The 72,016-nt window shown below is 41.5% G+C and overlaps 1 protein-coding gene across 1 annotated transcript; it reads left to right on the top strand.

The window, feature by feature from the left end:
• Positions 1-24,555: 24,555 nt before the first annotated feature.
• On the top strand, positions 24,556-68,405 carry LOC125384521 (zinc finger CCCH domain-containing protein 13-like). Its single transcript, XM_048404014.1, has 4 exons — positions 24,556-24,762; positions 25,483-25,633; positions 67,439-67,588; positions 68,083-68,405. The coding sequence occupies exons 1-4, from the start codon at positions 24,556-24,558 to the stop codon at positions 68,403-68,405; spliced, it is 831 nt and encodes a 276-aa protein (XP_048259971.1).
• The last annotated feature ends 3,611 nt before the right edge of the window (positions 68,406-72,016 follow it).

Here is a 72,016-nt window from a genome sequence, read left to right as displayed (position 1 = left end):
AACTCACTAACTGCATCCTCCCTATCCTCATCAGTACTTCCATGTGAACATCCGGGTTAAACTTTGTCTTCAGCAACCCATGCTTGTCGTGAGAGGTCACTAACGAGGTCGGGTGGTCAGGCTCGCAGACTTGGGTGATGCATGTCATCGTATCCCAAATGCGCAGATCGATGCTCATGTCAGTCACTGGATTGTCTGATCCAGATTCGATCATTTACAGACCGCCATCATATAGCTGAAATATTGGGATTGCGTAGTTGAACAACAAAAACATAACTTAACAATCCTCGATATTCTTTAATTGATAGCAACTTCTTTATTCTTTATCACGACGTTTCAGAGCTAGAAGAAAACGGGGGCGGTCGGGTAGCCTAGTGGGTAAGCGTTCGCTCGTCAGGCAGATGACCCGGGTTCGATTCCCGACATGGGTACAATGTGTGAAGCCCATTTCTGGTGTCTTTATCTCTTTGTACTTAACATATTGGACATTCAAGAAGAAAGGGGTAATTGCCTTTGATAATATTGAGATCGCACAGCTGACCGATTCTTTCTTCTCTTTGGATACCTGTATATCTACCCTATTCAATAAATAGATTATGCATCGAACATCGAAATCTTGATGATGCGATTCTTTCGCTTTTAAACACATCTAGATGAAACCTTGAGGTGTACGTTCATACATTCAATTTACATACGTTAATTTTTTTCTTGTAGACATGTGACCCATCTTCCTTGCATGATAAGATAAAAGACGAACTGGAGTTTTTGCTTTATTCATAAAAAAGACAACACGAAGTCTTGAAACAATATTATGTGACCCAAATAACGTTTATTCCCTAGTGAAGAACACAATGGGAGTTAAACACTGGGGCTAACTTGTTCAGATCGATGAGACTTTCAGTTGTGTTTTTGTAGATAGGTGTCAAATTGAACATAAAATATAAACTTTGACTTGACATAAATTGTCATTTATTGACATAATCCAAAAAAAAATAAATGAAGGCATACAGACTGTGTAAAGCTTTCAAACCATCTTGCTAGACAATATTACGTTTGTTACTGAATGAGAGTGAATAACCTCAGATTTGATTTTATCTACATGTGACAAACAGTCAGATCAAAGTAAATGTCAGACTTATTTAAGTCTAATTGAGACTTGTGACTCATTGTAATAATCTTTCCAAGACTAGCTAACCTATTGCCAATCAAACTACAGCACTGTCCCGACAGGTGCATCCACAACCCTTACTAAGAAAAGGGGGGCGGTCGGCTAGCCTAGTGGTTAAAGCGTTCGCTCGTCACGCCGATTACCCGGGTTCGATTACATTTTGCATGCTTGCCGTAAAAGGCGACTATGCCGGGTTGTCGTAAAAAGGGACTAACGGGATCAGTGGTCAGGCTCGCTGACTTGGTTGATGCATTTCATCGATCCCAACTACGTGGATCGATGTTCATGATGTCAATCACTGGATTGTCTGGTCCAGACTCGATTATTTACAGACCGCCGTCATATAGCTGGAATATTGCTGAGTGCGGCGTAAAACAACAAACCAACCAATCATTACATTTTGCTCGTGGCTGTTTTCCGACGCCCTCCACTGAGTGCCAACACTGACAATACTGTACAGTACTATCCCCAGTACTATCCTCAGTACTACCATCTGCATCTCCATCATCTTCCGAACTGTTCGATTGGTCAGTCCGCCCTTCATCCCCACAATCTAGGTTGTCATCCTCATTAAAGTAGTCCTCAAGAAAACAATATCGCATTTACTTCCAAGATTATCCCTGTAACTTTTCAGTTTGTCATCAAGGTTGGACGTACTCATAATTATCTACCGATCCGGGAAAATCAATGTTACCTTTTGTGAAAACAGTGACCTTTAATTGATACATATATTGATCAACGTCATCTGCCGTCGTTATGTTTCATTATTGTCTTCACTGGTCGGATGGGTACCTACTGTTCGACCAGATGTAGCGTCACCGTATATTTGAAGTACTCCATTGAAAATCCGAGTAGGAATTGGTCCTCAGCGAACGTAACACGTGAACGCCAGAGAAGACAAAATAGTTATGAATGGAACACTTAAAAAATAGTGATGACACCAAGTGTTCACGAAACCCCATGGTACAAATACGAGTGAGTGAGTGAGTTGGGCTCAACGCCGCTTTTAACAGTATTACAGTTATATCGCGGCGTGTCAGCTTAATGTGGGAGGAAAGCCAGAAGTGATGCAGGTCTCAGACGTTTACCACTTCGGTGAAACCCACGAGCACGGGTATGTGCTGACAAACCTAGAAACATAATCGGGGCGAACCGGTATTTGAACCAACAATCATAGGTTTCTGGCGTGCCCAAGGGACGCAACTCTGCACAACAAATCGCGGCGCCTTAGACGACTGGGCCGCCCGTGCCCCCTCATCTGGTAAAGGAAATACAAAGGATCATATGGAACTTGTGTTTCACAAGAATTGTGGCAATCTGGTAGAGTTCAGAACATGTAAACTTGCATCCTGACACATCAACATCTGCAAGAAGACACTTTCTGTCAATTTCACCGAGTACATCACACGTCATGAGTGTACATGAAGCATGACGTGTCTCCAGTTTAGGAAATACTGACAGCCATCGTAATTCATCTGACGTCACACCCGAGCACGTGTCCATCAACAAGTTGCAAATTGTGTAGGTTGAAGCAGAGACCATATACCGATACGGTTGAAGGGAGGTTAATTTGTTAATACCTCATCCATTAATGCCTAGCCACTGGCGATTTCTAGTTTTCGTGACGACATGCTTAAAACGGATTGTCAGGTTTCACCAGTCATGTATATCTTTGAGCACCTTGACCAAGCATTAACGTTCTAAATGCAACCGAGTGGCTCACAATTCGTTCAAGTGTTGCGTCCAGGTTCAGTTCACCAGATCAATTACAACATATCCACAGAATGTGATTTGTATTCACAAGAGAGTGCAATTTCTGGTTGAGATGAGAAACTGTGAGCAGTGATTAAATTTCAAAACATCCGAGTATTTGTATGAGTAAAAAAATAAAGAAACATTGCCGGGTTGGAACTTTGAACTAAAACTTTCAAAATGACACGAACACAGAAGTTAAATTTCAGCAGAGTTATTTCCCTTCGTGACATGCGATCCATTTAACTGAATTTAATATCATTGCAGCATAAAAGAAACATTGAAGCTATTTTATTCATATTTCCCATGGGCATGAAAAGATTATTTACACTTATCATCTTAGCATTGAATCACAAACATCACTTTACCACTCGCAGAATAACAGCGTAAAGTCGTTTAAGTGTGATGCTACATCTGGCTCTTTTTGATGTGTGTAGCATACCCTAAAACAGACTTGTGGGCCGTTTTCATGAAAATGTAGGTAGTCTTTATAACCGACATGTGAAACCTTTTTTCAAACATATATTTTGTAGATTTTGTCATTTCTTTTCATCAGTGCTAAACAGTTTCACCAAAAATTTAATATGTGTGTGTGCTTGTTGTTGTCAAAAACACTTAAAACTTATGTGAAAAAATATAACACAGTGATGATAAGAACGTACCACCATACTTGTACTGACCAAGAGACCCGTGAAGATCCGGGGTAGAATAGGTCTTCAGCAACCCATGTTTGTAAAAGGCGACTGTGCTTGTCGTGAAAGGCCACTAACGGGATCGGGTGGTCAGGCTCGCTGACTTGGTTGATGCATGTCATCGTATCCGAATTACGTGGATAGATGCTCATGATGTCAATCACTGGATTGTCTGGTCCAGACTCGATTATTTACAGACCACCGTCACGTAGATGGAATATTGCTGAGTGCCGCGTTAAACAACAAACAAACAAACAAACAAACAAACGTAATATATTGGTGGCTCTGGTATTAGGTAACAAAGAGTCTCTTGCACAGAGGTGACGGCTTCTAAGGACACAGCATCATATGATGAAGCGGTGACTGTCAATCTTGAAGACTCAATCTTGAAAGATAGAACTATCGTAGAGATGCACACCAGTTTGGTCAGGGCCGCAGTATTCCTAAATCTTTGTAGAACCTTCCAATAATGGTAAATCATATCAGTGCTCGTTCAGTCCAGGATCGGGTGGTCAGGCTCGCTGACTTGGTTGATGCATTTCATCGTATCCCAATTACGTGGATAGATGCTCATGATGTCAATCACTGGATTGTCTGGTCCAGACTCGATTATTTACAGACCGCCGTCATATAGCTGGAATAATGCTGAGTGCGGCGTTAAACAGAAAACAAACAAACAAACTGACCAAGACAACGTTGTATGTATTCATACACAACAACTAAACCCATAACAATGTGAATACTGTACGATAAAATGCAAATGCATATTCATATAAATGACAAACGGTTTTTTCCTTAAATCTAACATTTTCTTTACAAAGAAAACACCAGAGAGTTTCGTAATTTTAATATCCGACTTACGGACTCTTTCTTCCGGCGCATGCTTTCCCACATAGCATTGAAAAAGACTCTTTGTTTCATTCCTTAAGATCATGGCTAGGAATAGTGATGTCTGAAGGTCATTGTCTAAAGAGATCTACATTTCAAATTTAGAACTCGAAAAGTAAAGGACCAATTTCCTGAGTATCAGTATTACCGGCATGTGACCCATTTGCAGGGAACAGGTCACTTTTTGTCATACATGTATGGATCTAGTCTAAACCATAAGGTTCATCATGATCATGATTATCATCATCATACACAAAAAACACGTGCAGCTGGTGACGTTCTTCCTAAATGACTGCCCAAAACTTTCATATCGATTCGGTATTCAATAACCAGTCACAAAAAATAATTTCACAAGCTGTCATCCCCGTATTCCAATGACCATTAAAGATAACCAAATGGATTTATCCGAGATTTCTGTAGTCCCTTGTTAAAGAAATCAGAAGACTGGTATTTTTTCTCTTTTCTGGTCTCATAATCATTGAAAGCTCTCTGGCGCGTTGTGGGGCCAGTGTGACTCACTCGGGGAGTGAGGTTATCCTGCCATATTGACCTATTCCGCTTCGTTTCCGCTGCGATTATATAATTCCTCAGCCAGATTATTCAATATTGCTGAAATACGGCAACGTGCTATTGCCATGATCCCATGTGCATGATTAGTAAAGGCTTTGTGTGACGGGAAGTTGCGATGGGTTGCTTCGAAAAATGTCTAGATGAAGGCGATATTTTACTGATTTATGACCGACGGCATTGAGAAATATTCTAACTTTACCAGTTTTGTTTCATGCAACAAGTTAAAGAAATCCATTCAATTGATCAATTTAAAAAGTGTTTTCGATTTTACCGTTGTAGAACTCACGGACGTGCTTCCATGTTGTTCAGTCAAACATGTAAGACAAATTAAGCTTAAAAAACGACAAATATCGAATAGGCCTGGTTAGGTTAACATGATATTACGTTTTAACTGCACGTGTGGTTCCAGATGGGCGTTACAGTTAACGTGGCTATGTCTGATATACTTTGATACAGGCCAGGGGATACTCTTTCCTCGGGGGCGGTCGGGTAGCCTAGTGGTTAAAGCGTTCGGTCGTCACGCCGAAGACCCGGGTTCGATTCCCGACATGGGTAAAATGTGTGAAGCCCATTTCTGGTGTCCCCCGCCGTGATATTGCTGGAATATTGCTAAAAGCGGCGTAAAACCATATTCACTCCCTACTCTTTCCTCGGGATGATTGGCTGTTATATTCCCTTGTATGCTTCAAATCATGTCAAATGGGCAGGTTTAATGTATCTGCGCTATCATCAGATTATAAACTCCATTGATGAACCTCACTTACAAAAACAAAAATAAGTCTTGTTTCTTGGATTCACTACTATTTTGGGGCTGTTAGACTTAGTCTCAGATATATCTGATCTTTTACCTTCAAACGTTTAAATCTGAAGGAAATATATGACACAAATAAACACGCCACATTAGAGTAAATTTAAGATGAGGTGAAATGGGGTTTAACATCGCGTTCAAGATCATTGCACTTACGTAGCGACTAAAAATCAAGGATTGCAAGGATTTAAGACGCCATGTATATATCGGGGACCATGCTCTAGTGTTTCTGAGTTACCTGGCCCAAATACAACGGCTGTGTAGTTTACATCCGATGTAGATAGTACACAATCTGTAAAAAAAACTAAGAATCATTGCTTGTTTTCCTGTTTCACTGGGTAGACCAACCAGTGCTGATTCGACGTAAAACAATATTCACTAACTCAATTGTTTTCGTGAAGATTCCGCGTCATTTGTCTACGAACTGATAGGCAGATGAAGCAAGGGTCGCATGTGGCCAAGTGGTCTTAAGCACCCTGATTCATTACGCCCCTTAGCTATGCCAGGATCAGCTGGTCGTGGGTTCGAATCCCAGATTCTCTTTTATTCCATGGTTTATCAACACCACATCAATATTCTTCCTATGCGACAATGTGATTGAAAGACTGCGTCACTCTCTCTCTCTCTCTCTCTCTCTCCCCTCCTTATAGTGCTTGCCCACTGAGATACCATGGTGCAGTTTAATGTGAATACCCACTCAGACACAGTTTACTGACTTGACGCAACGCTCAGGCCTTTGTGTGTGCTGCCTGGGGATGAATATCACCAAGCGCAACAAATGAGTTCACTTGGCTGTCAAACAAGTGTGAAATTAACAGTATGGTTCATAGGCCATTGTTTGTTATTATACAAAATAAACAACGGTGAAACAAACAGCTTGTTTTTGTTATCTGGAAATAATTAAACGTTATTTAGACTACCCGTTTCTGTGTTGTTGGAAACAATATTACACTTCCATGTTATAAGGTGGCACGGGCGGCTCAGTCGTCTAAGGCGCCGCAATTCGCTGTGCCCTGATCATGGGTTCGAATCCCGGTTCGCCCCGATTATATTTCTAGGTCTGTCAGCACCGTACCCGTGCTCGTGGGTTTCACCGAAGTGCTAAACGTCTGAGACCTGCATCACTTCGGGCTTTCCTCCCACATTAAGCTGACACGCCGTGGTATAACTGGAATACTGTTAAAAGCGGCCTTAAACCCAACTCACTCACTCACTCACTCGCTCTTTTCTTTTATCCCCAATGTTTCAAATGAAGTTCAGTGCGCAAAGGAAAATACATTATAAATGTCAGAGTACCTTGATGAAATTTGTTATTTATTTCCTCCTTGTTTGCTTTTCAATTTCAGAGTGAAATACGGCGGGGTTTTAAACTCAAAGACGAGAGCCATACATCAACTTGCGCTCATTGGTGATATATTGATGTACATTGTAACAACGTTTTGATAACCCTATTTACAACTTGACAGCGCCTGAACTTAACAACTCATTACAATCTTTCTACTTAAACATATACAGGCTCGTTTATTAGGCTCCTCAATAACAAATTATCGATCGTTGACTGTGACTCATCGTTTTGGCCAGAGGATCTTGCCCATTTTCAAGAGACGTTTGTCAGCAGAAGTGGCCGGTAGATGGCGCTGCGATTTGTGCGTGCAAATTGCACGTGCCCTAAGGCCATTAAGCAATCGATGGACTCCGGGCTCGGAAAAAGCATGCAGTACATGATTCCTCGGATAATTACCCGCGTTTCTGTCTGTCTGGGAGTTGTGTATCGGAATGAAAAACACCAAGCGCATTTCTTGTCAAGGGGAGATAATAAAAAATCGAAGACCATTGAAAGGTCTTTCAGTGGAGCCGAAATTTTGCTAAGTTTCAGAACAAATTTGTTCAAAGGACTCTCGATCACAGCTGAAAGATGTAAGCCGTCATTTCATCTCTGAGACGGCCGGGATGGAAATGGAATCAACACTGAACGCTAAGATTGTTTTTTGCTCAATGCGAACAAGTGACATTTCTGGAGACAGCTGTTGATAGAGTGATGAAAGAAGCTTTTAAAATTTAAGTTTGGGATTCAGACCACGTGTCAACAATTTCTTGTCATTTGCAGACATTTCTGATAATTTATTCATTGCTGTTGCGTTAGTCCCTGACTTCAAATTGCATTCGGAGAAATTGATTTTCTTTGTTCATGAAATCACAGATGAAGATGAAATTAGAAATGAGATATGAAAATTGAAGTCATTCAGTATTAAATGTTATCAAGGTGATTTAACAGTTATAAGTTGGTATTTACCGGAAAAGTCTTACAATTAGTTTGCCCGACATGTCATTTCGGTTCTACAAAATATTGTTATATAAAGTTTCATCAATCCAAACGGCAAACGCCATTCATTGATGCGCTTGTTTGTTTGTTTGTTTGTTTGTTGTTTAACGCCGCACTCAATAATATCCAAGCTATATGACGGCGGTCTGTAAATAATCGAATCTGGACAACTTCAGCATCGATCTACGCAAATGGGATACGATGACATGCAGCGGGCCTGACCACCCGATCCCTTTAGTCGCCTCTTATGACAAGCATGGCTTGCTGAAGATCAATTCTAACCCGGATCTTATCCGGGCTCATAAGTAGGTATTTCGATTAGCATCACAAAAACCTTTGCATGTTTAATTCTAAATGTGTACGATTAGTTAAGGTATTCGTTAACACAAATGTGAGACATACAATCACTAGCATAGCCCTGAGAAACCAAAGATCGTAATCAGGCTTCGAACTCACAATTAGCGGATCCATAAAGCAAAGGGACACAACTCTGCACATCGACGTGCACCGCCTCAGATCACTGGACCGATTTGTGCTTATTATAAAATCCACATGGTTGTGTATAGACATTTGATGTAGTGTCGCGATTATCGGTTGAACATGGCGTGTGTAAACTGGTTTCATTGATGGTTCGCGCAGTAGGCTTAGCGCGTTCAGTTGTTATGATACACATTTGTAACGTAACCGCTGATGTAAAATTGTCACAAGCACATTTCGCTCATTCAATACAAAGGACCAATGAATGCGATGTTTGATGTAAACCAATCGCAGCCTACAAGAAATCGGCCGCCGCCAGTCACCAACACTCGGAACACGATCGGCCATTTCCGCTGAAAAGAGAACTCTGTGGTGACCCGTAGCCATTGTAAGCAGGGACTATATTTGACCCGTCGACCTCGTTAACACGTGATCGTCACGTAATGTTAACATCAAAACTTGCAGTTGACAGGAATGAACGCCTTTTCAGATGGAAAGCCGCAGAAAACTGTTTTTTTGTTGTTGCTTAACGCTGCACCCAGCAATATTCCAACTAGATAACGGCGGTCTATGAACAGACAATCGCAGACAAATGGTAACATATATATACTGGAATGAAATCTTGTGAACGGCGATAGATCACTACATTAAAAATCATGTCACTCTCCTACCCAGGGTTCCATGCGGCCAGCATAGTACCTCTGCCACAGGCCAGTAGACTAACATCTAGTCTCTGAAATGCACATATCGTACATAAAAAAACAGTTGTTCAGTTATCTTAATAAAAATATAATAAAAAGGAGCCCAGTGACTCTCTTCATTTTCAGCCTGATACTGCAGTGATCTAGACTTGCCAAACATTACAGACTTGCATGGGCTGTATTTGATATATATTTGTATCAGGGTCTGTAAGACAGACTAACAGGCCAGCGCCATATGACGATTCGTCCATTCAAGATATTGCATATGTGTTTCATCTGTCATCATTTTTTACAAGTCTACACATCTAGATAAACATATGTCATATGTCGTAGAATGGTTAACTTTCCATCTGCGTAGTTATCCTTTGTTTACATTGGTTGTACGGCTCCACGTGCTGTCATCGAAGCCCAACGTAGAGCTAGCGATACGGCCACTTTGATGTGTAAATATGTATTGTCATGGACCCCACTGTAGCAGTTGTAGTAGTATCTATATAATTGTGCAAAACAACATGTAAAGCGCACCGAAAGGCTTGCATTATTCCAATTTGTTCTGTTTTCAGAATAAGCGCGTTGGTTTACAAACAATTAAGAGAAAATCCGGTCACGTGATATGCAAATTAGCCTGTGGCATCACTGCGCTGGAGTGCGATCTCATGTGACAGAAGCGACCGTTTGCATTAGTTGTAGTTCATGTGCTAACCATGACTGCTATGGTGCAGGTACCTATATTGAACTATGGAACCTATGGAACTGTATTTTCAAACAGTTGTTGTATAAATGTACCTTTTGAATATATTTAGGATAAATACTTCTAAATAAGTAACTGCTTATATATAAGATTAACGAAAATTAAAAACAAATGAACAGTTAAAGCTAGAAGAAAATGTGCTTCCGCGAGCGTGTTTTGGTGGAGGCCTGTTTACCGTATGGGGACTCGTTGCCCTATTTCCTACATTCACAGCCGGGTCCCTTCAGTTACGGAAAGGAGCGAGGTTGTCCGAGTGCTGTCTGGGAAAACAGGAGCCCAGTCAAATAATGGGTCTTGGCATGGTTGATAAAACGTAATAATAATTATGGTGTTGATTAGCCACGCCAGCGCCTCGGACTGATCTTTCATATACCGAACTGATATCTCACTGGTGTTTCCTTGGATCAGGAATTCCCTTTGAACTACTTCGCCATTTTTGTCAATGGCTATTGGTATAACCTAGCTGAGATAGTTCAAAACAACCGGCTCTTCAAACTTGCATTCTAATTCAATAAAGTGAATCTTGTGGGTCTCAAACTGTTTTCATCAATCACACAACTCTTTGCAGCGTTATGGGACTTGAAAGAACCTCTGAAATAGAAATAAGCACTGTGGGGAGCTTTCGTCGTGTCAATTTACCCACACTTCATCGGCTTACTCCCAGTGACTATAATCCCCCATGCATCACATTCATCAGCACTCGTGTTTTTCCGTAAAATGCTCGGTGCACCCCTTCATCTCCGCTTCTTGCTGCAACAACAAAAAATGAGGATTTTAATATATTGAACACCATTTGGGTAATCAGAGACAGCCATTTGTTTTCTTCGAATGTGCACAATGCATAGCTCCATCGCAATTTTACTTTTTATCTATTACCAATTGTATTGATGAAAGGAAATCTGTCATTCATTGCTTAGTGCGAGGAACGAGAAATTTGTGCTGTAAAATGAGGATGTATATTTCTTCTGTGTTTAAGTGGTTTTATTTACTTAAACAGATAACGTTTTTCCATAAGTATCCTAGCTAGTGTCGTTATACCATGATCAGTGTTATATGAAGATCCGGGGTAGAATAGGTCTTCAGCAACCCATGCTTGCCGTAAAGGGCGACTATGCTTGTCGTGAAAGGCCACTAACGAGATCGGGTAGTCAGGCTCGCTGACTTGGATGATGCATGTCACCGTATTCCAATTGCGTGGATCGATGCTCATGATGTCAATCACTGGATTGTCTGGTCTAGACTCGATTATTTACAGACCACCGTCATGTAGATGGAATGTTGCTGAGTGCGGCGTTAAACAACAAACAAACAAACGTAATATATTGGTGGCTCTGGTATTAGGTAACAAAGAGTCTCTTGCACAGAGGTGACGGCTTCTAACGACACAGCATCATATGATGAAGCGGCGACTGTCTATCTTGAAGACTCAATCTTGAAGGATAGAACTATCGTAGAGATGCACACCAGTTTGGACAGGGCCGCAGTATTCCTAAATCTTTGTAAAACCTTCCAATAATGGTAAATCATATCAGTGCTTGTATATACGACATTTGTACAGTGTGTTAGCCATCTTCTCTTGAATTCAGTCCTTCATCAATATCAGTCATCAGTTTGTGTTTGCTACAGTAAACGAACTGATAATGCTTTTGTTTGTTGTTTTTATGAAAGGATGGAATTATGAGTTTTACTCATCGCATGCACTAATTTGAACGTGAGGGTGAGTGTTGTTTAACGCCGCATCGAAAAGTATTTAAGTATCACGGCGTGTCATCTTGATGTGATCTCTTCGTTATTCATAGCTTGGACGTTTACCAGGGCGATTCAAACCCACGACTACGGTTATGGCGCTGACAGATTCCAATGGCATTTTACCAATTGATTCTGGAAGGTCAAAATCTGTAAAATTGGATTAGAGTGTGTAGTCATCAGACCATTCCCGACATTTATGTCTGCAAAAAGGTACCAGGTGCTACAACTAAGATGACACTTATCAAAGGTTACCAATAATGATTCAAGCCACATCATGCATCAGTGTGGTACCGGAAAGGTTCATTTGCACCCAGAGCTTCCAGAATAACGCCTTATATTTGTCGTATTTGAAAAACAAACACCTTCAATAACAGCTAGTTTACTTTGGAAAGGTCACGGATACATTTCCACACCTGACAGGTATTTTTTTTTTAAAATGTGCTCCCGGTGCTTACCCTTTTCCCGAACACCCGGTGTGTTGGCTGAAACTCCGTGATTCATTCGTATAATTAACATTAGCACCATTGCGCCTTGTACGTCCTATGGGATCTGGTTCGGGAAATATTCGAGACATAAATGGAATACATTGGCACATACACGATATGTGAAGCACAAATAGGACCTTATTTGGCACTACATTTATTGCTGAAAGTGTTGGAATCATCAACACAGGAACGACCAATTGCTTATCCAAAACGTAGCAACACAGAGAAGTAGCACCGCGTGGAGAGCCCCGGGATCGATGCATATACACGTTCTGCACATGCAGCTTCGCGAATAGGCATATACAGCTACGTATATGTTTGTGTGGTAGGGTGGGTAGTGGTGCATTTAACCGAGGCACAACAGAACGTCGTCGGACGATTGGGAGCTTGAGAATCGCAGTCGGCTCAAGCCAGGGATATTCAATGTGACCCAGAATATTTTGCTCAACGATGAGTTAAGTTTTATGATGCATCCAACTGAAAAGAAAACCAGTGTGTACCGACGTTGCCATGAAAGTTTTGTCGCTAACTGCATACGGGTGGTCGACAGATCAATGATGTGACAGAGTAATGATGTGGGCGGTAATCCCCCACACTGTTAAAACCAACTCGTGACCCGATATGACACCTTTGGGAAGAATTGCATCGCCTCGTACAACAGCCTCATCCTGTATTACATACACTGCAACAGCTTAAAACTGAACTACAGGTCGATAAGGCTAACATTCCTCAGCGTGTGATCCGTATTTTCGTTTCGTCCATGGGCAAGGGGAGCCGGAGAGTACATGACACTAATATGTCATCGCGCATCAAGCGTTCAGATTTGCAGTAAATGTGTGCCATTTCCCACATAAACAAATGGTTACGTATTTGGTATTTTGCGGAGTACATGTATGTGTATATTGTTTTCTGTGTATAGTATGGCCGGGCATCCATTATTCAAGCTTTCAAGAATTCAGTTATGCGCTTTTCGAGATATTTTCGCAAGGACACAGTTGTGGAACCGAGCTACAGTGAGTGAGTAAGTTGGTTTAACGCCGCTTTTAACATTATTCAAGTTATATCGCGGCGTGTCAGCTTAATGTGTGAGGAAAGCCCGAAGTGATACAGGTCTCAGACGTTTACCACTTCGGTGAAACCCACGAGCACGGGTATGGTGCTGACAAACCTAGAAACATAATCGCCCCCCCCCCCCCCCCCCCCCCCCCACACACACACACCGCACACACACATCCAGAACTACAGAGCTTTACCAGGCATGACATGACATGACCAACACATTGAACCGAACTACCACTAACGTGGCCTTTTACAAGAAATTGCTTGCAGTTTCACCAATGTAAATTTTTATGTTTCTGTACAGGTATTTTGGTTACCGGAATAAGTTTCGGTCTTCAGCAACATATGCTTGTCGTGAGAGGCGACTTAATGTATCGCACTCAACAATACTCAGATGGAAATAATCAAGACTGGACCAGACAAACGAGTGATTGATATTATGAGCAGCGTCGGGTTACGTACGACATCAGTATCAACAAAGTCACCGAGCCTGACCACCCTACCAATCATAGGTTGCTGGGGCATATTATTACCTGAAATTCAAACTGGGGTTGAAGTATATATGTATATTATGTAAAATACATATCACCAATAATACTCAGTTTTCGTGTCGAACAAAGTATACTTCGCAGTCACATGCAATTTCCCGACTTCCATGTCGAATTAGAGTAACCCTATTAAATAAGGGTAAAATATAGCAGCTCAGTGGGACAGTGTTGACTGACAATACAAACTGCAGGTTCGATGCCAACAAGGGCCTTTGTGTGAGGCTGGTTTATTGAGTGAGTGAGTGAGTGAGTTGGGTTTAACGCCGCTTTTAACAATATTCCAGTTATATCGCGGCGTTTCAGCTTAATGTGGGAGGAAAGCCCAAAGTGATGCAGGTCTCCGACGTTTACCACTTCGGTGAAACCCACGAGCACGGGTATGGTGCTGACAAACCTAGAAACATAATCGAACCGGGATTCGAACCCACAATCATAGGTTTCTGGCGTGCCCAAGGGACGCAACTCTGCACAGCGAATCGCGGCGCCTTAGACGACTGGGCCACCCGTGCCCCCCTGGTTTATTGTATACGGTCGTAATTGAGTAACGTTGTGTACAATTATTAGAAACCTAATTATACTCTATTTTCTGCCTACATGTTTAAAATTAATCTGCCCTGCCTCCCGAATGTATCAATGTATTACGCGTTCCCTTTGAACTGAAAGACACTCCCCTGTGGTAATGCACGGCTGTCGGAGGTACCCTCGGGGGTATAATTCTTCATTGTAACCAACCATCAGTCACCCGGCTTCCAGCCAGTATGGTATAACCTGGTTCAAAATAACCAGCATTTCAAACTTGCTTTCTAATTCAATAAAGCCGACCTAGTGAGTTCCAAATTGTTTTCATCAATCACACTTTCAGCCCTACTCTTTGCAGTGTTGTGGAAGCACTGTGGGAAGCTTTCGTCGTGTCGATTTCACCAACTTTCATCGACCTCCTCCCCAAGAGCTATAATCCCCCATGCATCACAATCGTCCCCTGTGTGTCTTTCAGAGACATGCTCTAAATAGGGGAGTTGTGGTGGTCCTAGAATAACATCAGTCTCAGAAATGAACATTTCGTACAGAAAATAAGTTGTTCAATTATTTTAAAATATAATAAAAAGGAGGCCAGAGACTCTCTTCATATTCAGATACTGCAGTAATCTAGACTTGACAAACATTATAGCTTGCATGGCCTAGATAAATATAGATAAATATCAAGGTCTGTAAGACAGACTATGGTGGTCCCTTAGTTCATAACAATGAGTTTATCTAATACTTTTATTTGATAATATCAGTAAGTCATGGTGTATGTTTAAGAATATATACGAACACAGCTTGGTAAATAACTGAGGTCTGGACAAATGGGATCTAACATCGCGTTCAAAATTTTGTTACTCTCATAGCGATGCGCATGTACACGTGTATGTGGCTGCTTCTACTAGTCCATCTTCCCGTGGCAAGTAAGTTAACTGACTATAAAAGTCCAGTTTCCACCCTTGCCGAACTAGGCTGGTATTATGGAGTTACATTTTCGCTGGACTAACAAGTCTATGCATAGTCCAATCAAAATCGCGTAACAAAATCGAAATCCGGTTCGTCAGCTGCCGTGCAGATTTCGGTCGATTGGAGGATTTGCAAAACATGTGCACCGCCAACTCGTTGTCAACAGATATTTTCTAAATCTTTTCAATGTTTTTAATCAAGTTGCTCACGTGATTTGATGTGGTGATTTGATTGACTCGTTTTATCACAATATATCAGGGTATGAAACTCCCAAAAATTTCAGGCAGACCACAGGACTTGCTAACTGAAATACTTGCCAGCCCTGACCAAAACCTGCCTGCCCACTATAATCATATGTTTCACAGGATAATTTAATTAAAACTTTAAATCGAATTCATTGAACATGAAGTAATGCAAGACAAGAAATAGCAAACACTTTTTAGGTTAGATTTGTATTTAATATCCCAGGTTCATCATGTAAATAATGCTTATCATCGGGAAATATTTAGAATATTTTTACATATGAAATAAAACCCGACCGTCGGGCAGGGGGATTCGAAAATCTGGCAGCCCGAGTTGAAATCAACCCGTCTCGGACGGTCGGGCAGGCAGGTATTTCGAACACTGAATATATAGATCTTGATTATCGATTCAGATCGTCTTGACTGGGCGCCGCCGCTTTGTTTGAAGCAAATGCAAGTGATACGAGCGGTGGAATCTGATTGGTCCACAGGAGGGGCATAAAAGGGACATAACTCGCAATAGCCACTGGTGGCGCTACGATCAAGCCAAAGGAATTCCAGCCTAGTTCGGCAAGGGTGGAAACTGGTCTTTTAAAGGGGCACTGATCTAACGGACTGGTTGTTGCCTTTGTTATTGTTTTTCCCCCGTGAGTACCCGGATGATACGCAACGCAACTGAGCGTGACCAGAGACTGGGGTACCGTCTGCAAGGACAGCTAAATAAACTTGGAGGCTGGAGGCAATATTTGTTTTACGCATTTTTGAACACTGATTGGTTAACTGTGATCTATAAAGATTTCGACAAAGGGCGCATGTTAATTCATTTCTTCAGCCTAAACAAACAGACAAAAAGAACAAGGGAGCTCATCGGACGTCGTCATTTGGAAATACCCCAGATGGTTATAGTTTAATACTAAAAACAGTATCCATGCAGTGAAAGCATTTTCGGATTTCGGATTGCGTCGATAATACGATTACTACTCCCTTGTTGTCATCCACGTTTTCTCGTATAACCCTACACTTGTGTATTTGTCGTCATTCACTTGATGCTCAGTTAATGAATTTATTACAGGTACAATTAGTGGTAGCACCACTTATATTACCTGACAAAGGTTCCCATTTGGCATTTATTGTGTCTGGGGTAATTATTCAATCTAAATCCAGGTTTGAAGTGAGGTGAAATGTGTGTTATGTAATATGCACGTGGCAGCCCAGCAAGAGATGAATGATCACTTGATTTACTTTTTTTTGTAAATCAACGGATCGTTCCTAGTCATCAAAGGATTAACAGAAAATACGTTGATTGATTAATCACTGTTATCTTGCACAGTGGATATGTCAAGAGTGAGTGTTTACATGTCTAGGTTTACTAAAACAAAGGGAATACACTCATATCATGGCGCGAAGTGCCGATGTAAAAACAACATATTTTTTTCAAAAGGTTAACTGATAATACGTTGATTGATTGATCATTGTTATCTATCACTCAATGGAATTTTTAGGAACCGTGGACGCTATGAAAATAGTTGTCACGTGGGCTTTCTCAGCCGACCATTGAGACTTGACACCTATGTAAAACACCTGAAACAATCCAAGCGATCAGTTGAGAAACGAACACGGGTTATAATATCCCGAAACGATATATATCTTTTAAAATATTTGATTGTTACTGAGACACGTGACGAATAAGTTTCTTTGTACAGCTGCAGACGAGTGGGATATTGTTCCTTTGTGTGGATATTCACGGATACATTCCTCGAACAAGGAAGCTGCCTAAAACTTATACACAGAAATTTGGTAGGTTGTAATTATGATATCTGCATTTTGTTTTCCTTCATTTGAACCGATCCGTTCTTGTTTCTCTACGTCTTGGTTGGGAAATTCTTCAATGCGCGATAGACGTTGTTGTCACAGGTCTTTTCCTTTGTAAGCGTGTATATATTACCGTCAATTTGTAAAATGTGATTCTCTCAGGCAATTTATAAAATGTGTAAATATTTCAGTCATTTTGACTAAAAAATCTGTCCAGATTGATCAAGACGATCAAAAGGGCCTACAAACATCACAACAGATTATTATGTAGGATTAAAAGCCAAACAACTTAGAAATGTACTTTTCAACGTAACATTTTCAGTCTCTTGGTGATGACATTAAACATCAAAATGTTTGGAATTCGTTGTCATAATAATACAGATGGAAATTTTTTTCAGTCACTTTGTAAAATAACTGAATATTTAGACGTTTAATAAATTTGTTACACATTTGACAGTAAAAAAATATACACACTATAAAAAAGCATATACTCAGGTGAAATATATACTTTGTGTTGCAAGTCAAAATAGTGTAAACGAAAATCGCAAAATTACCAAGCAAGTGACTTATCAAAACTTCGTCACCATTACCGATGCTACTCACAAAGATACCTACATTTCCTTATTATCTCGAAAACTGTATTTCATTTTGTTGATCAATGTGACCATACGCCCTTATCACTACCCATAAAAGTGACTAATGCGCTTACGAATGGCGCAGCAGAGGTCGCGAACTAGTCTAGATTTCTGCTATACATCCGGGTATTCACTGGGAAAAAACAATAACAAAGGCAACAACCAGTCCCGGGGAATTGCGTTAGATCAGTGCCCCTTTAAAGTCAGTTAACTCTCTTGCCTCAGGAAGATGCTACTGGTCCGGACTTCGCCGGTTTCGTAATGTTAGCCCCCTGAGATACCATGACGCAGTTAAACATGTATACCGACCAGTCCTTGTTTTATCCAATTAACGCAGAGCGCCTGGTGGGGTATCAATAAATACAACTTTATACTCGAGTACCCGTGTCTCAAGACCGACGCGGGTTTGAGGAACGAAGATGTGAGTTATCTCCCCTGGTCGGGTACTCGTAATTAAATAAATGTATATCTCAATGTGACTTATGCCTTTATACATTCATTTCCCAACTTGTCCTTGATTTCAAAGTGAGGTCAGACTTCTTTAAAAATTTGGTTTACGAATCCGCCAAGTGATGTCTAAATTGAAATGAAATGTGAAAACAAAGGCATGAAAAGCAGACTGTATGATATTCCGACGATCAGAAACAAGTAAAATGTTAAAAAACGCATTATTTATTGTTGCTATCTAATATAAATAAATTATTTTTGATACTATAATTGTAAATTGTTTTAAATATATCACCCCTACATATCATTTTGAGGAAATTATATATTATTTATTATAATAATTGTTGTTAGCTGGAATTAAGCGCCATGTATATACTTATATGTGTCCGTGTGTGTGTGTGTGTGTGTGTGTGTGTGTGTGTGTGTGCGTGCGTGCGTGCGTGCGTGCGTGCGTGCGTGTGTTTTGAACAAGAATTGTATATATCATACCATTTTAGTCGGGTTAAATGACAATTCCCGATAGTCACTAGATCATGAAGACACGTTTGTCAAATACTGTACATGGCAGTACACGACAGTGCCAGTCATATGTCTCGCTATACTCAGCACCCTATACCAAAGTGTGTTTTCTTGTAGTTAAAGGCACTCTACCACCGGAATCCAGCTGTGGCAAGGGCAATTGTCAGTATGTCACACACAGGCGTGGCACGTACAACACGACACTGTTCGGCCAGGTATGTTACTGTTTGAAGATCAAAGGGGACGGATGAATAAGGAAACATGTCCCTGATCCTTGTCCATGACCAGGGCTCCCTATCAAAACGTAGAGACCAGGAACATGATTCAACAACGAACGTTTACTTCATTTATCCTACTGTGTGAAGCTGATGTCAAACCTACAATACTAAGTAAGCTACTGAGCTAATTTGTCAGATTAGTTGAACAGACTAGACTATGTCTGTCATCTTTAATGTTCATTTAAATGATTATGAATTACACATCAACTACTTAGGATACTGTATCTGCACATGTTGATGTGAGGAGGTTCTTCAAAGGTAAGGCCTATTCTACTTTCAATAATCATATACCAGGAAATGTGATATTTCTTTTCAAAATGACAAAGTTGCTACCGTATATTTCGAAGTGACAGGAAATTGCTTACGGCCTCAGCTTGAAACCATGAAATGTCATTCTATGGGTTTTTTCGCAACATATTTTCCCAGGACATCTATCATGTCCAGCGAGCACGTTCTTTGGTAAACTTGACGAGAAAAACTATTTTTTCCCATTTTTGTTCTGGAAAAAATACTTTTTTCAAAAGTGACAGAGTGTTTGTGAATTAGACATTTTTGTCACGAAACTTCCATAGTCTTCACATACATTTTTTTAAAACGCCACGTATATACTTCTTAATCGATATATACTTGTCATACACATTGTATCGTGGTCGACATGTAAAATCGACAATGCGACCTCGCGACATTTTTCAAGGTCAAAATATGTCGCGTTGTCGCCCCATAAAAAATGTGTAGAAAAAGGCGTTAAAATGTGCGACAACGCAACAATGCGACATTTTGATAATGTCGCATTGTCGCGTTGTCGTTTGATATTCTGAGGGATCGGGAGGTGGAAAAACAATCTGTTCCCGAAAATGTTGAAAACAGTAATGTATCCCGAGCCTGTAGGAAAATATAAAATATAAACCGCTGACTGGACGTGTTCGGTGTTTCTAAAAATTATGTGTTATGAATCTGAGATGACCACGTGATACCACCAGTAAGGCAAGACAACTATCGTGTGATTTTACAGTATTTATTGACGACCGAAAAGGCAGTGCATTAATAACAATTATTTACATGGGCTCAAAAGGCCAAGAACAAGACACACATATAAACTGAATCTTAAATTTCCTTCAGTATTCCTTTCTATAGTACCAGAACGACACGAAGAATTATTAACCAATAGTTTGTGTCAAAACTGTCAAATAATATCAGGGTCAAGAGTCTTTGTCTGATGTCTTGACATTCACGCGATATGAGGTTACCAGTAAATGTCATTTGGTTGTCAGCAAACTAAAATTTATTAAAATAAACTGAAGAGGAAAAGAAACTATACCTCTCATGTGATTTCATTACACTTTGGATTTTCAGTCGAAAATATCTTATGTTAGCGATATTATATCTAAAAAATGAACTGTACTGGTTGAATACTTCAACATTATTATATTTTTAAAAAATATCATTTTATTAAAAAGAATAATTTTCTTTCCGCATCATACACAACTGGCGAAGGGGGCTAGGGTGGCCCAGTCTTCCAAGGGGCCGCGATTCGCTGTGAAGAGTTGCGTCCCTTGGGCACGTCAGAAACCTATGATTGCGGGTTCAAATCCCGGTTCGCCCGATTATGATTATGTTTCTAGGTTTGTCAGCACCATAACCGTGCTCATGGGTTTCACCGAAGTGGTAAACGTCAGAGGCCTGCATCACTTTGGTCTTTCATTCCACGTGAGGCTGACACGCCGCGATATAACTGGAATACTGTTAAAAGCGGCGTTAAACCCAACTCACTCACTCACTCACAACTGATGATGGGTATCTTAGACATCTTATCTTTGACAAAATATATATTTGCTTTCTTCGGAACAAATTTACATTTTAAACGTGGATTGGGTGAAGTGGTTGCAAATTCATTCCTTTCCAAAGCCTGCTTTGAACAAATTTATTTTTACACTCAATTACCCAGCCACAGATTACTTTTTACAGACTGTTGCAGGAATGTGCGTTAAATAGGTAATACTATAATCAAATTTAACAATGGTTCTTTCAATTGTCAATTCCATTAAAAAAAACCTCTAAATACTTTCTCATGCCCCTCAGTGTACATCAACAAACGTCAACAAAATTCCAGCCAGTGTATAATCGAGTGGGGGTGTAAGCAATGGATAGCCACGATGGTTAACGTAGTAGTGAGTAGTGGAATAGGCAGTAGTGAGTACGGCTAGTAGAGCACTGAGTCCTTTATTATCCAGGTTCAAGACCACATTGAGTGAGTATGGTTTTACGCCGCTTTTTTTTAGCAATATTCCAGCAATATCGCGACGGGGGACACCAGAAATGGGCTTCACACATTGTGCCCATGTCGGGAATCGACCCCGGGTCTTCGGCGTGACGAGCGACTGCTTTAACCACTATACTACCCGACCACCCCGTTCAAGACCATAGGTTTGATGAGCAACATTATCTGTACCAAACTGTGACGTCATGGCGTGGTCAACAGTAGAGTATGTATCTGCGAGCTTGGGAACATACAGCAAATTAATGACATTCAAACCAGAGCTATACGATGCTCGGCCGCGTCATACAAAACGACGTTAAAATATGATACTTGTTGTTTCCCTGCCTGGCACTCGGCATTAAGGGGCTAAAACAAGGACTGGCCGGCTTGTAGTGAGTATACTGTGTCTGAGTGGGGTATTCATGTTAGCTTGCGGCATGGTATCTCAGTGGGATAGCACACACACACACACACACACACACACACACACACACACACAAACACACACACGCACGTCGCTATATAAGTGCACACACGCACGTCGCTGTGTAAGTGCAATAATCTTGAACGCGACGCTTAACCTCATTTCAGGGAGGGGAGAGGAGGTGTTTCAAGACTGTACATGAAACTCAACTGCCTAAGTGATAACAGCTTAGCGTACAGAGTATTTCAAAGTTCGAAACGCGACATTGGGCATTCAGATTTAGAGACAAATTACTCGCTCTCTTGATCTTGAATAAGTGTCTAACATTTCGAAAGGTAATTAAATTAAACAGACTGTATCTTCTGTCGGGAACGCAGATGATAAGCATTTTGTTGAATTTTGGAAGACAAGATATCGATTTATCGACCGGAGGGCGCAATAGGAAGTGGAGGAAACAAGCTGCGTGTGTACAACACATTGAAGAGAACATTGGGAACAGAATCATACATCAAGCGCGTGATCTATGTCCCGATGCGGAGTTGTCCCTATCTATGCTGAAACTGGTCGTTATTGTAACACCCCACAAGCAGAGAAAACCTGTTTTCACTGTCGAAATGCAGCAGCATATGAGTTGCACGTGTTGATACACAGTCCTTTACATGTCGACTTCAGGGAATATCTGTTGAAGAAAACTGTCGAATGTTGGGATGTTTTTTATGTACGCTACAGATGCAGCCTAAGCGTGTAATATTTTGTCATGCCCTACATTATATTAGTGCCCATACCTATAAAATGATATTGGACTTTAGGAACGATATTTTCTATCGCAGCTCAAGTCTTAAGGTATTTTATCTTGCCTGTCTTTTATATTATTGACTCCGTGTGGAGTGGCTCAGTTTTTTATCAAATCGTATTTTGTTATATTTGACAAGGTAAGACTGGAATAAATTCTCTGTCTGTCTGTCTGCCCGTCCGCCTGTCCGTCCGGGTATCTGGCACGCGGCATTAAGGGGTGAAACGAGCCCTGGACGGCTACTGAGTGGGATATCCACGTTAAACTGAGGCATGGTAGAACTCTCACACACAAGCACGCCCGCACGCACACGCACACGCACACGCACACAGAGATAAGGGTATGATATATATGGCGCCATCACAAAGAATTGGGGAGGTGAAACGTTTAGTGTTGCGCAGTTGAGATGTTCTCCGCACACCCCTATCAGATATGATAATTTTATTGGTACACATTTGATCACTGTGTAATCTTAATGCCAAGGAAGGTGACTGTCCCTTTCTCATGTTCCATCCATATTGTTAGGTAATATAAGATAGCTACGCGATAATCGCAAAGAACGATGAAAAACAAAGCTTGGTTTATTTATCATTGAACATTGTTCTATCCTGACGTCATTTCTGGGGATTTGAACATGCTTGATGACGTCGTAAATTGGACGACGTTATTTTTGAGGGGGAATTGTCTAGTGAGTAGTTCCCTATAGATGTAGCTGGGCAAAGTACATAAACGCAATGTACAAACGATACCCAAAATTGGAGAGGTATGACAATCGATATTGGGCGAAAAGGTACAGATAATCGACGTTAAAATATCCGCGAAATACCAAACTTAACCACCCCGTTAATAAAATGGACTTTGTTCGAGGTTATGTCGGATTATATTCAGAGAGTCCTCATTATTTATATACGGGTAAATATTAGAAGACTCAGGAACTCAATACAAATATCAAATAACCTAAGGAAGAATGAGGACATCTAGAGTGAACTTCCTTCATTCATGAATATTGACAATTTCCAGACACTCTTGTTGATGAACATATAAATAGTGCAACATTATTCCTTTAGGTATGTGTAGTTGGAAAAGGTCTCATGTGTGACTCAAAGACAGAGACAGCTATAGTTTGTAATCATGTGTCTACGCGACAAACAGGTAGGTTGTGTTCGCTATAATCCATCTCTGATTATGTTCTATCGATGAAGGTTCGTTTTTAACCATATCAATCCTAGAAACACTAGTAGAAGGCGATCCATAGGCATATAACTATATACGTTACAGTGCGTCCAAAACTTCTGCTTCTGATATGCGATGTTCTTTGGTTAAAATACGAGCTTCAGAACAGATTCTCTAACTGAAAATAATGAAAACATTAATTATGCAATGGTACATAATATTTATGAAATATATGTTCTTTTTCATTTGTTTGTGATCTTTTATTTCTTTCAATTCATTGTAATGGAACATGATATTTGATGTTGAATTTCGATTGCTTCCATTCGTTAGTAAACTGCATTATTTTTATATAGAAGACAGGTTCTCGCACAATTATTTACATTTTACGACTTTTTTCTGTTATGATAAGAAAGGATTTTTCGCAGATCTGGTTTCTTTCAGGCATTAGGTGCCTTTGGGAAGATCATGTGTTTTCTTTATAACCTATGTCTGATCACTGTGCTAAGTCACCTCGTCATGGGCACGACGGGGTCTGGATCTATTCTGGAAGAAAATATTGAACAGTTTGATTCAGTTGCCATTAAGCAATGCCTCGCGAAGTGTAGCGTGTACGGATTCTGCGACTTCATCGTCTACGACTCAGAACATCTACGTTGTGATCTCCTCCATGATGGAAGCATTCCTCCAAGTTCAACCGGCAGTATACTGCGGCCGACAGACCAGGTACGGTTTGACATGCAGCTTATGTGAAAGCAAGTGAGGGTAATTTTGATTGAAGGAACTATATGTATGTATAGAAATCAATATGTACATGACACCATATCGTTAGGGGATGTGGCATCGAAGACCTTATCAATTGTCTTAGGGTACCATGGGGAGATAATACATATTGTGTTTTGAGATTTGTTAGTGAATATAAAATGCAATTAAATAGCGGTTTTCAAATGTTTGAATTCTATGGTGTCAGACCTACTGGACTGGAATGATCATGACGTCATGATGAAATGACATCATGATAAAGCGGAGGGTGTGCTTCCATGACAACTGAATCCGCCCTATTGGCAGAATGGAAGAAAAAGCACCTAAATTGAAGTTGTTATCAAACGGAATATGTATAAGATACAGTATTTTTGTTGCCATGCCGAGTGGCATGTTATTTTTAATTTGGGAAATGATTATGAGGAAAAGGCTTCATACGCAGGAAATAGCCTACTTGTAGATTTTCTGGGTACCAATCCGTCTCAACACTCTCATTCGTTTTGCAATCTTGATAACCATTGCACCATGTAATATTGCAATCAGCCAACGAGTCTCCATAGTTGAACGTCGTTGATGCCACTGACATGGTTGATATTTTCCTCAAACTCTTGTGATTTAATCAACAAAAACTTGACGTTGTACGTTTTACTGTGGTAGGCATTCTGCGATGGTTCTTGTCCCAAGGGTAAGCGATGTCTCCAAGGGCGCAGTAAGAAGGAATTGTGTGTTTCATACGGGATGGTTGATAAGGTTGGAATGACTACAGGAACACCAATTGGTCTCGACCATATGGTTACCAGCACGGAGAAGAGCATTGCCATACCTGGTCTAATTTGTAAGTTAAGCATCTCACATCATCTGTGTCCTTGGGAACAGGGTTAGGCGTGGGAGAGAGAGAGAGAGAGAGAGAGAGAGAGAGAGAGAGAGAGAGAGAGAGAGAGAGAGAGAGAGAGAGAGAGAGAGAGAGAGAGAGAGAGAGAGAGAGAGAGAGAGAGAGAGAGAGAGAGAGTACCACGATACTAACCTTACCATAGGATACGATCATATCCTAGTGTGCACAACGCGATAGTACCTTAAATACTGCACTAACGCGATATACTGCTGAGTGTACTGGAATACTGCTGAGTGTACTGGAATACTGCGGAGTGTACTGGAATACTGCTGAGTGTGCTTGAATACTGCTGAGTGTACTGGAATACTGCTGAGTGTACTGGAATACTGCTGAGTGTGCTGGAATACTGCTGAGTGTGCTGGAATACTGCTGAGTGAACTGGAATACTGCTGAGTGTACTGGAATACTGCTGAGTGTGCTTGAATACTGCTGAGTGTGCTTGAATACTGCTGAGTGTGCTTAAATATTGATGTGTATGCTGGAATACTGTGTGGTGTTAACAACAAACTTACATTATAATACACACGCAGACGTCATGATGCAGACATTTCGAATATAATAGACTCACGGATCTTTTATCTTACACATTGTTGAAAGTACGGATGGATGTTCCTATTGCGTAGCGCTTGACCACCGACACTGCTGTGAAACGATAATACTATGAGGACTGCTGACTATCTACTGCTAAAGAGTTGACATAATTTCATTGATTTCTTCGATTCGAGTTCCACATCTCCAGAAAAACAACCTCACTCACTTACCCTTGTAATGTTTAACACCTTAAAAATTAACATAACAAGATCAGTTACTTTATTAAACAGATTATGATCTAATATGGATACAGTAAAACCTTCAAAATGTCTTTACTTCTATTTAACTAGGTTTGATTCCTCCTATGCTCCGGACTGATGTTCCTGAGTGTCAGAATCCTATGGATAAAGATTTTCAAATTATAACATCAAAAGAAATGAATTTTGATGAGGATATTTATCGCACGGTGGTTGACGTTCGCATTAAGTTATCCCCAAAAAGAATTGAGGTTAAGCAAAACCTTTGGTGTGTAAGCATAGGTAGCAAGTTTCGGATCAATAGCCTTGCTGACACGGAGGCAAAAACATTCCTTCTAATTGATGAAGGCCATTATTATGTCATCAGTGACAAGGGTAGTTTCAGGATTCTTGGTTTGAAAAAAAAAAATTCTGTGAAAATTGGTTTAATTCTAGATGTGAAGAACGGAATTTTGGTAAGTTTCCTCGTTTCTGTGAACGAAAATCCGGGAAATTACAAAAAATATCAGCTTGTTCAATTCCCTGAAGCAGGTAGGTATGTTAAAATGTGGTGGCTATGTGGCCGTTCTTCTTTGATCCGCATTGAAGTTCTACAATGTTCTAAAGTTGGAAAGCATATTAAGCATTTTCTAAAAGTGGAGACATTCCTTGCAAGGAAGAGAAAACGGATGGGCCAGAAAAAATAAAATGCACAGTAATCGCGTACTTTCATTTTTAATGGTACGTTACAATGTTAAAACTTGCAACAAATATGTACCTATTAAGGCATTCACCTTCCACAGTGGGGCGGTGGGTTAGCCTTGTGGTTATAGTGTTTGCTTGTCACGGGTTCGATTCCCTATAGAGGGTACAATGTGTGAAGCTGTAGTATTCTTAAAATAGTTTTGAATACCTTCATCAAGGTTTCTCGGAAATGCTTTTACGTGATGTTTCTCTTTGTGTTTCAAGAGAAAAGGAAATGAGCTTCATATTTGATTACACATTATTGCAGCGAACAATGAGTTCGGGTATATGTTTGGAATGGAGACGGTGCGCATTTGAGATGTTGTTCACGCCCTTCTATGACATATTATCATTTTACTGGTACAAATATGACCTCTGTATATAATCTGAAAGTCACAGAAGCTGACTGCCCCTTTCAAACTGTGGCGTTTTCACAGTCGGGTATGCGATAATCGGGGCCAGCGGTTCCTGGTAAAAATATGGAATGTAACTCTGTACAGCTAAGTATCCCTGAAAAGAACAATGGGACTGTCTTGACGCCCATATGTACACATATTAAATAACTTTAAGAAGAATGAGGACATCTAGAATGAACTTCCTTTGCTCTTGAATATTCATAATTTCCGGACACACCAGTAGATGAGCATTTAAATAATACGAAACTATTCCTTTGAGTCTGTGTAGCTGGAAAAGGTCTTGTGGTCGTATTTGTTGGTGACTGAAATACAGAGACAACTATAGTTTATCATGTGTCTATATGGGGACACGGGTGGCCCAGTCGTCTAAGGCGCCGCGATTTGCTGTGCAGAATTGCGTCCCTTGGGCACGCCAGAAACCTGGTTCGCCCCGATTATGTTTCTAGGTTTGTCAGCACAATACCCGTGCTCGTGGGTTTCACCGAAGTTGTAAACGCCTGAGACCTGCATCACTTCGGGCTTTCCTCCCACGTTAAGCTGACACGCCGTGATATAACTGGAATACTGTTAAAAGCGGCGTTAAATCCAACTCACTCACTCACTCACTCATGTGTCTATGCGACATACATGTAGGCGTGTTGTCTGGCTCTGATTATTTGCTGTCTCTGTTTATGCTAGTACGTTTTCAACCATGGAGAAAAACCCTTATAGTGGAGCAAGTTGGTAACAGTAGCAGAAGGCGATCCGTATGGGGCAGCCTTATATAGAATTGTCACGTTACAGTGCGTCAGTGAGTGAGTTAGTATGGTTTTTTAGCAATATTCCAGCAATATCACGGCGGGGGACACCTGAAATGGGCTTCACACATTGTACCCATGTCGGGAATCGACCCCGGGTCTTCGGCGTGACGAGCAAACGCTTTAACCACTAGGCTACCCGACCGCCCCTACAGTGCGTCAGGATTTCTTTCTACCTCTGAAGTTTTGAAAATACAGATGCGATTTTCTTTCTGAAAATAATACTAGATTCATAACCATTTGTCTTTCGGAAAATAAGGATGACATTAATTCCATAATAAATCTTAAAAAATTATGAAAAATTGACCAACTTTTCTTGTTACGGTCTAGTTTGTTTGTAATCCCTTTTTTCTTCAATTCATTTAAAAGATATCTCAAGTTAAAATGTTCGTAAACTGTATAATTCTTAGAAGACAGCAAACTGAATAATTTAACAATGTACTAACTTTACCTTTGGGTAACTGTCGCAGTCCTACAATACGGAGGTGTCCTGGTACTGACTTTACCTTTGGGTAACTGTCGCAGACCTACAATACGGAGGTGTCCTGGTACTGACTTTACCTTTGGGAAACTGTCACAGACCTACAATACGGAGGTGTCCTGGTACTGACTTTACCTTTGGGTAACTGTCGCAGTCCCACAATACGGAGGTGTCCTGGTACTGACTTTACCTTTGGGTAACTATCGCAGACCTACAATACGGAGGTGTCCTGGTACTGACTTTACCTCTGGGAAACTGTCACAGACCTACAATACGGAGGTGTTCTTGTACTGGTAGCTTAACGTAAAGAAAACTATCACGAATCTACTGAAGTAATGTGTCCTGGTACTAGCTTTACCTAAAGGAAACTATCACAAAAATATCAGACGGAGGTGTCCTGGTCCTAGCCTCACTCACTTAAGCAACCAAAAACTAAACAATTACTCCACCCAACAATTACTCGACCAATCAATTACTCGACCAATCAATTACTTGACCAATCAATTGAAACAGATCAACTACTCAATTGACAAATCAATGAATTACTCAACAAATCAATCACTCATGTACGTTTAACGTCATATGAATTAGCATAACCAGTTCAATAAACAGATTATGATTGAATATGGATACAAGAACAGCTTCAGCATCTTGTTCCCTATATTTCACTAGGTATGATGCCTCCCATGCTCAGGACCAATGCTTCAGACTGTCAGAAAGATATCAAGTTTTGGCATCGACTGAATTTACCTTTGATGAAGACATATATCGCATGATAATAGATATTCACGTTAAAAATCAGTATACACAATGGTGTCACAAGAACGTTGATGGGTAACAAGTTTCATAGACCGGGGGTCACAAGTCACTAGTTGTACTTTACAGTCATGGTGGGAGATATGTTTTTAGATTGCACGCAGAAATACAATTTCAGGGTTTGTCTAAAAACGACAATTCTTTTAAGATAGGACTCGTGCCAAAGAAGATTAAACATCTTAAATGTTTTGTTCATTCTGTGAATGGTAAACCTGCAAACTACAGATCGATGTCGGATTTCCTTCAATTGGATTCAACGGCAAAGTGGTTTAAGATTTGGGTAAAGTGTCCTCAGGCATCTGTGAGTCGTATTGAAGTTCCAGCATGTTATAAAGTAGAACGACACATGGACGATTTTAAGAAAGTGGGGAAATTCCTTGACAGTAAACTTAAGATAAAACACCTGGGATGATATGGGATATCAGTACAAATTAATAGTTTATAGAAATTTTAAAGAATATATAATAAGTATTCCCACAAAACAAATATACAAAAACCGTTTAAATAAACGAAGCAGTCTCACACGTTGATATGTATATGTAATATGTACAAACAGTGTTTTTTTCAAAAGCAGAAAAGGTTAATGATACGTTTACACAACAGCTGAAGCAGAATTCCGTTTCTATACCGTGTATCATCTTCGCCCATTTTGTAATTTGAGGGAGATACATGTTAAGGATAATGATGACCCGCGTGTTACTTTATCTCGAACTCGACACTCTAAATATATTTACCAGGCGTGGTCGGCTAAAAAAATACAAACGAACCAGGAAAAGATATCTCTCTGTTAAGTAAATCGTGCAAAAAAGACGCAAATTAGCTCCCCGGTAAATATCAGAGGCGAATCGTCACGTGATCTCAGCATAATCGTTTATTTTCCAGATGGTCACCACACGGACATTGTCCAGTGGAGCTAGATATTAACAAATGCCCCTCGGGAGGTCAGTGTTTAAACAAAATCAATTATCCCATGCCAGCGCCTCATTATCTACTCATCGGTATGAATCCGTATTCCGCACCCTGGTTTAGTCCAAACTTTTTAATTACCCCGAGGGACTTAAATTCAGTTAATTATATCGCGTACATACTACACTTTAGCAATCATCGAGGGGAAGCAACGGGTTCTGCTACTGGTCTAATTCTTGAACGCGTTTTTTTAAACAAAATTATATGTTTTCTTACGGTGACCACAGCCTTGTTTTGTACTGCTTTACTTTCAAGGTGAATAAAAACAAACTCGGAAATTACAAAAAAAGACAGGATGAGTGGTAAAAAGTAATCAGTTTCTTCTTTGGAAAACGATTATAGAGTGTAATTGGTGTGCACTGGCCTTCAGGATACCATTAGCACATCGGAGAATTGATTAAAGGTTCCATCTGCTTTTTGACTGAAAGTCTTCGAAACTGAACACGCGTGATGCCATTTATTAGATGGTATGTTTTGTGACTTCTAAAAAACAGTTTTCTTTCAATATAACGTTGCCTTTAAAGTTTTTAATAACATAATCCTTGCAACCCTTATAACAACAAGCACGTACAATTAACCATTCCCTAGGTTCTTCAGCTTTGCGTAGCTATTCTCTTATGTCCTTTCGTTATATTCAGATTTATCATGATTTCCGTTTCTTTTTCCGGAATGCCATTTTGGGCTAAAGGAAAACTCAGTTTGATTCAATGAGTAAGATGGCGATGACATCGCACCCAATATATTTCAAACACTATATGTAAGCCATTATTTCTTTTACCTTAAACGGGGCGGTCGGGTAGCCCAGTGGTTAAAGCGTTCGCTCGTCACGCCGAAGACCCGGGTTCGATTCCCGACATGGGTACAATGTGTGAAGCCTATTTCTGGTGTCCCCCGCCGTGATATTGCTGGAATATTGCTAAAAGTGGCGTAAAACCATACGCACTCACTTTTACTTTAACAACCTAACAAATGTTATGTTTGGGTTAACACTTTCTTAGTAAAGTACAGATTCTAGTACTTTTGGGGGTTGAGTCCCATCCGGTAATTCGAATCAACACTGTCAGAATGAGGCACCTAATCTCCAGAACACAAAGTAAGTGATCTAACCCACTCAACCACTAAGGCCTCCACTAAAATGAAAGTCCGTCCACTGGGAGTCTAGATCATGTACTTTGTGTACCCCTCTGACAAGTGCAATCAACACGTTATCATGGTAGGCAATGCGCATTCAAAATATCAGATGTGAAAAAGGGTTTGTGGTCGTAAACTGAACTTAACCTTCACTTCAGCTTCAGTTACTGTATTTTTGTTTCAGTGAAAATAGCATGGTTGTATTAAATTAGTTTCAGTGAGTGAGTTGGGTTTTAGGCCGCTTTATTCCAGCAATATCACGCCTGGAGACAAGAGTGGGTTTCACCCACTATACCCATGTAGGGAATCGAACCAGGGCTTCGGCATGTCTAGCGCTCACTTCACCAATAGGCTAATATTATTAATTTAAACAGACAGCCCTTTTAAGAAAACTAAAATACAAATTAAAACATATGGGTCATAAAATACTGGTACCATAACAGTTTAAACAATATAAACATCAAAGCAAAGTATTCACAACCGGAATAAACCAACATAACCACTAATGTCATTTACCTCTTCTGGAAAACGTGACCAGAAGATTGAGATAAATAGGAATAGAAATAGAAATATACGCCAAGGCATTTTACGGTTCGCCACGATTATGTTTCTAGGTTTATCAGCACCATACCCGTGCTCGTGGGTTTCACCGAAGTGGTAAACGTCTGAGACCTGCATCACTTCGGGCTTTCCTCCCACATTAAGCTGACACGCCGTGATATAACGGCAATACTGTTAAAAGCGGCGTTAAACCAAACTCACTCACTCACATACGTTTTTAATCAGACGTCGGAACTGAGCTACCCGACACCTCTAGTAAACGACAGATGAGACAGACACTCTACTTTCTCCTAAATGTCAAACAAGTCAACAATCCTCGGGCCAGACTGATGTACCGCACAATCACTGATTTATCCTTAAAAAGTTTCGAAACTAATATAAGCTCCGTGCACATAGATCTTTTTACTTCGGAGCATATTTCCGAATAGGCAAGCTCAACAATCGAACGGGCACTGTGCAGAGTAAAGTCAATATTTGAGGTTTCCGAGGAGTGCGAGTAGATCGTCATTCTCAGACGAGTTTAGTTGTAAGAAATCGCAAGGGGCTTCTTGGTGCTGGTGTAAGGTGTCGTGTTGCATGTTTCTGGATTAAATATGTACAACTAGACACACACACAGACCACGCCTGAACACAGTGTACACGTTAATGGAACCATGGGTTGACAAGTATCTATTCCATGAGGGGGTCATGCTGGTCTGAGTGGAAAAAAGTGAACCAATTCGCCGTTGGGGTGGGTGGGTGCTTTAACTAGTCCGGTTACATAGTCTTAGCCAAATAAGATACTGTTTTACATGGATTTCCAAATCTGACACAGTAGCCGACCAGTCCTTGTTTTATCCCCTTGCCGAGCGCCAGGGTAAACAATCAACATGATGTATTATAAAAGTCAGTATAAAATAATGAGAAGGATAAAAAAAACGAAACAACATACGCTACATGAACAAATTTCATTATCTGATTAAAACATCTCATTCCCGATTGCCACAAAAATCAATTTCATGAAACACCGATCTTCACCGGCTCCGAGTAGTCTGCAAAAAGGCAATAGTTTTCTTTATTGAATTTCTACATCTACTGGATTATCTTCTTATTAACTCCCTCAGCAGGAGTAGTTTAAAATCATATGGGATATATTTTCTACTCCATTGGGACTCGCAATGTTCTCTGTATCAGAACAGTATTGTTATTGTATTAATGGACTTTTGAAACCGTGTGTTACATTCTTTGACGTATCATCCATTGAAGACATGAGTGATTTCGGATGAGCAGTATTACCACGTCCTGATAATATTTTTTAAGACCCGTGAAGATCCGGGATAAAATAGGTCTTCAGCAACCCATACTTGCAGTAAAAGGCGACTATGCTTGTCGTAAACGGCGACTAACGGGATCGGGTGGTAAGGCTCGCTGATTTGATTGATGCATGTCATCGATCCCAATTGCGTAGATCGATGTTCATGATGTCACTCACTGGGTTGTCTGGTCGAGACTCGATTATTCACAGACCGCCGACATATAGCTGGAATATTGCTGAGTGCGGAGGTTAACAACAAACAACACAACAACCACGTCCTGGACATTTGACACTGAAGTGAAACCCATGATTGCAGCTATGTCGATTCTGGGATTCTGGGATTCTAGGATTCTGGGATTATGACCCACCGCCACCGGTGCTTGGACTACTGGATCAGCTATTCACAGATTAAACGTAATAATGCATAAGGTAGTGAATTCGGCTTAAACCCGCTTTAAAAAAGTACTGCATGTATATCACGTTATGTCAACTTAACTCTCTGTTTTGACTTGCATCCTATGTATTGGGGCCCAAGTTTTTGGTTTGGTTTGTTGTTTTACGCCATACTCTAAAATATTCCATCTGTATGACGGCGGTCTGTAAATATTCGAGTCTGGACCAGACAATCCAGTGATTGATATCATGAGCATCGATCCACGCATCAATCAAGTCAGCGAGCCTGACCACCCGATCCAGTTAGTTGCCTCTTACGACAAGCATAGTCGCCTTTTACGGCAAGAATGGGTTGCTGAAGACCTATTCTACCCCGGATCTTCACGGCTAAGGACCCAAGTACAATAATATAGTTGGAACTGGATAGGGGAGGGAAGCCCGAAGTGATGCAGTCCTAAGACGTTTACCATTGCAACAAAATCCGCAAGCACGGATATGGTGCTGACAAACATAGAAACATAATCAGGTCGAACCTGGGATTCGAACCCAAGGATATAGATGTCAGGCATGCACAGAAGATGCATCTCTGCACACAGCAAATCGCAGCGCTTTAGTTGACTGCGCAACCCGGGTCCCAACTAGAACGTATCGCCAGCTGCAGCAGCCTAAGACTAGTAGACAAACTATATTTATGAATGAAGTGTCACTTGGTAAGAGAAATAATACCAAACTAATTTTCCACTAATTTTAAATGTCTTCTCCAGTCATGTTAAGATGAAGTACAAAATGCAGACCAATGGATTCTGGCGAGTCGAGCATTAAAGATAAATATTGCACAAACAAACATTGATCGCTTGAAGATGACAGGGCGTGTGAGAGTTTCCAAGACAACCATGTGTTCAGCTCCATAAACAAGATTGTCGTTGGTTGTTTCCGCCCTGGTTATGTTACATCCGGATTTGAGGAAATGTTTCCGTGTTTTAGCACACGACAAAGGCACGCAATGCTGTCGACCCAGGGGCATGGCAAAGTGCATGTTATGGCAAGTGATCATTGCCTTCAATAACTAAGGAGCTAAAAAGGCATACAGCATATATATTTCAGATCAGATGTAAATACATCCGAAAAATAAAATTAAAGTCCTATTTAATGTATAATGTAAAATGTTTTCTCCTAAGTTCTATGACTCGAATCCAGGATACAAGGGTTCAAATATCAATTCTATCCTTTATTATGAACCACACTGGGACAATAGAAATTATCATACCTCCATGTCAGAATGACGAAATCTGATTGGTCCACGTGATCTTGATAAAATACGATGTATCCAGCCTTGGAGGGGAATAAATATTTCAGCGGGCAAATAAATCCCTTTACCCTGCTTCAAAGCAAAAAGCCGCACGCTTTTTCCGAGTCAGTGGAAGTCACGTGACATAGCGCAAGTTAACCACAGCTCAGTCGAAAAGCTGTTTTTGATCAATTTTGAATTTGTTTAAATTGTTTTACAATGTCATATTAAAACATGTCGGTTGAATGAACTCGTTGTAGCTGGATCACTCGAGGTACATGGAGTTTTATGAGTCCCTCGTTAGGTTTTAAACCTCCGGCTTGTGGTATAAAACCTTAACGCAAGACGAATAAAACCCCATGTACCCCGAGTGATCCTGCTACAACTTATAGTATACACTTCAAACCTGGACTTGATCAAAAAAATTCAAACGCTATCAAAACGTCATCTGAAAGGAAAAGACGAAGAACTCCCAAACTCAACTATGATTCTCGTATCAAATACATTATTAACATAGAATAACCCTTTTTGTTGTTTTCTTTTTGTCGCAATCAAAACAATGATGTGTACTTTCTTTTGCCCGGCAGTGTATCTAGTTTGGCTGACGATGGGTTAACATCAAGATTTGCATACACGCCCATATGTCGAGATGGTCATTTTCGCTGTACCGTACTGGTCTGTCGACTATGGGTTACTTACATGGAGTAGCTTAGATTTGTTGTTGGTCATGATGACCCAAATCGTACCGGAAGTCGTCTGCCAAAACAGTGCCTGCCACCATATGGCGTCATTCAGCAGACGATAAACATGTTCCAGGAGACGGCGTAGATCGGGCATCTCGCCTGTCTATGTAGAAAAACAGACAGGGCGTGTCTCAAACAAGTCAGATGAGAAATCTATTACCATTGTCTATTTTGCTTGTCGGATGGTGCTTACATGATGGTGAAGCGAGCATTATGAGCCGTGATATCGTACATCGCATAGATGAACTTGGTGATAAGATCTATTCCACATAAGTAAGTCAATGCCAAATCATATATGAAGATAAGAAAACGTACTCACAAACTTCCAGAATGCCAATCAAACATATACGAGGATAGTAAAACAAACAAAGTCGCGTTGTTACGTTTCGTTTGTAAATGTTGATGCCATTTGTGATGCCATAATTACATTGGTCTAGGTGATTCATTCAAGCAGAGGCACACTTGTTCAAAACTAGACTGAACGCTAAGTATCGTATCGATAAAATGCGCCACGTAACAAATGTACCCCAACTTCACATCAACAATTTTTACTGTAATTACATCGATATTATATTGTTTGAATTTATTTCACCCATGGATCCAGAAACAGTTCATCATTGATTCATGCAATGTCTATCTGGAGACAATTCAATCAAATATAACATATATATCAGATGACTCGTTGAGCATTTGACACTTCTATGTCCACCGCTTCGCCATGTAATATATTGATTCCAGCAGAGCCCACAACATACAACGCTGATGCAGTGAAATACTACTTGAGCGGTCTATCTCCCCCAGGATTTAATGCCATATCAGTTGATCGCTGTAAGTCCTAATGTGATTTTTGGTCAGTAATTAACTTACAGTGGTTTGGATATCTCAGATATAGAATTATGTTGGCTTCAGTTAACTGAGAACTGAAGGATTACACCACAGTTGACGTCTGACTCACTGGCCTAGGGAGACCGCACTAACATTTACTCTATATTTGGTAACGTAGACGATACGCAAGTAGTTGGTGTTACGTTACGGTGTTAGATGGTTACTGTCGTTGTAGAAACGTGGGTCATGGTTGTACAAGGTTAAGAGCTTTGGGGTTGTAGTTTCCGTTCCGTAGGTTAATCTGTTTGTTTTTTTGTTGTTTAACACCGCACTCCAATTATTCCAGCTATATGACGGCGGTCTGTAAATAATCGAGTCTGGACAAGACAATCCAGTGATTGACATCATGAGCACCTATCCACATTGGGATACGATGACATGCATCAACCAAATCAGCTAGCCTGACCACCCGATCCCGTTAGTCGCCTTTTACGACAAGTATTGTCGCCTGTTACGGCAAGCATGGGTTGCTGAAGACCTATTCTACCCCGGATCTAGTAGTAGTGTTTCAGGTAGTAGTAGAATGTAGTAGTAGTTGAAGTAGTAGTAGCTGCAGTAGCAGCAGAAGGAGTAGAAGTAACACTAGGTGTATATGTGGACAAGTAGTAGCAGAAGAGTAAGCAGTAGAAGCCACATGAGTCGCAGATATATATATATATATATATATATATATATATATATATATATATATATATGGATACCTATCACCCATACCGAATCAACCCATGGTACATAAATAGAGGTACGAATACCTAGGTTAAGTAACTTATCGTATTCTATCACAAGTGGAAATAAAGAACGTAAAATCAGGTACCGTATTTTCTTGAGTATAGTGCGCCATTTTTTTCCCAAAACACAGCTATGTAGAAGGGGGTGCGCATTATACACGAAATAATGAGTTTTGATGTTTTTATCCCCATGGAAAGATATTACCGTGAGCACGTAACACCGGAAATACCATGTCAACAAATTCATACTGAAGTACGCAAATTAATCATGTAATTACACTGTCTGGCTATAAAAAGTGTTCTTTGTATATCTGGACTTATGTATGTAACTTATTTCATTAATTTTATTCAAAATTCCTTTCAATTTTGTTTTAATTAATTTCGGCGAAATCGTGTGTGAAGCGATCGGAAGATCGCACACCTAACCGTTATTTACAGCAACCACGGTCAGATTACCGCTATTGACACCTTGAAACGAACATTAGTTGACAGAGAATGGAAAGTATACATATATAATAAATGCCATACTTTGACTCGTTAAAAGTCATATTTGTTATAGTTTGACGATTCTATGTCAACACGTAGTTCTCGCGATCACGTGCGCGTGAGCCTTGACGGTGACTGGTCAAGAAAATACGGTATTGATGAAGAGTTTGACGCAGCTGTGTTTGAGTAGCGTCACTCCTAGGACCAATGTTTAATTCCCTACACAGATAAACCATGCGAAGCCAATTGTTTGGGTCCCCCGTCGTATCCCCTGTATGGAATATAGTATTGCAGTTTGACTCCTCCTCTCCCAAGCGATCACTTCGTTACAAACCCACTCACTCTTAATGTACCGTGAGGCTGGATGTCACGTATCAAACACGGGAATACCCCACAAGCATTCTGACGCTGTGGCCCTGCTTGAACTCAGGCTCACAAGAAAACAATAATACGCCCGCAGTACTTTAAGAGAGATCCCACCTGACAGTGGTGACAACAGAAACCTACGCTAGAAGTACCCCAAGAGAGACCCTACTTCTCGGTGGTAAACATGTAAACCCACACAAGCAGCACCCCAAGAGAGGCCATACCTCTCAGTGGTGAACATGTAAACCCACACTAGCACCACCTCAAGAGAGGCCATACCTCTCAGTGGTGAACATGTAAACCCACACTAGCAGCACCTCAAGAGAGGCCCTACCTCTCAGTGGTGAACATGTAAACCCACACTAGCACCACCTCTAGTGAGAACCTACCTCTCAGTGGTGAACATGTAAACCCACACTAGCACCACCCCAAGAGAGACCCTACCTCTCAATGGTGAACATGTAAACCCACACCAGCACCACCCCAAGAGAGACCCCTACCTCTCAATGGTGAACATGTAAACCCACACTAGCACCACCCCAAGAGAGACCCCTACCTCTCAATGGTGAACATGTAAACCCACACTAGCACCACCTCAAGAGAGACCCCTACCTCTCAGTGGTGAACATGTGAACCCACACAAGCACCACCTAAAGAGAGACCCCACCTCTCAGTGGTGAACATGTAAACCCACACAAGCACCACCTCAAGAGAGATCCCACCTCTCAGTGGTGAACATGTAAACCCACACAAGCACCACCTCAAGAGAGACCCCACCTCTCAGTGGTGAACATGTAAACCCACACTAGCACCACCTCAAGAGAGACCCCTACCTCTCAGTGGTGAACATGTAAACCCACACAAGCACCACCTCAAGAGAGACCCTACCTCTCAGTGGTGAACATGTCAACCCACACTAGCACCACCTCAAGGGACCCCACCTCTCAGTGGTGAACATGTAAACCCACACTAGCACCACCTCAAGAGAGATCTCACATTTCAGTTGTGAACCTTTATACCCACCAAGTTCACCTCGCTCCATTTTCTCTGAAACCGGTGAAAAGTAACACGAGGTCTTAAATGAATTTGAAGGGAGAAGGAGCGGTGCCGTTAACGTCCGTGGACAACGTCGTTGCAGGCAGGGACGACCCCTGGGAGGCAAGACGATACAGATACACGGACAGTGAGCCTCTAAATCATGCAATGGAGACGCTAAGCTCATCATTCTTCTCACAGAACGAGATGTTTTTAGTCAGCAAAAACCTTTGCCGAGCACATGGTGTGATGGTCTAACTAATAGCGAATTATCTTCATCAGAGATTCTCCTGTGCAAGTTTGGTTTGACTGAAAAACTTTTGGGCCCTTTTTATGATAAATGAGGAGTTCCTTTTACTCTGTGTTATTTAATGTAATCTATATAATGATTAAGAGGAGATTTGTAAATGAAAATTACCGGATTTTACTCAACATAATGGCTGCGTTCTTGTCACCGTTCGTCTTTCCACCTCTTTCTCGTTTATCTATGTGCGACTGTTTGTGTTCACCGTTCCGTCGTTTCATTATCCTCAACACATCCATAAATTAAACGATAAAGACAAATCAAATGTATATTACTTGCACGCTACAGTGCAAACTTTCCGCAGAACTACAGCGGGAATCTATGCCTAGTACCTATCTGGGTGTATTCATCAAAAGATAACCTCACATTTATCGCAGCGTTACCGCAAGACACATCAACAAATGATGCTTTGTAGTGCACACGCATGCGGAAGTAGGTCTTCCCATGCAGGTATTCAACTTTTAACCCAGGTCATAATTAACCCATAATCATTCTTCCCGACATAAACTCAACGTTCATCCATCGTACATAAATCACAACTATTTTCTCATTAGCTTATTTTTCTGAACGAACGTGTAACCTATGGCCTCAGCGATCAGTAAAAGTACTTATATCACTCCCGGCTTAAAATTGGCGTCGATGCATGACCCTATGGAGTAGAAAGTATATTATATTCCGTACGTGTAAACAACAGTTGTGGCAAGAGTGGATGTCCGCTATACCCGTTGCCTAGCTATAAATTAGTAATGTACATGCTGAAATTGACATGTTTACCTCTCAGGCGGCAGTTGCTGTCAATCTGGGCATGAAACGACCTCAGTACACAGAACGCATATGCAGTGGGTATGTAGAGGTAATATCTCAAGGATGGGCCTGTCGGCGAGGATGTTGGGCCAAAGGAAATTGATGATTTGGTAATCAGGTGGCGTGATATATTTTTTAAAATATTTTAAATTATATATTCACTTCAATAGGTTTCCATTTATGAAATAGTTGCAGAGCCTCTTTAGGATTCCAGGGATAGATATGTCCTCAGTATCATACGTTTGTCGACTGACATGAGGATTGGATCACAATGTGTATTTCGTTGGCGTGTTCCATTGTGTCCCGACGGCGTGGAGCGTTGCTCATGCTATCAACCACTGGTCCCGTTTATTTACCGCCGTGATGTATTGGATTAGTGCGTATAACGTTCCCTCATTTACTTGATCCATATTGTATTAAACAATCATGTATGCATAACCATTGATCGAACATTTCGGTTCATAGCATTTGACATTTTCTTGTTTCCTAGAACGTTCCCGAGGGTAAAGTGTGCAGTTGAATAGGATAAACTCATCCCATTGTCAGCATTATCATCATCGACCCCGGACGATCCGGGTCGAGAATAGGTCTTCAGCAACCCTTGCTTACCGTAGGAGGCGACTATGCTTGGTGTAAAACGCGACTAACGGGATCGGGTGGTCAGGCTCGCTGACTTTGTTTATGCATGTCATCACATCCCAATTGCGTGGATCGATGTTCATGATGTCGATCACTGGATTGTCTGGTCCAGACTCGATTATTTACAGACCGCCGTCATGTAGCTGAAATGTTGCTGAGGTTGGTTAAACAACAAACAAACAAACATCATCATCATCCGACGCACAAATAATGTACTTGTTGTGGCCTTAGTTGAATCAGAACCATACCCTCCGCGGGAAGGTATTTCAGTTGTTTATAACATCAGCTGATGATTTTGACTTTAGTTGACACGTAATACTGAGATGTGTATGAGATGTTAAAAGCTTTTAGGAGTTTAGTGACTGGTGCGGGGGGCATTGCATGCTACATGGCATGCAGTACTGTGCTGTCAATACATTATCATGTGTAGCATGTTGAGCAATAATGGGAAATTCAATGAAAAAGGAACACATTTCAGAACTATGTATGGCAGTGTTTTATAACACCATTAATGTGTTGCTAAAAGTAGTAAAAATATTCCCATAAAGCTACCGATGTCTGCAACATAAGGTCTGCAGCATAAATCACTAGCTGCATAATCACAGTCACCATCGCAATGACTGCGTGAATGTGGTTTACATATGTGCAAAGTGGTATCGGATCCGGAGAGGACAAACTAGTGGTAGATAGTGTGAACACCTATGCGTTACTGTTTTGGCAGATAATCAAAACTGGTTATTCTCTGGTATTGACGTTTCGGGGTTTCTGATCAGTCTGCTCTGGGCCAGATAAAACCGATGGCTGATAACATTAATACAGTCGGGATGCGATGACACGCCACATTTTATCCATCCGATCCTCATTTTCGTTAACTCTCGGTATTGGGGCCCTACTCTATGTACTAGTGGTCTTTCTCAATATGTCGCTCATTCGTGCACTGCCCATAGTCGTATGGCCACTGAACTCTCCGTGAGCGACATTGTGAGTAAGTTGGGTTTAACGCCGATTTTAACAGTATTCCAGTTATATCACGGCGTGTTAGCTTATTTTGGGAGGAAAGCCCGAAGTGATGCAGGTCTCAGACGTTTACCACTTCGTTGAAACCCATGAGCACGGACATGGTGCTGACAAACCTAGAAACATAATCGGGGCGAACCGGGATTCGAACCCACAATCATAGGTTTCTGGCGTGCCCAAGGGACGCAACTCTGCACAGCGAATCGCGGCGCCTTAGACGACTGGGCCACCCGTGCCCCTCCCCGAAATTGTGCCTCTGCCTATCACACAAACAAGATTCCGTTTTTTTCCCTCTACGTTCCCCACTAGCTATGATAGTCAAGGTCACATGTGCGAATTTGGTAAAACATCCTGTTTGTTTATAGGTTCGGGAGATCTGTTTATTACATCCAATAATTGGCCGTCAATTGGCAGTAAACACTCAGGGGGGTGGGCGGTGGAGGAAATCGTTTTTTTTGTTTGTAGACATAAATAACTACCCTCGCGTGCTGACCGGGATATTATGGGATGCCCACCTGTTGATGTTGCCGACGCTGAGATAACGGGCATATGCTGATTGTCAGCGAATGGGGAAAATGTTTGCCAGAGTGGTTTCAGAGAGTGTGATGTATATAATGTTATGCACGTGGTATGGAAGTCTAGGTAGCTGGCTATTGAGTGTCCGTACTTTTGTTGCGCTGACAATCGGCTCGCTTCAATCATGTACGTCATCTCCATAGTCAATTCATATCGATGATTGTGTCGTTCAAGTGACTATCACATGACACGATGCGATCAGCTAGCAGTCGTGGATTTGAAAATGTTGAATATGTTACCGTCTGTTGGTTTGTTTAAATCTAAAACATGTATTCCTGATTTTGTCACACATACAATAATTTGTTTTCAAAATCGGCATGCCGTATAATCTGTTTTTATAGAGATTTGAAATTAATAATCAAATTACTACTCTCGTTATTCCGTATTTAGCGGGAAAATCCGAGTGAATCCGAGTGTTCAAATCCGAACACGTCCCTCAAGGTACACATACGTATGGCCTGACCACCCTATCCCGTAAGTTGCCTCTTACGACAAGCAACATCTTTTTTGGTCCTCTGACCTTGGGTGTAACTGTGCTTTAAGGTGTGTCTATAAATATAAGCCAACTTCTTATTTGTACCGGGGGCACGTGTGGCCCAGTCGTCTAAGGCGCAGCGATTCGCTGTGCAGAGTTGCGTCCCTTGGGCACGCCAGAAACCTATGATTGTGGGTTCCAATCCCGGTTCGCCCCGATTACGTTTCTAGGTTTGTCAGCACAATCCCCGTGCTCGTGGGTTTCACCGAAGTGGTAAACGTCTGTGACCTGCATCACCTCGGGCTTTCCTCCCACATTAAGCTGACACGCCGTGATATAACTGGAATACTGTTAAAAGCGGCGTTAAACCCAACTCACTCACTCACTCGTATTTGTACCATGGGGTTTCGTGAACACTTGGTGTCATCACTATTTTTTAAGTGTTCCATTCACCACTATTTTGCCTTCTCTGGCGTTGACGTGTTACGTTTGCTGAGGACCAATTCCTACTCGGATTTTCAATGGAGTACTTCAAATATACGGTGACGCTACATCTGGTCGAACAGTAGGTACCCATCCGACCAGTGAAGACGATAATGAAACATAACGACGACAGGATCGTTTGTAAATGGAACTGACTGCGTAATAATATACACGTGTACTTTCGACGCCGGAGCGATTTCGGTTGGCGGCCATCTTACTTAGCTGGCTGATTTACCCCCGCTGATAATATTCCATCAATACACTTGCGATAAATCGTTTACATAATCAAATGTCGCCTAAAGCTTTTCTCCCTCGGTTTGCCCCTTGATTTGGGTATTCTTAAGGACTAAGGGACTTTGTTTGAAGATAGCAACCTCAAGCCTGTCTAATCGATGTCTAGACAAGTGGTCGAGAATACAGTACACAACGTCTCACTAGCTTATAAGTGGAATTTTAGAAAATCGATTGACAATCACTCTCCCCTACCTTGAGGAGGAAGTGCGGAGATTCTTCGTCATAACTCTATGATAGCGGTTGATAAAGTGCAGAGAAATTGAGTTAGCAATCAAAGACTGGCGTTTTAGTAAGATCAGTCGACAAGTCAGCAAATGTCTGGTTTCATCTGAAACATATGCGTGGTCGGATTACTTCGGGAACACTTTGATTGCTACATTTATTTTTGAAACCAGAAATGATTTCGTTGACGTGATGTTTTTTATGATAGGAGCATACGGTTGTGCGTGTTCATTTCTTCTCAATAATCCAAGCTATTGACTGGGTGGTGCATGAAGCAATTGGACAGGTTTTTTAATAAGATGAAAAAGTTATCTGTCGCAGATATGTTACTATCAGACGTGTTCGTGGATACATATTCTACTTTTAGATAGGCAAAGAAATATTGAACCTGATTTTATCAGAATACCTAGGTTTTTTTTATGGTTATATAGACTCGCTTTTTCACGATGATAGAACTGGCAGCCTGGTCGTTGTTAGGTGGGATGATTGTCTCCATATATTTACGAAAGGTAACTTAGGGTAGTATAGTTATATATTTGATAATGGTAAATGCCATGTGTATCTTGGCAGAAGTTAAAAAAATCTCAGGTAGGAATGCTATACTACTCAAAAAGGTTAAGGGCCACCCGATTCTGTCATATTTTAAGCTGTTATGCCATGACATATTTCAGCGGGAATTTTACCGGCAATGGCTAGAATGACATTAGGTTTGTATCATGATGGAATCTGATTGATCGCTGTCAGGTGTAAGCTGTTTATAAGGTCAATAGAGGAAGCCATCGAAGCCACACGCCACCACAGTTATAACGACCACTGCAACATCATACACGCCACCACAGTTATAACGACCACTGCAACATCATAACTAAACATTTGTCGCAGGAGTTAAGGGTTGAAGCTAAAATAGCGCAATTGTGTAAACCTCGTCTTGGCATTAAGCAATACTTACAATGAGTTCCCGATGTCTGTCTCTAATAACACCAATTTGACGGTGTGACCCTGTCGGGAGTCGAAACGAGGTCTTCATTAGCAGACCACGGACCGTCTCAAGGGCGGAATCACTTTTCAATGTAGAGGCCAATGGTCCAAAATGAAAATGCCAACATATAGAACTTACATTTCTTAGCGCTTCAATATGTATGTATGTATGTATGTATGTATGTATGTATGTATGTATACACATACAGACTGCCTCCGTGTTCTAGTGGTAGAGCGTCCGCCAGGAGAGCGGAAGGTCCGGGGTTCGATCCCCGGCCCTGCCATACCAAAAGACGTTAAAAGATGGTACTTGCTGTTACCCTGTCTGGCGATCGGCATTAAGGGCTAAAACAAGGACTGGTCGGCTCGGAGTCAGTATACTGTGTCTGAGTGGGGTATTCATGTTAAACTGCGGCATGGTATCTCTGTGAGCTAGCACTATAAATCGGCATAAGTCCGGAGTAGTACAAGCAGCCACACACACACACACACACACACACACGTGCATGCACGTCGCTATATAAGTGCAATAATCTTGGACGCGACGTTTAACCCAATTTCACCTCACCACCTATACACATACACATTTGACATGACTTTCCACGAACACCGTTGAACGATTTAACATGTTTTCAGGAACTGTTACGTATAAACGTGTTGATCTTTCTACATTCTGCCATCATTTAAAGTAAGGTTTGGAACTAGTGACAGACAAATCGTTTGGTGTATTAAATATTGATTGCAACTATTAAAAAACCGTTTTAAGATAAGCAGCGGTTACACCTTTTCTTTATCCGTCATGTTTATATCGTCACTTCGAACCAAACATGTAAAGAGTTTGATAAATCTGAGACATGATACCTGCTGCATTCGTTCTTATCACAAAATATGGTCTCATCATCAGGTTTTCAAAATACCTGGACCATTGCCAGTTTTAAGTTCAAAGCAAAACTTCAGGAGCAAGAACATTCACTGGAAGTTATGTGATTATCTCCCTTAGCTTGTGCAACTCTTATCGCAATATGGCGTCAAAAGGTAGGGCAATAAATACCGTGTTGATGTGCGCGATATGGAATAACGAGACAACATGCCGTTGGTAGGGTTTACCCAAGGACTATTATGACGTCACATTTTTATCAGATAGAGTGGCTTCATTTTCTGCTTACATGCTAATATGTATGGCTTCGTGTTTGTGTCGAGGATTATTCTTGAGATAAAGATGTCCTATTTTGGTGGCTACAGTTTCTGTACAGTCTACTTGTAAAGGTGTAGCTTGATCCGAACGGTATCTTGTGGTGCTTTGTCTGGGATACACATTCTTCGTTATGTACTCATTAATACATTAATTGTGTAGCGGCCATAAAATGTCCGAGTCCCGTGATGGGATTCGAACCACGGACCTTCTGATCCGAGGTCGGACGCCTTGTCCATGTGACCAAAGAGGTTAATCCCGTCAGCAAGCTGATAAGGTAAGGATGTTATCTGTGGGATGACTCCACGCCCTGCTACATACCCCCCCGCTAACAGAAGACACGTCCCGGTCGCATAGTAGGGTACTGAGACTTACTTTGCTCAAATTTAATATGAACGTGCTCAGCCCCCTTCGTTGGGCGCCAATGTAGCGGCCAGAATATTCACGAGTCCCGTGATGGGATTCGAACCACGGACCTTCTGATCCGAGGTAAGGACTTGCCTTGTCCACGTGACCATAGCTGACAAGGTCAGGGTGTCTTCTCTGGGATGACTCCACCCCTGCTACAATTACAATTATGGGCGACTAATAGAGCGCAAGATTCTATCCAGGCCAATGGATAAGAATGCAGTCTAACTTCTTAGGGTGTACACAACCCAAGCTGTTAGGCGTTAGAAGATTTTGCATTTACACTACCAGCAGGTCCTACCGGGTACCCACCTGCTGTTGGTTGGACATTTTGGCCAAAGTTACTGGCAGTGACATTTTCTGGTCGCACCGATTATGCCCTAGGCATCATACCCTGGACGTGGCTTTCCCGAAAGCAGAAAACTTCTACGACCTCCCAAATAAATCTGCCACACTTTGATATAACTGAAATATTGATGAAAAGCGGTGTTAAACCTTTTACGTTCTCCTATTTTGTAATATACTGATGTTCGGATTTGTTCGTCTCTGTAACCGACGTTCTCGTCCATGCTTTCATTCGCTCAAAGTTTAAAGGTTAATACAATTACGCCACATAACAGGCGATTCAATTATTTCCGGCAGCCGAAACATCCTTACAAATACAACAGAAACCCACGCATCTATTACAACAATAATCACCTGCAATCGGATTTCCTGATGTGTTTGAAAAGTCGGAAAGTCCTACGTTAATTGTTTATTATCATATAACATACGAGATCTGCTTAGGGAACAGTGAGATTTTTGGGTTAATATTTCAACTAAATAAAGCCTGAAGACAGTTCGGTAAATTACACGCGAAGCATATTCACCATAAGACAATTTCTGGTTCTATAATAACCTAATTATCCTGCAGCTAATGTAATCATTGCCGTTCATACACCCCGTGCCAGATCCTCCATGTTCAGTAATTCACAACACGCCCGTCATGTACATTTCACCCTTCTTTCCTTCGTCTTTTCATCGCATTTACTGGAGATTAATCGTCTTTAGAGGATACAGTAAATGTTCTTGAAAGGTCAGGAAATAATGGTTCAGGTTCTTTCCAAATGTTTTTCTTGTAATTTGATCGTAATGCATGTTTTAGGTGTGACATTTGTGGAAACAGACGTTGTGTGTATGTTGTTTTTGTGCATAAAACAATTGTCCTTTAGAACTTGGTGCTTTAGGGCTCCATGTTTTGGCCAAGAAGTTTAACTTGGCTTCAAGTATGTTGATGATCTGATATCGCTCAATAACGGTCAATTAGCCTAGTCTCGTCCACTTCGTTACCCACTTGAACCAAACATATAGGTGACCGGTGAAAACGCCTCATCTGTTTCATATTTCTATCTATGCATAAAGATTCAGAGAGATAAAATAAAGAACATCCACACGACTGGGTGACAAGATGGATGACTTCAACTTTCCCTTTTATGTCGAGCAACATTCCAGCAGCGCCCGCCTTTGGTTTCTACATTTCACAACTTTTGAGGAACATTCGTACGGAAGCGTAGTAGGGCCACGGTGATTATTTTTGGTCTAAGTATCTTCTACGTAGGACTTAGTATCTCCTACGTAGGACTTATTATCTCGTACGTAGGACTTAGTATCTTCTACGTAGGACTTACTATCTCCTACGTAGGAGATAGTGATTCTAGGCCACACTAAGTCCTACGTAGGAGATAGTTATTCTAGTCCATACTACGTCCTACGTAGGAGATAGGCCATACTAAGTCCTACGTAGGAGATAGTAAGTCCTACGTAGGAGATACTAAGTCCTACGTAGAAGATACTTAGACAAAAAAAATCACCGTGTCCCTACTACGCTTCCGCAGGAGATAGTAAACCTACGTAGGAGATAGTAAGTCCTACGTAGTAGAAGATACCGTGGCCCCACTACGCTTCCGCACATTCGAGCATGCTCATTCTACGAAGATTTCAAAGAGCGTCACATATCTCAAATGGTGTTGATCAAGATTACAATATTCAAGGTCTCAGCAAATATTTCAAAACGTTTTTTGGTAGACATGTGGAGGACATTTCAAAGATGAAACGGTGAATCAATTCCCTATTTTGACTCGTAACATATGTTCCTATGTTGTTTTCAGGTGAACGATTGACTTGCCTTTGCATGTGTTTGTGATGCTCATGATATGGTTTTAGCAGAGGTTTCTTATGATTATTGGTTATTTTGTTGCTTTTATTTTAATTGAACATTTTATTAAAGTCAAGGGACCTTTTTTATATTCTGAGTTATGGGCAGTGATTGTTTTGAAAAATATTTTTGCCCCCGAAACGGGCATTGTTCAGTTGGACATGATGTTGGTCCAAAAATAGAACGTGTTCTGCGGTACTACGGTTGAACAAGTTACAATGCGCTGGTTTTCTAATAGAATTTGGTTCTATTAGTTTATGAAACCGTTGAATGGCGGAAGCTATTACTTAGTTGAAAATATGTCAAAACAGTTAGAACAGTCTTCCGACACGGTATCTTGATGTGAAACGCATCTTTCTATCAACTGCTCTAGGTCACACACTTAAAAGATTAGTCTTATTTGACCAGTTCCTACCCAATCCATGTATCAGTAATACTGTAATACGCGTGCAAGCAACGTCCCAGTGACATAATTATTGCAGTTTAATGTTCCACATACGAAATACCGGGGGTATTAAACGACTTCTATTAGCCGTACATAGCTGCTTGTTCAGGCTCGTCCAAACGCAACATCAAAGAATTAAGGTTAATGCAAGTAAAAGCCTTAAATGTGGAACTGTTTGATGATATTTAGCTACACTATCAAAATTATGGCATCAATTCCCCTTCGGCATTACCACTCAAATGAATGTTACTATCTTCAAATGATTGAGCGAAGCTGGTGAAATAAAGCTACCGCTATTGTTAGCAGTACAGCAGCTGATCCGCCTGTTGGTCTCTCACCTCACATCCATTCATCCCGCAATGAGTCATCGGTGAAATACAAAGGGGAGATAATTTAACATGATCACAGGTCGCATCTATTATCGTATCTTGGGGGGGACAAACAGAATAAGGAATGAAAGCTCGCGCAGGGGAGAGAGAAAATTGCCGCTGACAAATTAGAGGCTGTGGTGTAATTGTTCTCACTGCCGCCATGTTGATTCTTCCAAAACTCCGCACGCGCATTATGTTACCGAAACACGGAATGGGAATAATACGGAACAGGATCAACAAAATTGTATGTGTAACTGGGAGGTCTAATTGCATGCAAATGTAGTGATTTAGCTCAAGATGAGTCACTTTTTAATTTACTATATTAAAAGTATTGAATGAAAACGAAATTAAATCTATCTATCCTTCCCCTGACCTTTACTTCCGCGAACCGATGATTGAATGTAGGGCGAGGGCATCTTTTACAGCTATATTAGATGTTGTTCGTAAGGGGAATTCGAAGACTAGATTAATTGTTTTGCCATTTGGATTCTTATTTGAACAATAGAACATGATCTATTTAATTTACTCTCCTGTGGTTTTAGGATCGCCTCCGTGGTGTAGTAGAGAGTGTGTGTTCGCGGGGAGTGGAAGGTCGGTGGTTCGATCCTCGGCCGCGCCATACCAAAAGGCGCTAAAAGTGCAACTTGTTGTTACCCTGCCTGTCGCTCGGTATTGAGGGAATAAAACAGGACTGGTCGACTCGGAGTCTGTATACGGTGTCTGAGTTGGATATCCATGTTACACTGCGGTGTGGGTGACTGATATTATGACAGCTCGTTACGTTAAACTTCGAAAACAGTCTATAGTTGGTATAAGACACTATCACTATGTTCTCGTAGTTCTGGCAAAATACTAATTGGCATTATAGTCGCATATCGACTCTTTTTCTCTTTTTCTCGAATAATTGATAACTCGATACATTTTTCACGTTTGTTTGATGTTTTCGCAATACTCATCAAATTTCCAGCTGAATGAGGGTGGTCTGTAAATAATCGAGTCTGGGCAAGACAATCCAGTGATTGACATCATGAAAATCGATCAACGCAATTGGGATACGATGACATGCATAAACCAAGTCAACGAGACTGACCAACCGGTCCCGTTAGTCGCATCTTACGACAAGCATAATCGCCCCTTACGGTAAGCATGGGTTGCTGAAGGTCTATTCTGTACCCGGATCTTTACGGGTCGATGATGATAATGATGATGATGATGATGATGGAATGATTTCATCCTATTCAACTACACACTGTACACATGGGAACGTTTCGAATATTGTTTGTTTGTTGTTTAACGCCGCACTCCAGCTGTAAGATGGCGATCTGTAAATAATCGAGACTTGACTTGATCCAGTGATTGATATCATGAGCATCGATCTACGCAATTGGGGTACAATGACATACATAAAAGAAGTTAGCGAGCCTGACACTCGATCCCGTTAGTCGCCTCGAACGACAAGCAACATCATTTGGGGTATTTGTGTTTTACCGCGTGTTTATTAATGTACGCCAACGTCTTATTATTATTACCCATCAAACTTCCATGAAAATAATGTTTAAAGGCTTACCTTGGACATGGTCTTCATCATGATATGATTTTTGCACGTTTTCCATATTTTACAGCTTATTAAGAACTTTAAAAACTATTCTTCATCAAGGTAGGATGTTTGGATGTCGGCCAGCTAACCCAATGTAAATGATGCGCAGTACCGTTACATAGTCAACAGCAAGACAAATAATGCGCAGTACCGTTACATATTCAACAGCAAGACAAGAACAGATTCAGAATGGTTCCATGACTTACACGAACTCAGTTGAACCTAACTTTGTCCGAGTTCTTAATTGTTCTCAACTTCACTGAATGAACAAACGAGCGTTAATTTTAGGTCTAGACGTTACTTATTAACAAAGAATAGTTTAGTGTGCCGCAGTGCAAGACTCATTAAAAGTGGAGACGCTCCATCATGCCTTCATTGGCTTCCCGGCATGTTTATAGGACAGATCGAGCGCCCACAGGGCTGGAGAATTGTTCGTGGAAGCGCTGACAATCAGAAATTGGTCAGTGAGTGAGTGAGTGAATATGGTTTTACACGGCAATATTCCGGCAATATCAGGGCGTAAAAGGCAATATAGTGATAAAACTAATATCAATGGACCAAGCAAGTATAGGTTTAGGCCGCTTTTAACAATATCCCAACACGGCGGGGGACGCCTGAAATGGACGTCAGACATTTCAACCACGTCGAGAATCGAACCCAGATCTTCGGCGTGACGAGCGAACGCTTTAACCAGTTACTTACCCCACCGCCCCAGGTCGATCTGCACTGCTACATTGTATGTATGAGTGTTGTGTACAGCTAAATATTTCTGTTTAAATAAAACTATATATTTGTGATTCATATTTAATCAAATGAAAAAATGATTGATGAGTGACTTTGCAATGCATCACCTTGACATATTTCACATTACCGCAATATATCGAAATGAGGTGTCTTGCTCGTCAAAAGTTGGTATTGCTGGGTTTTAAATAACACTCTTGCTGTAAACTACAACAACCTTGCATGACTTGTTGCATAAAAATGTTATGCAATAATTTTAACAAACGCAATATCTTTATTTAATTATAGCTCCTCCTGAAGGAAGATCTTTAACAGTTCCAAACATTGGTCTTCAAATTCCTGAATTCCATTGATCGGGGTACCACTCGCTGATTACCTCCGTTATTTCAACCGGTAATTCTCGTGCTAAGACGTCTTCCACCAAACAGTTTTTCATATTCAATACCAATAAATCATTTAAGGAATTCGCCCGCATATAAATTGTATGAGTAGAAACACGGAACCAGATTAAAATAAAAATATCTTTTGACGCAATCTTATTTTACAGCTCCAAGACCCTTCCTCGCTAGTAATGTATTTAAAGTTTATGACGGGAGGGCCGTTACTCCAACGGTTTCAGTGAAAGTGAAAATTTGATTTGAACCCCCTAATATCGACCGCTAACTTCTCTCCATCAATCAATTTAATGTAACTTCCACGCATGTTCCATGTGTAACCCTTCCAGATGCCAACACCATACCACAGCACTTGGGATTCGCACATGTGAAGGCGGTGGTCTGAGCTCATCAACACTCATGCTTCTCTCCATTAGTTGTTGCATTATTTAATGGCATGACATTGTTTGTTTATCGTCATCTGGGAATATTGTGTCAATAAGTTTTTAGTGTTGCTGTTTGCTAGTCGTGATGCATGCCACACAATTTGTGAAGCCACCGACGTTATTTATAGTATTGCTGTAAATCCTTGAAAGAGATATCACTACGTGTCACTCTCCTTTTGAGTAGGCTGCCATGGAATTGTGACACATTTAGTGGATGCTAAAATGTCAATATAATGTCATGTCTGAATAAGTCGTTATCATTTTAATCGTCTTGAAATCATCAACTTCATCATCATCATCATCAACATTATTAATATCCTTATCGACATCATCATCATCATCATCATCATCATCATCATCATCATCATCATCATCATCAACTTACAGCAATGAATTATTACCCAAATAAGACTTGATTGCTGTTCAACGCCTCACCAATATTTGCACAAGCTATTTGATGTGGGCTTCTAAATAATCGAACCTGGTCCAGTCAAATCAGCTAAAAGCAATGAACCGGTTCACGAAACCTAACCACTTGATCTCGACTTAACGACAAACATGGGTTGTTGGGACACCATATATCCAAATCAGAGTTTAGCTTAAGTGAAATGTCTGCATGTCCATATTTATGCAGCAACAGATGAGGATAATATTTACCATTCTCTAATTTACATTTACCATAAAACTACATAACGGTCTTTCGGGAAAACAAATCGTTTATATCATATGTGTGCGGCCCCCCCCCCCCCCCCCCCCCCCCCCCCCCACACACACACACACACACACTCACACTCAAACACTCACGGACACACACTCTCCCTCACACACAAACACACACCCTCCTCACACACACGCACTCACGCGCACACACACACACTCACACACACTCTCACACACACACACTCTCACACACACACACTCTCTCTCACACACACACACACCCTCACACAGACTCTCATACACACACACTCTCACACACACACACTCTCACACACACTATCACACGCACACACACTCTCACACACACTCTCACACACACTCTCTCTCACACACACACTCTCACACACACACTCTAACACACACACTCTCTCACACACTCACACACTCTCACTCACACACTCTCTCTCTCTCTCTCACACACACACACACACACACTCACACACACTCACACACACACACTGTGGATTCACTTGTTGGAACACAGGTTTCCGTGGTGTGAAGGTTTTACATACTTACTCACTGAAACCGCGTTAAACCTTAAACAAGGAAGGCCTAGGGGCCTCACTGCAACAGCCAAGCCCTACTGTGACGGACAAAACCACGGAGTATATCCCCTTCGATGTGGGTCTTCATACTGCCGGGGGACACGGTCGAAGTTGTCCCTCTGCCCGTGTAATGACCCCATTTAACAATCTTTTCTCTCGTTTCCATCGATTTCAGATTAAGAAGTACCATTCGGAGAAATCCGAGACCTCTCAAGAGAGATGATGTTTATTTCTCGTTGCTTTTAAGGTCTCACGTGTAGGCTGAGAGATCGGTATGGGTCAGGAATGGTGCACTTGTGATGGAGGCATGTTACGTGATCTTAAGGAATATAAAATATTGAGGTTTCGTAAATTGGGAAACCGCGTTAATTGACCTCATTAACATTGGAATTCAGAAAGGTTTCGAAATTGATATACTGCTGTGCACACACAGTACTGTATTTTCTGTTAATCAAGTCTGTGTAGCCAGGAAACAAGATGTATTTTAATCTGATGTCCTTAAATAAAAGTTCGATACGTTATAGGCTTCCCTGTGAACCTACAATCAGTGGTCTAGAGACGTTCTTGTCCCATTCGTGACAAACTCGTGTTATTCCGGGACAAGCCGAATAGCGACTCGTGCCCCTCTCGTGGCCATTTTTGCGACCGGGATCCGTCTTAGCGCAAACGGGCATACCTAAAACAATTGTCAACTCGTTGCGTAATGGTTCACATATATTTCCCCGTATATTATATATATTTCAGATGCAATTTAAAGCACATCGGGACATGCGGAATTACACAGTATGATTGAACACATTTAACTGTGTCTTGGGTATATTTTTAGATGCAAGACACATGTCAAATCAAAAATTATTTCTGAGGGATTCTTTGACGAAGAACTTGAAATCATACGCGCATTCTGATTGGTTTGTCGTATTTTCGCACATAACATTCATCGATAGGGGGACGAGTCTTCTTGCAGGTTACGGAAAGGGGCGAGTGGTGACGAATGCGATAGGGGGACGAGTCTTCTTGCAGGTCACGGAAAGGGGCGAGTGGTGACGAATGGTTCTTGTCCCAAACATGTGTCACCCAGAGCACGCAATGGTGAATCATGGTTGTTCCAGGCTTAGGACTCGGTTCTACTCATGTTGGAAGAGTATTTCAGTTATATCACAGCATGTCAGCTTGATGTGGGAGGAAAACCTGAAGTGAGGATGGTCTAACACGTATACCACTTTTGAGAAACCCACGAGCACGGTGTGCACTTAGAAGTGAGTGAGTGAGTATGGTTCAACGCTGCTTTTAGCAATATTCCAGCAATATCACGGCGGGGGACACCAGAAATGGACTTCACACATTGTGCCCATTTGGGGAATCGAACCCGGGTCTTCGGCGTGACGAGCGAAGTTACACGCTTTAACCACTAGCCTACCCGACCTCCCCGTGCACTTGGAAACCTAAAAACACAGCTTATATAATAATACCAATCGACAGCCAGAAGAACGTGCACATCCAACCAATCCCAAATAAACTCTACCATGATATATTTTGTGTGGATTTCGGATTAAGGATGTCCTGATTGTCGAGGTTCCACTGTAACACTTTCATTGTTTGTTGACAAAGCCCGTTTCAAAAGGCTGGACGGGCACTTTGTATGATAAGGGTGTTTTTTACCAACACGAACTAAAACCTTTACAAATGGGAGATGACACTTTAATGACACTTTCTCTTATATGGAAATGCACATCTTGAATAACACCATAAATAACAAAATATAGCAAAAATGTTTCAGGAAGACATTGTTCAAACATTTTGACAAAAAACATGACCAAGACAGTAAGTTCGTGAGTGAGTATGGCTTTACGCCACTGTTAGCAATAGTCCAGCAACATCACGGCGCGGAACATCAGAAATCGGCTTCACACATTGTACCCATGTGGGGAATCGAACCCGGTCCTTCGGCGTGACGAGCGAACTTCGTTAATCCACCTCCCCAAAAGACAGTGAATCATGATGTTATTTTCAATATAATAAATAATGCATAACTGTATTTACCCCATCTCATAAGAAAATCAGCTTTGGTGAAGGGATTGTTCATGTTTAAAAGTATATAGGATGCTCTCTGACACTTCAAATCACACCTTTGAGTCATGCCTACTGACTTGATATAAGTCAGATAAGTGTCTGGTAGACGTGAGGAGGCACGGGTAGCCCAGTCGTCTAAGGGCGCCGCGATTCGCTGTGCAGAGTTGCGTCCCTTTGGCACGCTGGAAACCTATGATTGTGGGTTCGAATCCCGGTTCGCCCTGATTATGTTTCTAGGTTTTTCAGCACCATGCCCGTGCTCGTGGGTTTCACCAAAGTGGTAAACGCCGAGATCTGCATCACTTTGGGCTTTCCTCCCACATTAAACTGACACGCCGTGATATAACTGGAATACTGTTAAACCCAACTCACTCACTCACTCACTGTTAGTCGTAAGAACCCTTTCACTGATTGTAAAGTATTCCCCAATTCTAAGTTTATGAGTTCTAGTTGGCAAAAACGGGGACAGTATTTTGTCCGTTCTCTTACTTTTACTTACGTAGTATGTAGGTGCATGCGTCATCTGTTCAAAGGAATGTACATAGTGCTCTTAAGAAATTGCAAAAAGTTTCACTTGCAGATGTTACTGGGTCGACTTTAAACTCGACAGAATATAAAAATAAACATTTTTTAAATCTAAGGTGGCAGTAAATATACGGTCAGTCGCACGGGCATTGAAAAAACTCGAACAGAAAAAGGCGCCTGTACTGACAGCTGATTGGAGAATGCATTTCGATATTAGACCCGGTAGGTTTTGTCAACGAACTTCGTCACATAGCGCTGACACACGCTGCCATATAGACGCCTAGAGCAAGATATTACTTTTGGAAAATTGTGGAATATATTGGTTTGCTGGGGGGAATAAATTCACCACGGAACCATCATAGCTCCAAATTAGGCAGACTAAAATCCAGACATGTCAGTGACCTGTCAATCACACGGTTACGTCAGCTGGTTGTGATGGTCGTGTATTGACAGAGGAAATAGATCACACTTTTCCCCGGGTTTGTAATTTACTGTGATATGTAGTTGAATGTAAGATGACATTTGACGCTGAGGAAAGCTTCCAAGAGGCGATGTGAATACGCTCTTGATTTTTTGTAACTATTTGCCTCAGCCAAATTACCCTTGCTTGGGGCATGGTTATGTTATTATGGTCCTGAGCAATCAGAACTACAACTTGACTTGATGAAATTTGGAGAGTGGAGGACATGACGATGTGCGTGCGTGCGTGAGTGAGTGCGTGCGTGCGTGCGTGCATGAGTGTGTGTGCGTGCGGTTGTGAGTGAGTGAGTGAGTGAGTGAGTGTGTGTGTAGGTGTTTGTGTGTGTTTGTGTGTGAGTGCGTGTGTGTGTGTGTGTGTCCATTCGTAATAAACTGCCGGACAAAAACCGTATACACCTATGTTTGATGGTGTCTAAAGTTGATACGAACAATGGTTACTCGATGTTTATGTATTTCATTGGGATCTTAAGTTTGATGATTTCGACAACCGTATTTATCCTGGTAAGGTTTTGATAACGTTTGTAATTTATTGGCCAACTCAAGTGTAAGCTTTTCTTGCCCGGCAGTTTATATTATAATACTACTGACGCGGTTACCACATATGGGTTTTTCAAGTTAAAGGTATTTGTTGATACGAGACTGGGTGAGTTAAACGCCGCTTTAAGTACTAGTATTCCAGCTCTATCACAGCATGTCAGCTTGATGTGGGATGAAAGCCAGAAGTGATGCAGGTCTCAGACATTTACCGCTTTGGTGAAACCCACGAGCACGGGTATGGTGCTGACAAACCTAGAAACATAATCAGGGGAGACCGGGATTCGAACCCACAACCATAGGTTTCCAGCGTGCCCAGGGGCCGCAAATCCAAATAGACGATTTGGCCACCCGACCCCCCCCCCCCCCCCCCCCCCCCCCCCCCGAATCGAAGTGATGTATCAACGTGAAGAATTTCACCACACTGCTACCCACCGAATCAATTATGAAAATTGTATTTCGTAATGTGTAGATGTGGATGAGCTGTTTCTCCTGATCACATGCTCTTGGACTATTATTTCAGTCGTGACCAATGGAGTTTTTCAGAGATACGAAAATATTTTCCTAAAGAATTACACTTTACCAAAGACATTGATGCCAATTCCCCGCGATGTCAACACGTCATATAAGTAGGTTGATTCAGTGACTTGACGTAAATGGTTTTAGAGTGAATATATAATTTCAAATGAACTATAAAATCATGTTATCCTGGGCTGTGAATACACACCGCCGAGGGATAATAGTATTTAATGGCCAGATACTGCAACCGGCAACAGAGCTCGTCGATGATCTACCGCAACACTAGCACCAGGTTCTGACACTAAGCAGGGTTTCTTCATCCGCCTTTCCTTTACACATCTGCAAAGCAATTATCTGAAGCGCAGCTTGAGGATGAAAAAACATTTTCAGAAAATATTGACAGCATAGAAAGACACAATCAGATCTGAGTCGGCCATGTTGAATCTCGTGTCAATGGTAAAGCCTTCTGACAATGAGACGTGGTGAGGTTTTCTATCATCATCGCGCTATCCGAAGGCTCGACATTAACAAGTGGCATCTTCTGTGATTCGCGATTTCTTAACCTTATATAACAGCTTCTAAAGAAAATGACAATTGATGCAGATGACAACCACCAAAGTGCCCGACTGCGGTGGCGCCCGTCAGAAAAACGAATTATTTTGTTTGTCAGGTTATCAGTTGACGGACATTTTCTGTAATGAGAATTGAATTACTGAAAAATAGTTCCATTGATATGTATCATGCATTTATGCGTTGTGGTTCTGTAATCTGAAAAATATAACAAATGGATCAATTTTCCAAAGTTTTAAACTTGATTTGGGATGAACAATGCGTGAAGCCCATTCTTGGTATCCTCAGCCCTGATATGGCTGGATGCTGCCCAATGCGGCGTAAAACCATACCAACTCGGTTTCCTAGTAAGTGCCGTGTTACCTGTACTATCCGCCCCCGGTCACAGAAAAAACACAAATTTGATACGTTATTTCAACGTAGTGTAATTTATCCCAGAAATCTGATCTTTCCAGATCGATTATAAAGAAAATAATGATCAATGCGTCAATACAAACACGTCATTCAAAGTCAATTAACCAAATTAAGTTTGCAAAATTATATAAATACAATGAAATCTCGTTTGAAGCCATATCCCTTAGCATCCCTGCAGCATCCGACTTCGAATCTATCCATTTGTCTAATTAATATCAGCACCAAAGTACCAAAGACGAAATCTGTTCGATGTTCCCGAGGTTTTCAAGATAATAGTATCGTTTGGTAAATGTATTGTTGAAACAAACCTGTGTAGTACCAAGGGGTGTATATATGACTCATAACTGGCACAACTGTACATTCATCGACGCGCTGGATTTAGGTACACAACAATAATGTGGTAGTGCACTGACACCTAATTTCGTGTGTATGACCTTATAGCGACGGTAAGGTGAGGGAAGCAATTTATTGTAAGTTGACTAATTTGAGATTATGTCTGGCACAATCCTCAATCGTTGGTTTTACTATTCGTGTCAGTAATCTCAATAGTTGCTTTTCGAAAATTGAAATCGCAGAAGCGACAAGACCGATAATTCAACAGTGCTTTCACGGCGATATGATGGAAGGCAGTCGGACGGTTGCCCATGGCAACATATGAGGCCAAAGATGGCGTGTGATTTTAACACAAGCAGTGGATGTGGTGTCTACCTTCTCGATTGGAATTGTCTCTCACGTGCGTCTAATTAGCGCAGTGTCTCTGTTTCTTAGACTGCCTACGTTAGTCTGTCTTGTTCTTGCTCTTTTTGATTCAAAGTGCTTCATCCTGTCATTGAGGATGTTAGTTGAGGTCTGATTGTGGTGAAAACCCAAGGGTGGGTGAGGGTGAGGGTGGGGGTGGGGGTGGGGGTGAGGGTGGGGGTGGGGGTGGGGGTGAGGGTGAGGGTGAGAGTGAGGTTGGGAATGAGGGTAATGGTGAGGGTGAGAGTGAGGGTGGGAATGAGGGTGAGAGTGAGGGTGGGAATGAGGGTAAGGGTGAGAGTGAGGGTGGGAATGAGGGTAATGGTGAGGGTGAGGGAGAGGGTGGGAATGAGGGTGAGGGTGAGGGTAAGGGTGGGAATGAGGGTGAGAGTGAGGGTGGGAATGAGGGTGAGAGTGAGGGTGGGAATGAGGGTGAGAGTGAGGGTGGGAATGAGGGTGAGAGTGAGGGTGGGAATGAGGGTGAGAGTGAGGGTGGGAATGAGGGTGAGAGTGAGGGTGGGAATGAGGGTGAGGGTAAGGGTGGGAATGAGGGTGAGAGTGAGGGTGGGAATGAGGGTGAGAGTGAGGGAGGGAATGAGGGTGAGGGTGAGGGTGAGGGTGAGGGTGAGGGAGATATAAATAGGCTTCATTCATTGTAACCGTGTGGGGAATTATACTCGTCTTTTGGAATGAACACCACCACCATCCCTTAGACACATAGGTACAATGTATGAAGGATATCGTTCGTTCGTTAAATAAAGAAAAAAACTTCACTCACTTCCTGAGCGTGTCACGCTATGTGTGTACCCGTGAAGATCCGGGGTAGAATAGGTCTTCAGCAGCCAATGCTTGCCGTAAAAGACGACCATGCTTGTAACAGGCGACAAACGGGATCGCGTGGTCAGGCTCGCTGACTTGGTTGACGCATGTCATTGTATTCCTTTTGCGTAGATGCTCATGATATCAATCACTGTATCGCCTGGTCCAGACTTATTATTAACAGACCACCGTCATTAAGCTGGAATATTGCTGGATCCGGCGTTACAGAACAAACAACAAACACAATATAAGTGACACAAGGTATAATACCCATGGGGAGATCATATAGGCCCCCAGTCCCACAGACTGTTTGTCAGAAGCCATCTAAAATAAGGATGGCATAGTCGGGCGCTTTGTGTGTAATAGTTACCCTACAGCATGAAACGTTGACAATTCTACCAATTCTATCGGGGTTAATATAAGTCTGTGTTTTGCTTCTTAATCAGGAGGAGTAGGTTAGCCACTGGCGGACTGCTCATCTGAGGCGCCGCAATTCGCTGTGTAGAGTTGCGTCCCTTGGGCGTGCCAACATCCTATGATCGTGGGTTATATCTGATGAATATATATCGATAGAAATAGCAACGTAATAGGATCAACAATACAAATGATCCGCACACACCTACAGCCATATACCAGTAGACAATCAGATGAGTGTCACGTCCTTGTGCAATAAGCATCCCTCAGACAAAATAACACCAAAAACCAATTCATTACATCAATAATTATTTCCTCGCCAGGTTACAGATCCTAGAAAATAAAGATGTCTAAGGGTTGTCATCGGTATGTTGATATAGGAAATCTACACTGAAATATACACGTGAAATGTCAAGCAGGCGTTAACGTCATGAGATCAGTCTGCGAGTGCCGTTGTTCATCACCACTTTGGCCCGATGCGGTAAGCATCTAGACCAATAATCTCAATTTACAACATTAATCTATATTGATACGTCTAGACCAATAATGTCTCAAGCCCTTCTGTGGTATGGCCCGAAGGCAAACATCATAATCGCTTCTCTTTGATGGGTGATTATCTAGTATTTTATAGTTTATCATGTTCATCATATAATATTTATGTTTCTCTTAGTCGAGATGTCTTTCTTCATTTCCTATTTTTTCTTTTTATATTTGGATCTATCTTGATATAATTTGCATCATGTGGATTTAGTCTGATTTTGGGTTCGTTACTGGATATTTGTCATTCGACTGCTGCTGAAATAATCTTTAACTTACAGTTCTATTCAGGCTATGTCTGGGGCGTGTGATACGACTGAGTCCATTTTGCTGCGAGGTTTTGACTTAATTCTTGTTGTTCAGAAGTTTAGGTGATTATCAAATACTTCGGAATAACGACAATAGAGGAAAAAATAGATATACGTGTATGTTAAAGTTTGGGACAGGTTTAAGTTTGACATGCGTCTAGGATGACATCTGTAACAGGGTGATAAGCTTGCAAATATTCCGAGTATTTAATAAACATGTGTTTATGATTCAGTATCAAACAGTGAGGGGGGCACGGGTGGCCCAGTCGTCTAAGGCGCCGCGATTCACTGTGCAGAGTTGCGTCCCTTGGGCACGCCTGAAACGTATGATTGTGGGTTCGAATCCCGGTTCGCCCCGATTATGTTTCTAGGTTTGTCAGCACCATACCCGTGCTCGTGGGTTTCACCGAAGTGGTAAACGTCTGAGACCTGAATCACTTCGAGCTTTCCTCCCACATTAAGCTGACACGCTGTGATATAACTGTAATACTGTTAAAAGCGGCGTTAAACCCAACTCACTCACTCAAACAGTGATGATGCCAGGTGTTCTTGAAAAGGTGAATGTATCATTTCCCATTGGTGGCACCCGTCACATTCACAGGCAAGGCAATTCAATTGTTCACCTGAATATATTTTAGAACATAATATGATAGTAAAGAAAGAATTGCATCACACATCATGGTCACCGATGCGTTAAATTTTAAAATTGTCTCCACATGACTACCATCAAACCTTTTGAAAGCTTTCCTGATGCCTTTCATGTTGAAGCCCTGATCAAAAACCTTTTGAGCAGGAGTCGTCAAACTTGAAAATCGTCCTGAAACTGGCATGCTGGATTGTATCTCAAAGCTTGTGAAATGTAGACTGCAAAGGCAGGGGATGCTGCGATGTTGCTCGACAGAGGGAGAATTGACTGTTTTGAAAGTTGAAGTCACCGCTCTTGTCACACAGTCTTGTGGAGAGCATTTTGACACTCTTAATATATAACAGATATGAACCAGATGATTATTGTTGTTTAGAAGCTGAGGGGACAATTTCAAAATAGGGGAATTGAGGAAAATATACTAGTTCATAACAGATGAGGTGGTATCACTGGTCTCCTTCATTTCTAGATGGGAAATTAGATACATATGTTTGAGTCTGGGACGGGGCTCGTGTTCGTCATACCTACTTATATGGTCGGGACAGGGTCTATAATTCGAGATGTGCATACGGTAAAATCTAGGACAACACACCTCGTTTAAGAAAGCAGTGATTCCATATTCCAGAGTTTGAGATACCTGAAGCGATTGTATGTTGAATATCGTCCATACAATTTTGTCGAAGTATTATTTATAAAAATTACTTCTACCATATGAGCAGCTGGATTTTGTTTAAAAACAGATGAACACGGTTATTAATGATGTACGTCATGTGTCGGCCATCCAGTTGCATGACATCTCAATACAAAGTCTCCGCACCAATCATCCCCTGTCTCCGCCACTTACCTGTCTCCTAGCGGTATCAGATCGTCCTAAGTTTGCATCACCGATTACGATAACTGATCTAATCGAACGCACCTAATCCAAGCAGATCACGTACACACGAGACCTCATCAGTTCTCGCGTGGCTGCCGTCATCCATATTACGTCATGCGTGTGGGGATGTCGTAAAAGGATTGTTCGAACGTTTAATATTCGTGTAACTGCTACACGAGATTATTTCGGGTGTTGGTTTGTGAAATGAATGTTAGCAGCACATTCACGTTCTTGAGGGACTTACTGGCCTGCAGGAATTGAGGTAAGCTGATTGCTATTTTACACACTGATCCATGTCCCTATACATACAAAGCCTGTGCGTTTATCCATTCAACTTTTTATGTTGTCTTATTAACGTAGCTTTGTCTCAGCAAAAGATCTTTGGCGGGAACGATTAAACGAAAATAACATTTTGGTAAATGGGGTTTAACGTCGCGTCCAAGATTATTGCACTTATATAGAGACGTGCATGTACGTGTGTGTTTGTGTAGCTGCTTGTACTAGTCCGGGCTGATGCCGATTTATAGTGCTAGCTCACTGAGATACCATGCCGCAGTTTAACATGAATACCCCACTCAGACACAGTATACTGACTCCGAGCCGACCAGTCCTTGTTTAAGCCCCTTCATGCCGAGCGCCAGACAGGGAAAGTACCATCTTTAAACGTCTTTTGGTATGACGCGGCCGGGGATCGAACCCCGGACCTTCCACTCTCCGGGCGGACCCCCTACCACTAGACCACGGAGGCGGTCGTAAAAATTGAAAAGAAATTAAAATCAAATGCTGTTCGTGAATTTTGAGATGCACTTCGCACGGATTTTATCCGTAAGTAAAATGTTACTCTATCGTGTTATAAACGCTTTTTTATATTTGTTTAGACTTCAAAGGAAACCAAGTAAATTAAATGAAACGCTGACACGGGCGTTAGGGTTCATGGAATAAGAGAAATAGAAAATATTAATCAGTGTAAAAGAACATGTCACTAGAGCGTTTTATACAATTAAATCTCCAAACGCTGAAAAACTTTCATATCTCACGCAACGCCTAACTCAAGCATTAAACTTTATCGATAGTTTTGTACTGATAAGATAATGGCTTTATTTTTTTAATTTCCTCACTTGATCGATTACTGACAGCAAGGTCGCTGTGACTCTTTGAAGGATGCGGCTATCGTCTATGCATGGCTTCGTTATAAGGGCGTATATTCTACACAAGGTTTAATTGTTTTATATGCTCCCTAAGGGGTGCATAAGGTTTTAAACACCCTGCCAGTGAATACCTCTGACGTCTATCTAGTACCCATCTACTAGAATTACCATACCGACACTTCAGTACACATGATTACCATGAATTACCACTGCCAGGTAAGGTGAGGTGAATAGGGGTTTTAAACGTTGCGTTCAAGATTAGTGCATTTATACAGTGCATGCACGGAAGTGGGCGGGTTTGTGCGTACGTGCGCGCGGGGGCGAAGCCACACTACTACCACAATTATTACCGCTACCATCTCAGTCACATGACAATCTCCATCACACAACAATCTCAATCACACTACAGTCTCCATCACACTACAATCTCCATCACACTACAATCTCCATCACACTACAATCTCAATCACACTACCATCCCCATCACACTACAATCTCCATCACACTACAGTCTTCATCACAATACAATCTCCATCACACTACAATCTCCATCACACTACAGTCTCCATCACACTACAATCTCCATCACACAACAATCTCAATCACACTACAATCTCAAACACACTACAATCTCCATCACACTACAATCTCCATCACAATACAATCTCCATCACACTACAGTCTCCATCACACTACAATCTCCATCACACAACAATCTCCATCACACAACAATCTCAATCACACAACAATCTCAATCACACTACAATCTCCATCACACTACAATCTCCATCACACAACAATCTCCATCACACAACAATCTCCATCACACAACAATCTCAATCACACAACAATCTCAATCACACTACAATCTCCATCACACTACAATCTCCATCACACAACAATCTCCGTCACACTACAATCTCAATCACACTACAATCTCCATCACACAACAATCTCAATCACACTACAATCTCAATCACACTACAATCTCCATCACACTACAATCTCAATCACACTACAATCTCAATCACACTACAATCTCCATCACACTACAGTCTTCATCACAATACAATCTCCATCACACTACAATCTCCATCACACAACAATCTCCATCACACTACAATCTCCATCAAACTACACTCTCTATCACACTACAATCTCCATCACACTACAATCTCCATCACACTACAACCTCCATCACACTACAGTCTCCATCACACTACAATCTCCATCACACTACAATCTCCATCACACTACAATCTCCATCACACTACAGTCTCCATCACACTACAATCTCCATCACACTACAATCTCAATCACACTACAATCTCCATCACACTACAATCTCCATCACACAACAATCTCCATCACACTACAATCTCCATCACACTACAATCTCCATCACACTACAATCTCCATTACACTACAGTCTCCATCACACTACCCCTAGCATCTCCAGCAACCCAGCACCTTCTACAAGAACTACAGCGCCTCACATCTAGTGTTCATTCTCTTCCCACTCATTAAAATCTTCATCTGAAAAAAATATATCTTTTTGTGTGTGATAAGCAGGAAGAACAAGTTTCGAGTTATTTGTTCCGCTTCAGGTGCACCACGTGACGACCGTGCCGTTACTCCAACATAACAATGTTCTTGACAGCGTCTTAGTTTTTGTCAAGCGTATTAACAATACACATCACCGGTAGAGACGATGTTAAAAGACACCACGACTGTAATAACCTACAGAAACATGCGTCCTATAGTGTTAGGTGTACCGTCTGTAACAGACTGGGTACAGCTTGACCAGTGTCCGGCGTCCCCCTAGAGTGTACATCACAGAGACTGACCACCTGCTGCCTGGCTAATATCGTTCTCATGTATACATAGGTCCTCACTTGAGGGGCATCGTTATGCCAGCACTGGCTGCGACCTGCTCGGTGAATATTGGGAATTGATTGTCTGAAGGGGCTGTCATAGACATTCTTTATCTTGTCGCTGTGACCGAGAAAATGTATTGATAAATAGATTTGTAAGAAAACATATTTTTTGTGTGTCGTGTTTGATTGTTTTTATCCGCTACCCAGAATGTTTATATTTAAACAAGGTAATTAACTCACTAACTCAACTTATACACGGTAAACCTCAGTATGAATTTGTTTGAATGAGAGAGGTAACGTGTTCATATATACAGGGAGAGAAGAGAGCGAGAGACGGAGTGAGTGAGAAAGATAGTAAGGGATAGAGACAGAATGGGAGGGGAGACGAAAACCATGAGACAGAGAGACACAGAGAGAAGGGTGGGTGGAGACGGGGGGAGAGAGAGAGATAGAACAAAGAGAGCGAGAGAGGGCAGAGAAGAGGAGAGAGCGAGAGAGATAGGGATGGGGAAGAGAGGAGGTAGATAGAGGGGGTTGAGAGAGGATTGAGAAAGAGGGGAGACAAAGAGAGGAGAGAGAAGGGAGAGAGATAGGGATGGGGAAGAGAGGAGGGTGAGAGACAGGAGAGACAAAGAGGAAAGAGAGAGAGATAGGGATGAGGAAGAGAGGAGGGTGAGAGAGAGGGAGACAAAGAGAGAAGAGAGAGAGAGATAGGGATGAGGAAGAGAGGAGGGGAGAGAGAGGGAGACAAAGAGAGAAGAGAGAGAAGGGAGAGAGATGGGGATGGGGAAGAGAGGAGGGTTGAGAGACAGGAGAGACAAAGAGGAAAGAGAGAGAGATAGGGATGAGGAAGAGAGGAGGGTGAGAGAGAGGGAGACAAAGAGAGGAGAGGGAAGGGAGAGAGATAGGGATGGGGAAGAGAGGAGGGTGAGAGACAGGAGAGACAAAGAGGAAAGAGAGAGAGATAGGGATGAGGAAGAGAGGAGGGTGAGAGAGAGGGAGACAAAGAGAGAAGAGAGAGAGAGATAGGGATGAGGAAGAGAGGAGGGGAGAGAGAGGGAGACAAAGAGAGAAGAGAGAGAAGGGAGAGAGATGGGGATGGGGAAGAGAGGAGGGTTGAGAGACAGGAGAGACAAAGAGGAAAGAGAGAGAGATAGGGATGAGGAAGAGAGGAGGGTGAGAGAGAGGGTTGAGAAAGAGGGGAGACAAAGAGAGGAGAGAGAAGGGAGAGAGATAGGGATGGGGAAGAGAGGAGGGTGAGAGAGAGAGGGTTGAGAGACAAAGAGAGGAAAGAGAGAGAGATAGGGATGGGGAAGAGAGGAGGGTTGAGAGACAGGAGAGACAAAGAGGAAAGAGAGAGAGATAGGGATGAGGAAGAGAGGAGGGTGAGAGAGAGGGTTGAGAGACAAAGAGAGGAAAGAGAGAGAGATAGGGATGAGGAAGAGAGGAGGGGAGACAGAGGGAGACAAAGAGAGAAGAGAGAGAAGGGAGAGAGATGGGGATGGGGAAGAGAGGAGGGTTGAGAGACAGGAGAGACAAAGAGAGGAAAGAGAGAGAGATAGGGATGAGGAAGAGAGGAGGGGAGAGAGAGGGAGACAAAGAGAGAAGAGAGAGAAGGGAGAGAGATGGGGATGGGGAAGAGAGGAGGGTTGAGAGACAGGAGAGACAAAGAGAGGAAAGAGAGAGAGATAGGGATGAGGAAGAGAGGAGGGTGAGAGAGAGGGTTGAGAAAGAGGGGAGACAAAGAGAGGAGAGAGAGAAGGGAGAGAGATGGGGATGGGGAAGAGAGGAGGGTGAGAGAGAGGGTTGAGAGACAGGAGAGACAAAGAGAGGAAAGAGAGAGAGAGATAGGGATGAGGAAGAGAGGAGGGTGAGAGAGAGAGGGTTGAGAAAGAGGGGAGACACCAGAAATGGGCTTCACACAATGTACCCATGTCGGGAATCGAACCTGGGTCTTCGGAGAGAGAGAGACGTGACCCGTCGTTAACTCGAATTTCTTTAACCAATAACATCGCTGTTGTTTCATCCTCCGGTTGATTCCTCACCGACATTACACGAATAGACACATACATGGTCAAATATCAGCGGCACACGGCTTATTTCAAAGCCCGGATAACTCGCATATATCTATATATGGTTTATAGTTCGAATAAGAAGGTTTCTCTGTGTGTGCGTGATACACCTCAATATATATGAGCAAAAGTTGTCCTGGCTACATAACGTTAACGTTCACAACAGATTTAAATACATGTAATTTACCTCGTACACATGCAACGCTACAATTGATTTGTTTTCCTTCTTAGCAATAAATCTTTCACTTAGAGTGTGTGAAACTAATTATGTTTTTTTTAATTTTCTTAAATATCCAATTTAGTTCCCAAATCGCTTGTACAACAATCGCAGCCGCCGGTCAAATATCACTACTTAGATCGGTTTACGCTAAGCCGCAACCCAGTATCGACGACTCCGGGGAACCACGAGCATTAATAAAGCACAGGAGTTATCAGAAAATATTTGATAGAAAATCCATTCATATTGTTACTGTTTCCGTAAAACAAAGTCATAAATATTGATAAGGAGACTGACTCATATTTAAAGAAACATATTGAAAATCATGATTCAGTGAATTGACTTTCTATCTTATAACGGATTTTCTGAGTCATTTAGTTTCATATTTTGTTTATGGCGTTCAATAAAAAACTAATTTATTGGTAGTCGTTTCTGTAACCTTAAAAAATATTGATTAATAATTCCCTGGGAATATTTCTGTAATATAATTTGATTATCATGCTGAATCAACCGATTATCTTCTGTCGATAATGCATAAAGGAAATTGAAAATTCCATATTTTTTACAGTTTGTGGATTAATGATTTTAGCATGTTGGGATTCAAGAGACTTTTTGTTCCGTTGACACTTACAAATTGGATCTAGTTTTTCCAATCTTAAAAGATTATACTTTTCAATGCTTTATTCCGGGCATAGCTTCGCCATAGAGGCGGTTCCGTGGTAAATAGTGAATAATTTATTAGGCCTGGTGTATCTGCCAAATCTCCTTTAAAAATATTTACGCTTTTTAGATGTTAAAGAAGCCTATTTTCTTTAGTTTTCTGCAAACTTCAAGAACTTTCACAACCAGTGCTGATTATTCCTTAAAAAGAAAGTTGAAAAACGGAATCGTGTTTGAGTGACTATCGACGGTTTTAACCGTATTTCATCCCCATATGCATAACGTTGTGTCACATGGCGGATGAAGGGCGCCTGTATGTTTTATCTCATGTGGCCGTATAGTGCTAATCAGAGATTCCAATCCACAACATGCATGGGGAAACGCTTTTAGCTAAGGGACGCAACTCTTCACATGGAATAAGGTCGGCCGTGATACTGAAACATGAGTGAGTGAGTGAGTGAGTGAGTGAGTGAGTGAGTGAGTGAGTTGCAGGTAACGCTGCTTTGTCAATATCCTGAAACATGTTAAAATATGTGAAATGGAATTTTCTTACAATTGATAAATAAAACTACATTCTTTGATTCAAAGTCGTTGTTTTGGTACTATTACATAATTACGGAGTTTTTCCCCTACTTAGAAAGTATACTGAAAGACTAAAAACAGTCGCCGAAACACTGAAAACTTAAAGTCTAAATCGTTTCATTTTTAGCCATCAAACATGGGTGTATATCACGCCCCCCCCCCCCCCCCCCCCCCCCCCCCACACACACACCCTCGGCAGTGTATTTTAATAAATCATCTGACGTAGTTACGGCCATTGTGGTCTTTGGTCTTCCACGGACTTATATAGTTTATATAGGTCCGTGGGTCATCTAAGGCTATGGTCGTAAACAGTTGCTTTCCTTTCTGTACTGAAGTGGAAAGTCACCATTGTATCTAAATCTACCGGATACTCATTGACCAGCTGATATATCAAAGTTACTAAGGAATGTATGGGAGCCGTATGACATAGCCGTTCTAAATGAGTCATGTTCCTCGCTTTCGTCACTTGCTCACTTGCCCATTGAAAACAACAAACTGCAAACCAAAACTCAGAACCCTACCTCCACAACCTATAGTCAACAAGCCTCAACCATGTACCCCAAAACACGCAACACAATGTGCACAATCCCACAGTCAGCAGTCCTCAACCGACAGTCAACAACCAACTACACGCAACACGCAACACGAATTTCAGGACCAACAACCCACAGTCAGCAATCCTTAACCGACAGGCAACAACCAACTACCCTCAACACGCAACACGCAACACGCAACACACAATTCACGACCAACATCCCACAGTCAGCAATCCTCAACCGACAGTCAACAACCAACTACCAGCAACAAGAAAGGCACAATCAACAACACCTAACCCACAACCCAAAATCACACAACCCACATCCCTCAACCTAATTCCCCAGTTCACCCGTCACTGTATTGATACACTGTTATTGTAACATAGTTAACAGTTAATCCCAGCGAAGATCACATTCCATCATCATGTGGATTCAAACACCGGTCTGCTATAGCTAAGCCCGAATTCAAACCAGACAGATATCCGGCGCCTGGTTAATGAGATATTATACACAACACCCACTGAATATTGAATAAGTCCTGCAAATGGTTATGATATTCAATAATTTCAAACTGTTATTATTTGACCCCTAACATTGCCGAGTAATATGATTGATAATGTCCTGCGCTGGAGAAACTGCATCTATCGGGGGATCGGTGAGTAATAGACATAGCCGTTCTAAATGAGTCATGTTCCTCGTTAGACTGTCGGGATTAAGAAATGATATAAATCATTTTAGTACATTTACGAAATATTGAATGTATGCGTGCATAATAGATCAGTGATACACACAACGCGTATTGTACTGAAACAAAGATAAACATGCCTGGTATGTTATGTACATATTACACGTGTCTCCGAGTGTTACATACTGGTGTGAAATAGTCTAGGTTTAAGTGTGATGCTAGCGAAATGTCATGGTGGAACTCAGTCTTATGCTACCCAGTAAACCAATTAACGCTTGATTGTGTGACTACAACGCATCTCGTCAGCACATGGGAATCAATGTCGTGGCCACAGTGAAACCAGGTGTCGAATCGTGGTCGCTAATACGAGGCGTCTGCGCCG

The sequence above is a fragment of the Haliotis rufescens genome, unplaced genomic scaffold, assembly GCF_023055435.1.
Source record: "Haliotis rufescens isolate VD_foot unplaced genomic scaffold, xgHalRufe1.0.p SCAF_1, whole genome shotgun sequence".
NCBI lineage: Eukaryota > Metazoa > Mollusca > Gastropoda > Lepetellida > Haliotidae > Haliotis > Haliotis rufescens.
Note: the sequence above shows the minus strand (reverse complement) of the source record. Positions and strands in the feature narration are given on the sequence as shown.

Bases quoted from the DNA above. Each gene is read 5' to 3' on its own strand.
- LOC125384521 (XM_048404014.1), top strand. From the start codon at position 24,556: ATGGGCACGACGGGGTCTGGATCTATTCTGGAAGAAAATATTGAACAG. The intron at 25,634-67,438 runs GTAAGTTAAGCA...ATTGAGAAAGAG, and splicing joins TGCCATACCTGGTCTAATTT to GGGAGACAAAGAGAGGAGAG. The intron at 67,589-68,082 runs AGAGATAGGGAT...GTTGAGAAAGAG, and splicing joins GACAAAGAGAGAAGAGAGAG to GGGAGACAAAGAGAGGAGAG.